The sequence below is a fragment of the Coptis chinensis genome, chromosome 3, assembly GCF_015680905.1.
Source record: "Coptis chinensis isolate HL-2020 chromosome 3, ASM1568090v1, whole genome shotgun sequence".
Taxonomy (NCBI): domain Eukaryota; kingdom Viridiplantae; phylum Streptophyta; class Magnoliopsida; order Ranunculales; family Ranunculaceae; genus Coptis; species Coptis chinensis.
The window spans coordinates 84,777,545-84,849,633 of record NC_141458.1 but is presented as its reverse complement, the minus strand read 5'-3'; the positions used below and the strand labels follow the sequence as shown (position 1 = coordinate 84,849,633).

The 72,089-nt window shown below is 39.1% G+C and overlaps 3 protein-coding genes, 1 long non-coding RNA gene and 2 pseudogenes across 5 annotated transcripts; 2 read left to right on the top strand and 4 right to left on the bottom strand.

The window, feature by feature from the left end:
* The first annotated feature begins 7,320 nt into the window (after nt 1-7,320).
* LOC147511227 (exopolygalacturonase-like) lies at nt 7,321-9,988 on the top strand. The gene is made up of 6 exons (XM_086598402.1): nt 7,321-7,574; nt 7,934-8,066; nt 8,617-8,672; nt 9,128-9,325; nt 9,434-9,659; nt 9,773-9,988. Exons 1-6 carry the CDS (start codon nt 7,321-7,323, stop codon nt 9,986-9,988), a joined length of 1,083 nt encoding a protein of 360 aa, XP_086454528.1.
* A 4,549-nt stretch (nt 9,989-14,537) lies between these two features.
* Nucleotides 14,538-26,494, top strand: LOC147511226 (uncharacterized; annotated as a pseudogene). Its single transcript, XR_015219281.1, has 5 exons — nt 14,538-14,926; nt 14,992-15,029; nt 16,028-16,298; nt 24,386-24,672; nt 25,934-26,494. The product of XR_015219281.1 is annotated as an uncharacterized LOC147511226 (transcript).
* A 3,483-nt stretch (nt 26,495-29,977) lies between these two features.
* Nucleotides 29,978-30,444, bottom strand: LOC147511225 (18.1 kDa class I heat shock protein-like; annotated as a pseudogene).
* A 10,964-nt stretch (nt 30,445-41,408) lies between these two features.
* On the bottom strand, nt 41,409-43,018 carry LOC147511224 (uncharacterized). Its single transcript, XM_086598401.1, has 2 exons — nt 42,914-43,018; nt 41,409-41,801 (listed from the first exon to the last, which is right to left on the bottom strand). The coding sequence occupies exons 1-2, from the start codon at nt 43,016-43,018 to the stop codon at nt 41,409-41,411; spliced, it is 498 nt and encodes a 165-aa protein (XP_086454527.1).
* A 3,689-nt stretch (nt 43,019-46,707) lies between these two features.
* On the bottom strand, nt 46,708-48,665 carry LOC147511223 (uncharacterized). Its single transcript, XR_015216958.1, has 3 exons — nt 48,297-48,665; nt 47,124-47,195; nt 46,708-46,909 (listed from the first exon to the last, which is right to left on the bottom strand). It is a non-coding gene; the product is annotated as an uncharacterized LOC147511223 (long non-coding RNA).
* Nucleotides 48,666-62,907: 14,242 nt separating this feature from the next.
* On the bottom strand, nt 62,908-63,779 carry LOC147511222 (uncharacterized). Its single transcript, XM_086598400.1, has one exon. The coding sequence runs from the start codon at nt 63,754-63,756 to the stop codon at nt 62,908-62,910; it is 849 nt and encodes a 282-aa protein (XP_086454526.1). The 5' UTR covers nt 63,757-63,779.
* Between the last annotated feature and the right edge of the window lie 8,310 nt (nt 63,780-72,089).

Genomic DNA, 72,089 nt, shown 5'->3' with positions numbered 1-72,089 from the left:
GGAGCGAATTCTACCACCGGGAAGACGGGGAAGAAGCGGATGGTAAAACGCCGATCGAAGCTTCCACTCGGCTCCCATAGCGACTAAGCGCTCGGGGGATTGTGCTAGATGGTGATAAAGCGTAGGTTGAGGACGAGGACATGGGGACACTACCGGGGACGATGGATATGGCCGCTTGTTTGGTGAGTTCCCGATAGCTTAAAAGGCTCGTTGTACCGACTTCGGTGGAGTCCGGTGGTCTAACCGTGTTCATGCGCTTCTTGCGGGGTATGATAAGTCGAAGATGCCGCGGCGTTCTCGAGACTAGTGGGAACCCGCGACGGGAGTGGGGTTGATCGAAGCGTGGGGGTAGACAAGAAGAAACTAGAAGTGATGTCCACCAAGTACCGAAACGTAATCGGCCGAGAACGCCAGATCGGTGGACGGATGTGACCGAGCTTGAAAGGGAATTGGCGGTTGTGGATCGCTTATGCGCGAAGAAATGTCGGGTGGTGGCGCTGAAGCGAAGAAGGTATCTATCGAAGCTGTATCGCCTATGCCGCCTGGACGAAAAAGTATGACATGACCGAGGTCATTTCGACATCTTTACCGACTTAGCGCAAGTCCCCGAAGACAAGCATGTCATTACCGAAAAATTGATAAGGTGATCGTCATTTGACTCTGTCAGTCGTAAGTTGTGAGTATTGTCTACATTTCTCTCTCTTATACGAGAGCAAACAATAGAGCTGTGTTTTCAGGCTTGCCTGAGCAGTTCGCCTTTTTGTTCGGAGAACTGGTTTCCACGAAAGTGGCAGTTCTATACTTTGTTTATTTTGCATCAGACGCCGATCTGGATTTTCTGGGTAATCCCAGCAGATCGGTGGGCATATCTATTGCAATGCTTGATCGAAGATTGTTATTGCTTGTGTTTTTCATGCATGTTATGTGTTCTGTGTATGATGCATGTAGCTTGCGATAGCCGAAAGTGTTTGTTCGCGGGAGAGCGTTCTCGTTTTAGTCGATCCTAGAAATATAGGTCTTTGACGTTACAAGAATTGGAGAGGCTATGTAGCCTGTGAGCTCCTGAGAGTAGCCTCATTTCGGCCGAGGCGTTCTCGCTTTAGTCGATCCTAGAAATATAGGTCTTCGACGCTACAAGAATTGGAGAGGCTATGTAGCCCTGTGAGCTCCCCGAGAGTCGCTTTCCGAGAGGCGTTCTCGCTTTAGTCGATCCTAGAAATATAGGTTCTCGACGTTACAAGAATTGGAGGCTAAGTAGCCCGTGAGCTCCCTCGAGTCGTCCCGCTCGGTGAGGCGTTCTCGCTTTAGTCGATCCTAGAAATATAGGTTCTCGACGCGTTACAAGAATTGGAGAGGCTAAGTAGCCCGTGAGCTCCGAGAGTCGTCTTCGCCGAGTGAGGCGTTCGCTTTAGTCGATCCTAGAAATATAGGTTCTCGACGCGTTACAAGAATTGGAGAGGCTAAGTAGCCCGTGAGTCATCTTTAATACAACTAACCGAGTAGATAGTATCGGTTAGCAAAAACTTGTCTTACATTAATGAAAACAAAAGATTTACAACATGAATGGCTTTCTTGATAAAATTTTTCATAGATAAGTGTTCCAAGGTCGGGCAACATCTTCCCTCTTGGGTTCTTATCCAAGATGCTCCATTGCCAACGACGCTCCCACGATGTAGGGGCCTTCCCATGTGGGGGCTAACTTGGAATCGCCCCGCGTCTTTTGAGCACTAGGTCTCCGTTTGAAAAACCTAGGATGAACTCGCTTTTGTAGGGGAGTTCTTCGAGTTTGTCGGTAAGATGCGACTCGACGGCAGCTAAGTCTCGCTTTTCTTCCAGCAGGTCGACGTCTCGGGATAACACGGAGTCGTTATACCCTGACTCAACAAGTTCTCGATCGAAGTTGTAGTGACGGTTATTTCGGTGGGGAATTACGGCTTCGTGCCATAACATAAGGAGAATGGCGATTATCGGCCGGTGATCGGAGCGGTACGTGGTGCGGTGAGCCCATAGAATGTTTTCCAACTGGTTTGGCCATTGGCTCTTATTCTTTTCAATCTTTTTCTTCAAATTTTCCAAGATTGCTTTGTTACTGGCTTCTGCTTGGCCGTTACTCTGAGCGTACTGCGGAGTAGAGAACGCATGAATGATCTTCCACTTGGCTAGGAACTCTTTAACTGTTCGGCCTTTGAATTGAGGCCCGTTGTCCATTACTAATGTATGTGGTAAACCAAATCTGGTGATAATGTGAGTCCAGATGAAGTTTCGGACATGGGACTCTTTGACGTGGGCGAGAGGAATGGCCTCGACCCACTTGGTGAAGTAGTCGGTGGCAGCTAGGACAAAGCGGAAGCCAGTTCTTCACTGTGGAATGAATGGTCCCATGATGTCCATGCCCCACATGTGAAATGGCCCGCGGGCTCGCTATCTGCCGATTAGTTCAAGAAAGGTTGGATGATGATATTAGGCGAACGTTTGGCATTTGAGACATTTGAGGGCGTATGCTTTAGCATCGATCCGCATCCGGGGCGAAATATCCTCGAGAGATGGCCTTGTGGGCTAATGAGCGGCGCGCGGCGTGATTTCCACATTAAGCCGTGGATTTCGCAAAAATCAATCGACCACTCGCTGCGGGTAATGCATCGTAAGTGTGGGCCACCAACCGGATTTCTGAATAGCTTGTTTTGGACTAAACAATAACGCCGAGCTTGATAAGAGACCTGCACGGCCTTGGTACGCCCTCGTGGGGCGTCGCGTCGCGGCCGGATATAATCGATGATGGGTCGCATCCATGTTTGGCTCAACCGACCGGGCGGAGAGAGGAAATAGGTCGCCATCATCAAGGTATGGTCGACTTGGTATGCAGTCGGTCGGCGACTTCTATGAGAACTTGTCGGGACGCATTTCGGGTCCGGTAGCCAAATAAGCTAAAAGCCGCTCAAGCGTGGCGGTTCTCCTCACGCAAAGAAATGATGTATGTGTACCGCCGCTAAAAGAAGGCAATAACGATGAACGACTGAAGATACTTGGAAAGGTTACCTTCGCGGAGTAGTGTACTCTTTTGCAACCCGGCGACCGACCCCGATTCGTCACTAAAGACTTGGAGTTCTTCCACACCGAAATACTTGGCCATCATCCGTAGCCCCCCAATTAAGCCGTACTCCGGCTTCATTGTTGGATGTTGCAAAATCAATGCGGACGACTTTTCAATCATATTTCCGTCGGGGAAACTAAAGACGACTCGATGCCGCTTCCACCGAGATTACTCGAACCATCCACAAAGAGACCAATCGCGATTTGACTCCGTTTTTATGTCCGGGAGCTCGGTTTCTTGTTCCCGATTAGGGTCCCTCGACCGGAAATCTGCTAGGAAATCGGCGACGACGACCTTTCCGAGAAGTCGCGGGGGCCGAACTCTATGTGGTGTTCTCCGAAGTTCTTCGCCCGATCGCCATTCGAGTAGTCTTGTTTTCTTTGTGAAGGACTTTCTTCAATGGAAGGTCGGTAAGAACTTTAATTTGGTGTGCTTTGAAAGTACGGCTGAACTTCCGTCGAATCTGACAAAAGCAAGTACGGCCTCGTTCGAGGAAGGAATAATTCTTTTCGGTAGAGTGTCTTACTCGTGAAGTAGATCGGCTTCTCCGAATTGTTCTCCTCTTTAAAGAGAACCGAGCTGATGGCGAAGTCGAAATGGCGATAAAGCCCGGTGTCTCTCCATATACTGGTTTGGCTAAGACGGGAGGCGTGGTGAGATACTCTTTGAGAGTAGCGAATGCATGATGACATTGATCGCTCCATGAGAACGGCTCGCCTTTTTTGAGGAGCTGCAGGAACGGTCGACATTTATCTGAGGCCCTTGATATGAATCGGTTGAGCGCCGCGACCATTCCCGACAACTTCTGTATCTGTTTCTTTGTGCGTGGATCGGGCATATCTAAGAACGCTCGGATCTGGTCGGGATTTGCCTCGATCCCGCGCTGCGACACCTGATACCCTAAAAACTTGCCGGAGGACGCCCCAAAGAGGCATTTTTCGGGGTTCAACTTCATGCCCGTACGGCGTAGTCTGGAGAACGCTTGTTCTAAGTGGGTGAGGTGATCACCAGCTTTTTTGCTTTTGACCACCATGTCGTCAATGTAGACCTCCATGGTGTCGCCTAACATGTCTTGGAACATATCCGTGACCAGGCGTTGATATGTCGCTCCAGCGTTCTTTAGACCGAACGGGAGGACGTTGTAACAATAGATGCCTTGCTCCGTAATGAACGAAGTCTTCTCTTGATCTTCCTCGGCGAGTGGGATTTGGTTGTACCCACTGTACGCATCCATAAAGGAGAGGAGTTCATGACCACAGGTTTGGTCGACCAGTTGGTCAATGCGAGGCAAGGGAAAGCTATCTTTAGGCGTGGCCTGATTGACATTTGTGAAATCGACGCATAAGCGAACTGTGCCATTCTTTTTAGGGACGGCGACAATATTGGCAATCCACTCGGGGTAGTCTACCTTTCTGATGAAACCGACTTGCTTGAGTTTTTCGACCTCGTCATTGATGGCTTTTTGAAAGCGCAGGGATAGTCGACGAGGTCGTTGTCGAACTGGTTTAGCATTGGGGTTCACGTTTAATTTGTGGCAAGCGAGGTTAGGATCGATTCCAGGCACATCGATATACGACCAAGCAAAAACATCTTTATTCATTGATAAGAAATTTACAAGTTGAGATCTGAGTGTGGGGTCGAGGTTAGCCCCTACATATACAAACTTCGGGTCGTCTTCTGTGCCAAGATTCACTTTTTCTTTTTCTGCCACTGGGGGTTTTACAACTGGTGGCGGAGCACTACTTGGCGACTCACTTCCAGAGAAGGGTGGAACTGCTGGTGGGACGATCTGACTGGTCGCTGATGGTGGAGCGACCTGTTCGGCAAGGCGGCCAGGGGTAGCCACGAACTGGGGAGTGGGACCTGGCTGCAAACACATTGAGGGTGCGGCTGCTATGGGCACCTGTGGCGACGCGGCATGGGCTGAAACGATCTCTGAAACTTTTAATGTGAAGGCCACCGTCACCGGTCAAAGCTAGAGGTCTTCGCCCGGTGCATTGGACTTCGGGAGCGAAAGTGCGGGTATTGGCATTGGAGAGAACTTCGCTTGGAAGAGCCCCCTACCGCTCGTGGCAACGGGCGATCTGGGGGTTGAACTTCTGCGACTAAGTCGCGTGCCATTGTGTGTAATGGAGGGCTCTGTATGGTGGGGAGCAATTCACGAAGCGATGCTTCTCTGTTGATTGGACCTGGTTACAATGGTACGCTTCAAGTTGATTGCTTCTAAGCTCCATCATGCCTCGAGGTCCGGGGAAACGGAGAACTTGATGTAAAGTGGATGGTACGGCCTGCATCTGATGAATCCAGCGTCGTCCGAGGATGGCATTGTATGGCGACTTGCTGTCGAGAACGCAGAACCGAGTATTGCAGGTAATCTTATCCTCTCGAGAGCCCACCGATACTGGTAAGATAATGTCACCCACGGGGTCGGCTCTGGAGCCATTGAACCCATAAAGGGGAGCGATCGGGTCGACTAGAACGGACTTGGGGAGGTTCATCTCTTGCATGGTGTGGTAAAATAAGATGTCACGAGAACCGCCAGGTCGATCGGGGACGCCGCTTGACCGTCGGGTCGGCTGATTTTGACATGAACGACCAATCGTCATTATGAGGAAGGCGGACTTTGCTTAAGTCGGCCTCTGTGAAAAGTGATATCGCCTGTGTTTGACTGAACCACGCGGCGGAGCGTGAGCTGTGAAGTAAAATGATAGACTTCACGAAGAGCCGACCGACGTCTTTTCTCGGGGAAGAAGTCACGGAATCGTCCGGAAAGGTAATCACATGAATAGTCGCGAGCATTGTCCGCGATCGGACGAGTCTTGCCTTCTCTCGTGGCGAAGAACGCTCACGGGAACGATCCTCGGCGCGGAGGACGAGCCCCAGTATCCCTTGGCGGTGACGGTGAGGTGGAGATCGACTACGTACACGACGAGCCAGCAACTTGTGACGCAGGTCGCCATCAGGAATGCTAATGTAGTGTTTGATATAACCAGCTTCCACTAGGTCTTGGAGATAATGCTTGAGCCCCCAGCATGCATCAGTTTCATGGCACTTTGCTTTATGAAATGCACAAAAAGGCTTGCCAGGTCGATCTGCGGGCTGCCTGATGGTTGGCCGGAAAAATGAGGCGCGCTTAATCTTATCCAGTATGTGACTGGGAGAACGTGTCAGGACGGTGAACTCTCTGTTGTTATCTGATCGTGCAGAATTGGCCGGGGCATCGCGACTGGCGCTTCTTGCCCCCGGGGGAACGATCGAGACTTCGGCGACCTCGTGGCTCTCTGCTAAACCATGGAGTTTTAAAGTTTCTTGCAACTTGATGTACTTATCCACGCGAGCGTAGAGCTCGGACAGTGTCTCTGGGCGTTCCTTCATCAACGACCTAGCTAGGTCGCTATTTCGCACTCGGCAAGCATTGGAAAAGGCCAGTGTGGCGAAAGATTCTTTCAAGCCACTTTCCATGCACAGCAGTTCGCCTTGAACCGTCCTAGGAACTCACGAATAGTTTCGCCCTCCTTGAATGATAATTGAAACAGAGAATCAAGATCTGCCTTCTTCCGCCTGTTGTGGACGTACTGGCTGGCGAACAAATCAGTGAGCTGTTCGAAAGTGTTTATAGAATCAGACTCCAGTGAAAAGAACCAATCTAGAGCGCCATCCTTGAGGCTGGCTGGAAATAATCTGCAATGGAGATAATCGAACTCGGGTGAGCTATAGAGTGCCAAGCTCTGGATATAGCGAGCCACATGCTGACCAGGGCATGTGCTGCCATCGTACATGGGGAAGCGTGGCTGGATAAAGTCGTGTGGAGAGGATTTACTGAGGACCTCTGCGGTGAACGGGGATGCGCGATACGTCTTAAGCATCTTGTGCACAATCTGGGTCGAGTCCTTCTTCGCGGAGGTCTGGCCAATCCTTTGGGATAACTCGTTAAGCTGCTGATTAACGTCATTGATGCTGTGTTCGGCTCCGTTTCCGACTTGTTGTTGCTGATAACTATCCACCTGAGCGCGTAAAGTAGCATTTTCCTCCCTGAGCAAGGAAATGCTCTCATTCGTTATTCCTAACTGGTGGGCGAGGTTCTGAACTTGATCTTCTATGCTAACCATGCTTCGTGGGCTGGAGAGTTAGAGATGGATGAACTGATCTAAAGTGGCTCTCCGATGTCGAAAACCACGAGACGGCGGCAATGTAAAGGGCGTTTTTAGCTTTCTCGATTCTTCTTGTAGATGAGATCGAGATGGGTTTGGACTTTGGATGGGACCGAGGTCGCCGTGAAGCTGAACCCTCACGATCTTCTCTCGTTTTCCTTTTGTTGGGGAGAAGAATCAGTCCGGCGTGAAGTTCCGTTAGATGGTATTTATAGGATTCAGGGGGTGGAGATCCTTCAGACACGTGTACCCTTTGTGTACAAATGTAGGGTAGAGATCGTGAATGAGTGCTGGAGTGGTTTTGATGTGAGTCATACTCTGATTGGGAGTTGGTGCGGTAGTCCCTATTTCCCGGTGGTGGGAAATGCAAATAAGATTTTGGCAATGATTACATCTGGTGGGGTGCGTTCTGTCTCTGGCCAAGTGTTCGTACTGAATTATCTTCGTTCGTACCACCTACTTGTAAGGAGTCGCTCGAAGATCGGTCTTGGAGGTCGGTGCGTTGAGGTCGCCAGTAGCCGTCTCGCAAAACACACCTACTTGTAAGGAGTTGCTCACAGATCGGTCTTGGAGGTCGATGCGTTGAGGTCGCTTGTGCTTCGTCTGCAATGTTCCTTAGTGGGGATATTGCTCCCCTACACTTATCAAGTTTGCTTATTTTCTCGTTAAAATTTGCTTTGGCAAATGCAAGGTCTAAACCATCTTCTACCCCAGAAGCTGATTCACCAACGGCAACTCCAACTCCTACAGGAGGAGGTTTGCTAGGAGTTTTCGATGTTACAAAATATGGAGATGTTGCAGATGCGAAGACTAATAGTATATCGGTGAGTAAGAATAATTCAAATAAATAGAAATTCATCAAGGTCATTTTAAGTTTCACTATATACGCTATCTTCTTGTGATAATAGTGCGTCTCTTACAAGGTTGATCGTCAAAGTGTATTTACATACATAGTATTACCAAACTAATTAACAATGTGTCCTAAATTCCATCGTATATTCCTATCTGAAAACTTTCCATATTAATCTATCTCGATAGTAAGCGTGGTTAACGGCAAGACATATTAATGCAATACTTCAATCACTAAAACACAAGCTATTTTCATTTCCTTAATTTGTAGGCGTTTCAACCTGCCTGGACTGCAGCATGCAAACACGCTGGGGATTCCACCTTTATTGTTCCCAGAGGGGAATTCTTAGTAGGCCCAATATCGTTTTTTTGGGCCTTGCGACAAGTCTCCAAATGTTGAAATCAAAGGAACGTTGAAGGCCCCTTCAGATCCGAGTGTCTTGAAGGAGCCAACCTAGCTTGAATTTAGAGACTTGTCTTCTATTAATATCACTAGAGCTGGTTCTGGAATGTTGGATGGTCAAGGAGAAGCTTCATATACTGGCCATGGCTGTCATAATTCAGGAGGATAGTGCCCTATTGTAAGTACCATTATTATTAGGTATGTATATCTAAACATTAGACCTAAACATCAAGAATATTATTGGAACACTCATTCCATAATATCTCACCACACTCACTAGCCACGATTTTCACCATCAATAGGCAAATGTGGAAAAATGACAAACTAGTGTTATTATTAAGTAAAATATAGCATAAAAAAAAAAAAATATAAAAAAATTGAAAGATCGTATAACAAAGAACTAGTACTCCCGAATGGTGTGGCACTACATACCCCCTTTTAGTTATATTGTTATGCTAATATCATTTATATATATAGTCGTAATTTTGAACGTAATCTAAGAAACTTTACTTATCAACCACATACATATATGTCATTTGCAGTCTCTGAAAATCACCAAAGTTTCTGGAGGTACAATCAACAATATTGCATTAGTAAACAGTAAGGGGTTCATATGAGCTTATTATTGAGCAGCGACATCTTGGTCCGAGATATGAAAATCACTGCCCCAAATAAAAGCCCAAATACTGATGGCATTCACATAAGCCAGTCTACAAAAATCAATATAACTTCTTCAACAATTGGTGTTGGTGATGATTGCATCTCCATTGGACCAAGCAGCAACAATATTTATATATCCAAAGTAACTTGTGGACCAGGACATGGTATCAGGTAATGTTTGTATACATTTTATTCAGAAATAATCACATATATAACTGTAGTTGCTAAAATATTGTGAAGCTTTTAAATAAAAAATACTTATATTTGGTACAATTACAGTGTAGGAAGTTTGGGCAAATACCCAAATGAGCAGGACGTCAACGGGGTACACGTACAAAATTGTACATTAATAGGCCCTGATAATGGAGTTAGAGTCAAGAGTTGGCCGGGATCACCCTCTAGCAAGGCCACTAATCTTAAGTTTGAAGACAACATCATGACCAACGTCAAAAACCCTATCATCATTGATCAAGAGTATTGCCCAAGTAAGGGTTGTGAAACAAAGGTAAATTATTTCTTTAATTTGATAATAAATATATAAATGTATTTGGATGTTTAATTTATGAAAAAAAGATAGAGTTATAATTGCCCCATATACTAACTTTTTCTCATTTACAGCCCTCACAAGTCGAGATAAGTGATGTTCTTTTCAAGAATATCAAAGGTACCGCAACTACAAAGTCTGAAGTAACTTTGGTGTGCAGTTCAAGTATGCCGTGTGAGAACGTAGTACTTGCCAATATCGATCTTAAGTATATTTTGTCGGATGGTCTTGCAACTTCAACTTGTACCAACGTAAAAGGAATCTCTATTACTGGCATAGAAAATCCATAACCTTGTTCATAATTAAACCTAGCACAGGACCTCGATCAATTTATGAAATTGCAAACAATATCAAGAGTGTTAAGTTGTCCCTTTTTTCCCCTGGGCAACTTCTCTAAGAACACAATAGTTGTTTACTACCATAGTTGTCTTACGATAAAGAACACCTTTGGTCCAAATCAAGAAGAAAAAAGTTGTTCCATTGAGAGTTTGTTGTACATAGAAGTGGTGGTCATGATAGTAATATATAATGCATGTATTCAAATAGAAATTTATTTTAAATAAATTCAAGCTTTATATTTTATTTCAATTTCTATCAATTTTTTCTTCAACTTTCGTGTCATTATTGTATTGATAAAACCAAGAAATTGAACTAAATTTTCACAGACAAAAGAAATACAAACACATCAGAATGGTTAAAAAATATGCATGGATAACACCTATACTTGCGAGTTTACTCGTCTAATACAACAAAAATATTATAACCAAATGAGAAATGCCATTTCTCAAAATTATCAATCTAGACTCTGAAAATATGCATATCCTTAGTTAAATATGCCCCCCTCCCACCCAGAATTTTTTTTAATAATAATAATAATGCAGCGCGCATGAGGATGGATGAAATGATGAATACCCCAAAAGGAACTTAATAATATATACATCCTCAAAAAGGCCAATCATTAGGAACAATTTGTATGTTGTGCGAGACTACAACCATGACACTTGATGTGCATCATCATGAGTGAAAGGACTAATAGTCTAAGACCAACCTGGCCTAAGGTTTCCATATTGACAACCACACCTTCGGTAAAAATTCACTTGAACTACCATCATCCAAATCTTTGCATTATTGTGTTTGAGTCTATGAAGGTTGGTGGAACAGTAAGCTCCTCATCATCTACATATTTAATGTTCAATTGTTCATGACCTCGGGTGTCTTCATGAGTGGCCAGTGCATATAGTGGCTCTAGAGAATCCAGATCAAGTGCCCTTGGATATCATGAAAACAAAATTTAACAAAATTTCCTAAATTTAGTTCCTTGATCGTAAATAGGATTGCTAAACTGTTGATACTCATCTTGAGATCCATATAGTCTGTCGTCTCATGAATGTAGTGCATCGCAAACACAAAGTTTAAGCACATACTCAGTTGTTGAATTATATACGTACTATATACCATGTGTATTTTGCAAAGTCGTAAAACCAAACCTCGTACTGTATGAAAAAAATGTCCTTGTATTAACTGGTTTTATAGTGTAATATAGGTTCTAGGTCACTGCATCTCTTGTTGTAGCTGAAACCATCAAATACATGCACAGAATAGAGAAGAGATAAATGTAACTAGATTCAATTAGCCTTTATAGGCAATGCTGTAGAAATTGGGATATCGGGAGCATAGTCATCATACTTAGGCTGAGTCCAATGGCTCTGTGATAAGCACCCAAAACTATGTTATAAACCCCGTAGAGACACTACATATTAGTTGATTATGTGTTTAATAAATGTAAATTAATTATATTTTTCGTGCTTTCACAGATTTCGGCAGTTAATGACAAAATTGTAGCAAAACCCACTTTTTAGCATGAAAATGTTGTACGGATAGTGCTTGAACTTGAAGTCTTATCTCTCTGCCTATTTGAAGCTAAAAAATTCCAGAATAAAGCACGTATACTTAACACTGACCATTTCCCGGTCAAATGAAGACAACGATGCAAAAAATCGTGGAGCTTCTGACGATCATATTTTTTGATTCTGGACTGTCAAAACGATCAGTGCGGCGAGCTCTACACAAAGACATGAACACCCTAAAAGGAACTTTTTTTTAATAAAATAAGTTAGGGTTAGGCAGACCCCTATCTGTATTAATCAATGCTTCCTTACATAAAATTTTCCATTTGCATCCTCGTTTACAATGGTTTGTACAGAAAAATCTAGAGGACTAGCAATTCCCTATTACAAATCATACATTTTTAGTGTCTATGATAAAACACCGACTTATTTTGAATATATCCTTAATGCGCCTAAAAAAATACTACATATTCTTGGTTAATAACTTATTATAGGGTGTAACATCGGCTTCCAATGGTTCCCCACATTCTCTAAGGATTATGTGAGATATACCAAATTAGAACACTCAAAATGTTATTCGCGATAACCCATTCATATACCTGGAATTTGCATTTATTGTTGGTTATTAACTTCTTAAGAAGTAGGTCAATATACTTCCCTTATAAGTGCCCGAATACCCATCATGCCACTCTCACAATTTTAACATATACACTTTTCTTCCTTTTCATTTTTCTTTTTGGATCTTATTCTAATTTTCAAACACATACATGCTACAATATGATAATACATATTGAAAGTCTAGAACTATAAAAAGAACACTCTTATTATGAAGGGGTGTTTTTATTTGCACATTTGATTTATGCTTCTTTGTATGACATTATTTATTTAGATAATCTAATGATATATCTAATAATCATCCAACCACAACCTCTCATATACATACACTAGAACACTTCGATTGAGAAAATGTCAAAGTTAACACGAGATCAAATGCCAAGGTGCAAACTCTCCCAAGTTCTTTCTCATTAATGTAGAGAACTGTGCTTCTATCGGTTTAAGAACACTATGAAAGGATTGGACGATCACCGATAGTCATATTTGGAAGACAGGTAGATATAATGCATGGTTATGCATGTGATGTTGTTTTTCTATTCAATGTATATAGAGCAATAGAGTACGTTTATATGTGAATCTATAGAGCTTTTTCTATCACAATAAGAGCTGATTATAATAATTTAGATTTTGTATTTGGATATCATCAGAAAACACAAATGAACTCAAAAGCAAAATTATGTTTGGTACTTGGGACAGTTTCCTTTAGTGCCCAAATGGTAAGCAAAACCTTAAGTATATGTACTTAACTAATTTCATTTATAAACAATACATTGACTTTCTTTGAACTGAATATATACAACCTTCTTACATTTCATTTAAGCTCTTGAAACATAAATTGGAACTGATCGACTCTTATAACAAATACAAGATACAGTGAGTGAAATCACTTCATTCAGGAGAGATGATTAAATTAACTGATTGAGGCGACTGTCTTTGGTTTCCTAAGTTTTGTTCTTTTTTTTCTCGAGTACAAGAAGATGGGATAATACTAAAAATAAATTTTCAAAATTTGTGCTCATTCTGAGTGCAGAAAGATGTGATAGTGCTAAAAGATATGGGTCAGGATGCTTATAAAATGTCCATATCATGAAGTAGGATCCTGCCAAGTATGTTTCACCTCTCTAATTTCATAAATGGGTGTGGATGCTTATAGAATGTCCATATCATCATGGAGTAGGATCTTGCTAAGTTGTATAATAATATGATGTCCTATATGAGCTACTCTTGGTATTGTATAAGAAAGCTATTATTGGATTTGCATTGTGATGAGCATTTCAAAGCGATGGAACTACAATTGAATTTGCAATAGCTTAACAACCTTTATTCGATACACAACAAACTTTTATTGCAAAGAGAGCTACCTAAATATTTTTTGGTTGTAGGAATTTGAATAACTTTGGAGTAAAATATATCGAATCGAAGCTTAAATTTTTTTACGAGTGTTATACTGATAATTGATAGATAATAATTCTTTGGTCTAAAATAGTGAAGAGTGTTTGTGTGAATTATTGTTATACTTATTTTTGTGGCACTTTATTAATACCATCAAACTTAATCCTTTCAACATTAGTGCAATATTGGAAGAACTTTGTTGTACTATTTCTTCATTCGAATTTTGTTTTGCAATGTGTTTTCAGAAACATTGAGAATAGATAAATCTACTATAAGAAATAAGAAAAAATGTGGAATAAGATGAAATATTTGAGCATTTTATTATAAGTTTAAAGTGTCATCGAGGAAGCTTCAAGTTTGGAAATGGAATGTTATTTGAAAGACACACTCTTCTTCCATCCATTTGATTATTAGATTGTTCAAATATGAAAATTAATGGTCATTATTCATTTTATCCACCCAATCTTACATTAACACTTCGACATGTTTACATTGACGAAAGACATAGAACGACATGCTCTTCTCCGTTATTCATGTTGGAATTGAATAAGAATATTTTGCATGTATACAAACAATCACCTAGAAAAAGAGAAAATACTTGGGGGAGTATTCTAAGTAGGTGAACGCATTTTCTTGAAAGAGAATTTTTTTTTGTATTCATCAATTCATCGTAAAACACGTTCATGTGATAAATATTTTCAAGTGGGAGCAGTGTATTCTTTGAGGATATGGAAACAATTAATCTGTTTTAGTGATTTGTACACATTAGTATGTAAGCCGAGCGGTGATGATTTGCCGCTAAATCACCATAAATCTAAAAAAACTATTATACAAACTAGACTAAGTTTAAGATAATTTTATTTGAAAATTACGGATTAATATCCTAAACCACAAATTGAAGAGACCCAATTTAATCCATTAGTTTCCAATTACGTATGCACTCTTAAAAAAAATCTAACCAGTGTGTACATATAAATAGCACGCACTTCACCTGTTTCTCACTTCCTTCTCTTTTGGGGTTTCGAGGAGGAAGCAAAAAGAGAGAAAAAAAAAAAAATCTCTCTCTCTCTATCAACAAGTATGGTAAGTTGTGGTGGTTTATTAGTAGTTCCAATCTTATCATCATCAACAACATTTCCCGACTTTTCATCATTATTTCCATCAACTAAAACCCCGAAATTTGGAAAATTCCGAGCCGCTTTATCTAATTTTCAACCAGCAGATGATGATGGGGCACAACAGTTTGTTGAAAACAATTCAATTGCTGATTTTATGAGATATAGAAGAAGCGGGGATAAAGATAGTGAGTTACAGACTGCTGTTGTTAGTTATAGGAAGAAATTTCCTTGGTCTATTCTTCAACCCTTTCTTCAGGTAAACATTTTTTTGGAATTTTAATGTATGCCTTTTGAGTTATTAATATTTTTATATTTCTGCAGGTTGATTTGGTTTCGACAATTCATATTGCTGATAAAGAGTACGTGTATATATTGCTTTTTCTTTACATTTTATATCACATTGTGTGTTGCCAGTCGTTTGTGGAATATGAACTGTAAAGTAGGGCATAATGTATTCACTACAGCTTTAGCAGGAAGATAGCTAAAAATGGATTTGTGGAAAGTTTAATTGTCGGAGATTGATCTGAGGGCTTTGATTGTCTTAGTTTTTGGTCCCATTACTAAAATCTCATTCAAAGAGGAAACAAGATACAATCAAGACCTCATTGCCATTTCAAATGTTCGATTTGATTTGGAATATCTTTCGAGCGGATTTATGCTTGGACAGGAGTTTGAACTTCTGAATAGAAATGAGTCAAGGTCAAGGCAAATCTTTGTTCTGCACCAATTTGAACCAGAGAAACCGTCTTCCTTTGTTTGATATTTCATAAGGATGGAGAGTTGGAGAAGGATCTTGCAAATGGAATAGACTGCTGGATGGCTAATATAGTATTCTTCTTTTGAAGTGCTATGACATTAATGTATCTGTGCTAAACGTTGGGAAGCTTAGGAGCACATTGTACAGTTCAGAAAGCAAATATGTGTGTTCCGAGGTTCATATCTTGGATGAAAAGAGGCAAAACGTACTGAAGTCAGTTGAGAAATAAAAGTAAGAATAGTGATAGAGCAAAAATTAAAATTTAAGATGAAAGACTGATAAAGTCTGGTCACGTCAAATTGGAAGTAGCACACAACTTGAGCTTTCTTGAGGACTGATCGATTGAGACTGCAACCAAGGACAAATGCCTTAGTGATACAGTGGAGGAACACTATATATTTATAATGTACTTATAGTGCCACTAAATGAGACCTTTGACAAATGTAGTTGATATGAATCACTTGTATCTCCAACTCTTCCGGAAAAAAAAACTCTTAGACAGCTCATTTACTGCATAATAGTTTAGGTTTAATGATTTTGTGTTATCGTACTTGCTTGTTGGGTTCCAATGGTGTGTGGATGTTGTTGAATCTTGTGCAGGTACTTTGCGGTCCTTCAGAAGGAACTTGAATCCTATGACTGTGTACTTTATGAGATGGTGGCTAGTAAAGAGAGTTTAGAAAATAGAAGAATTACATCTACTGACCAAGAGGTTGAAAGTTTCAGCTCAAGGGGATTTAATATACTTGGATGTATTCAGAGGCAGATGGCACGACTTCTTACGCTTGATTTTCAGTTAGACTGTCTCGATTACCAGAGTGAAAATTGGTATCATGCGGACCTTGACTTTGAGACCTTCAAGTTACTTCAGGTATCACTCCATTTAATTGTTGTTTTTCTTAGTATCTAGATATTCTGGAAAAATGAATTTGGTGAGTGAATTGTGAAATGCGGTGATTTATAAAGATCCCGAAAATGCTTGCATAAGTTTCAGCTAATGGTCTGGGAAAAATGCAAAGGATTTCTGTGTGAAGCCCTTTGGCCTTTGCATACTACCTTAAACTTTTAGTGGTGCACTTTATAAAAATCTCCTTCAAGTTTGTGTCTAGTAGCTACCATGGTGAAGCATCAAATGGTTTGTCGTTTGCAGTCAGTAACCATCACTCCTTGAAGGTTGTTTCTTCTCCGTTGAAAGTTGAAGTGGCTGGATCCGACCTTCTGTTCCGTTCCGAATGATGTGAGAAAGCGTTGAAATTTTCCTTCCATCTGTACAATGTCTAACTAACTCCAGACAGGGCATGTTCCTATTGTGTTGTAATGACCATTGTAATGTAAACAGTGCTCATTGTCAAGATGGATATTGTAAAACAGGCAAGAAGATCTTTTAAAAAGGGGGAAGAAAACTAGAAACAACACTTTTAAAAAGCTCAGGTATATGCTTTTACACGTAATGACGACCTCTTGGGAAGGTGTCCAGTGGCTTACTGGTCAAGACTTGGGAAGTTGGGCTCAAGGTCTTGGGCTTTGACTCCCACTTTCATCAAGGAAAGGTAATTTTAGGGAAATCAATTAGAAAAACAAACTTAACAATCTCTATTAGGCAGAGAATGCCCTGCCCTCCCTCCCCCAAACCAACAAACTCAAAGGAAGAATAGTAATGAATTAGAGAAATCTTGAAAGTGAACAGGAGAGGGGAGTGTCGTTTTATCTAGCGGTCCCTTACACTAAATTTATTTTTAGCGATTGGGTGGGGAAAGGTGTGGAATTAAATAAAAAATAGAATTCTGAATAGGAAGAAGCGAAAGCAAAGAATAATAGATAAATGAGCAAATAAATAATAATAATACTAATAATAATAATAATAGTAATAGTGCAACGAGTGTGTTAGTATGATAAGGTGATGAGAGTGCAACGAGTGTGTTTAGTATTATAAGTCTGAAGATCATTATGACCACCATCAACATTGATTCAAAGAGTTTTGGCTTTGAGACTGTGGTGAGGTCCAACTCATTCAAAATCTCAGAGATAGGGAGAAAATGGAAGACAAGTGCCGTTTTTAAGCTGGATGAAGCAGTGTGGATTGTCCAGGTTTTCAGGGCTTTAGGCGAGTCGGGTTATGACAGAGGATCATGGTTCAAGAACACGTTCAACGGAAGGACCATCACATGTTTTGGCAAGGAAAACAAGGCTGGAAAGTATGTGCTGATTTCGGCTTATTTCCAGGTAGGTAAAGCAAAGCATCTGGTCGTGCCGGAAGGGAGAGAGAGGTCTGGCTGGGCATCTTTTGCTGTGGGACTGGCCAAAACAACCGCAGGGCCTTCTTGCAGAGGAGCAGAACAGGATAGAGGGATGGATCGAAATCTGGCTTTAACCAAAGTTACAAAGGAAGTGACTTTCGCTGATATGGTTCGAGGTAGACAGAATGCTCCAACAAGTGCTTGTTCTGGGACTGAGTCAATCACTAAATACGTGGCGGTTTGTGGTCTGCATTCGAAATTGTGGAATCATAAAACCTTTGAGAGTTTGAGGAAAGACATTCCGGGTGCAAAGAGAGTTATTTGCATTGTCTCTGATCAAGAGGGTATTATTGTGGAGGTGGAGACAAGGGGAAAAGATATGCCCAGATGGGGTGATGGTGGAGAGTGGCGGTACCATCATGAAGGCTTTCATTGATCTGGATCCACGGGAGTACTTTTAAACTGGGCAGGGAGTACAAGTTTGATGGCGGTGGTGGCGGCTGTTTTAGAGGTTGAAGAAGAGGGAGGAACAACAAACCCTAGAAGAGGTGATCTGGAGGATCTTGGCGTGTCGAGCAGCAGGGGAAATAACAGGTGCACATGTGCTGAGTACATGGGGAACAACGTGGTTATCGGTTCTCCCTTAAGGGACAGTGGACCTGACTTGGTAAAAGACTTTCGGGCTTGGCCCACTGCATTAGATTTGGATCCATATGCTGGACAAAGTCCAGTGACAAATATCAGGCAACAATATCCTGCAGAATCTCTCTTTCATAAGGCCCATGCGCCCAAGGCAGGGGTTTGGGTGCTAAGACTTACAAAGCCCAAGAGGAGGGTCTCTCCTACAACAGTTTTGGCGTCGTTTCAGGGAGAGAGGAAGAGCAGCGGGACTGTGAGCAGGGGAGGTGAGCGAAAAACAAATCCTCCAGGTCTCCTGATCATCAAGATCTACCTGAGATAACAGAGAGACCACCAGCAAAATATCTAGGGTCTCAGATAGGAGAAGACGAGGTTGGTGATAGTGGCTGGTCACCTCCAGTAAACAATCTAGTTTCTCGTCACCCCTTTTCAAAGGATCAGTCTCAGCATGAAGAGAGGAGGGAATCTTTGTATGACTCTGAGGAAGATTTTGACGAAGATGTGGAGGAGGTTTTTGCCAATGCCGAGAGACATCAGTGTGTGGGGGATAGGAGTTTGAATCAGAGGAGATTAGGAGTTTTATGGGTTTGAGGAGAGATCTCTATCCGAATATGAGGGAAGGGTGTGCAGAATCAGTCAGATTTAGAACTTCCTGACTCCCCACAAAGTGCTCTATACAGGGATGAGGCTCAGGCAATAATCTCAATGCACACAAAGGCGAAACCGGCTAGTTTGCGAGATGTATGCAGTACTGCAGAGGCTTACAGGAATGGTTCGAATCAAAAGGATAATGGGTGTACAGAATGTAAGTCGGACGTGTTTGGAAAGCTTCTGGAGGAGAAGCTGAATGATTTAGCTGATCAAATATGGGTGAAAGTACAGGAAAATATAGAGGATTGTTTTATGCTTACAGTTGGACAGCCTGAAGGAGAAAAGAAGAGAGAATGCCTCGAGGCTAGTAAACCTTCACCAAAGGGATGCGGTCGGCGTTTATGAGTCTTAAAACAGGAGTTTCTGTCCCTCGCTACCTTTATCTGTTGTCTCTCATTCTTATGTCGGGAGTCCATTTTCTCATCGTATTAGTCTTGGTAGTCTTGTCTCTTCTGATTTTGGATGTGTTTTTAGGTCAGGTACCTTCTGCTGATGTGACCCGAAGGCTTTTATAAAGATCAGGGTCTCACTGATAGGAATGGGACCAACTTCTCAATGCATTGTAGCACCACCTAGCTCATGGCCCCTAACAGAGAGACCGGATATTGAAAGGGAACACGGTAATAGCATCATTATCCTTTCTCAGGAAAAGGATGAATTTGGGTTGGCCTGGCCGTTGGGTAGAGCAGATAATGTGGGTTTCTTTGATATCAGCGGTGATAGTAGGGGAGCAGAGGAGAATGAGGGCGAGTCTCAGGGAGGTGATCATTTGATGGAGGGTATAGGGGTTTTTGGGGAACCGCTACCGCTTAACATGATAGATCCGAATCAGCAGGCGATAGAAGAGTCGTCGTCATCATGGTTTGCTAAGCATACGGAAGACCTAATCAGGATTTTGGGGTTGTCGTGTGAAGGAAAACAGACAGAGGTTCTGGAGATGCTACAATCTATTTACAGTTCTATCCATATATCGTCAGGGCATGGGACAACATCTAAATGGTCGGGAGTTCGGAAGAGCAATAAGGACATAGAGGCTTCTCCTTCAGGGGTTAAACAAGGAAAAAGGATGACAAAGGAGTTACTTAGACTTGCGTCAGCCATTCATTATGGCGAGGACATCATAGAGGGAAGTAGTAGAAGGGGGAAAAAAAGTTTGTTTAAATGAATCACAAAATTTTGAATTGGAATGTGAGGGATTGGGAGATGATAGAAAAGGCCAAGCATAAAGGAGGTGATAAAGAAAAAGCGACCCGAACATGGTGCTCCTTTAAGAGACTAAACTACAAAGCTTTTACATTAGGAATGCCGAGGGAGGTCCAGGGCAAGAATAACATAGAGTGGGTTGAGTTACGGGCGGTGGGGAGTCCCACCGAAGAGGCGTATCTGTGTTCTCCGATAAGGACAAAGTGGAGGTTTTGAGACGGTTTGATGGGCAGTTTTTTTCGATACATTTGTGTGCAAGTTTGTTTGGGGAATTTGAATCTTGTTTAGTTCTGCGTCTATGGGCCTTGAATAGGAGTCTTGGCCTTTTTTTGGGTGAATTGGATGATGTTTTTGCTTTTCAGAGGATTACCATGGTGCGTGGGGGGAGATTTTAATGTGATTAGATTTTTGCATGAGAAAAAGCGGGTAGCATTACCCCGAGTATGACTTGTTTTGATGATTGGGTGAGGAGATGTGAGTTTGTCGACATCCCTCTTGTGGAGGCAAGTTCACGTGGTCAAATAAGGGGAGGACCCTATTTTGACTACTTTAGACGATTTCTGGTTTTGGTTAGTGGGAGTTAAAGTGGCCACGTTTGATTATTTCGTGGTCCCAAAACACGGCGTCGGATCATCATCCTATTTGTTTGGTAAAAAGCAGGCGGGGATAGAAAGACCATCACCTTTTCGTTTTGAGCTCATGTGGTTTTTTTGACCCTTCCTTCATGGATAGTTTTAAGGGGTGGTGGGCCGAGAGAATCGGGAAGGAGACCGACCGAGTATTATCTTCGCCAAGAAACTCAAGTTTGTCAAGGATAAGATCAAGATGTGGAACAAAACAGTCTTTGGGAGAGTGGAAAAAAGAAAAGAATCATTAATGAGAAACATCAGGGACTTGGACATGAAAGAGGAGGACCACAATCTTTCGGGGGAAGAGTGGAACAAACGGATAAACCTTAAGGCAGATTTTGAGAGCGTGACAAGAATGGAGGAAATGTCATGGAGATGCAAGTCAGGAGAGAGGTGGTTAAAGGAGAGGCACAATCTAATACTAAATTCTTCCATCAGTGTGCGAAAGCTAGGAACAGAGAGAATTTTTTAGATAAGTTGATTATAGAGGGGGAAGAGGTGAGGGGGGATGATAGTCTTAGAGAGAGGGTGGTCGAGTATTATTCAATATGTATGAGAGCCACATAATTATAGACCTCGGGTGGATAATTTGGATTTGGCGGGCATTTCAAGAACGGAGCGAGCTTGAGACTCTATGGAGGAAAAAGAGGTTTGGGAGGCTATGAAGAATTTGAAAAATGATAGATCTCCGTCGGGGCCGGTTTTCGATTGAGTTCTTGAACGGTTTGGGAAGTGATTAGAGTGGACTTCATGGAAATGGTGCGGGACTTCTATGAGACAAGTTTCTTAGCTCAGCGATCTTAACAACACGTTCATCAAGTTGATTCCTAAGAAGCATGGAGTGGAAGACATATCGATTTTACGTCCCCATTAGCCTCATTGGTAGTGCGTATAAAATCATTTCTAAGGTCTTATCCATCGTTGAAGAAAGTGTTGTCGAAGGTCATAGCTTCGGGGAACAAAAAGGGGCTTTTGTCTTTGGGCGTCGGTTCGGGCGGTGTTTTGATTGCTAACGAGGCCATAGACGATCGAAAGAAGATGGATAGGCCGGGGATGGTATGTAAGATTGATCTAGCTAAGGCTTATGACCATGTGCATTGGAACTTTCTTGATTACATCGTGAGGAGGATGGGGTTTGGGGCAAGATGGAGGGGATGGATTCGGAGATGTGTTTCTTCCGCATCTTTTTCCATTCTTATAAACGGAACGCCAGCGGGTTTTTTTAAGAGCTCCAAAGGTATAAGACAAGGGGATCCTTTATCCCCTCTTCTCTTTATCATGGTGGTTGAGGTGTTTGGCAGGATGGTAGACAGAGCAAATGGTCTAGGGGTGTTGGAAGGATTTAGGGTGGGCAGAAATCAGGTTTTGATATCGCACCTCGGTTAAATGGATGATACCGTGGTGTTTACGGCATAGCTTAGAAAGTTGAGGTATTTTCGGGGCATTCTGTGTTGTTTTGAGGCGGTGTCGGGTCTCAAAGTTAATATGGGGAAAAACACCATTTTTGGAGCAACGGGAAAGGAGGACTTGGCCTTTATGACTTCCTCCGTGGGGTGTAACACTGGTTATCTCCCATCCATATATTTGGGTTTACCTCTCGGGGCTTCTTACAGATCTGTATCTATCTGGGACGGGGTTATAGAGTGCTTTAGCAGGAGATTGTCAGGATGGAAGGGTCGTTTTTTGTCCACGGGTGATCGGGTCATCCTTATCAAGAGCATCTTTTCGAGTCTTCCGGTGTACTATATGTCTCTTTTCTATATGCTATCCACTGTTGTTAACAGACTGGAATCGAACATGAGAGATTTTCTGTGGGACAACAACGATGATAGACACAGATTTCACCTCGTGCGATGGGGTCCGAGTCTCGCAAGCCAAAGATGGGAGTATCGGGTATCCAAGTCTGGCTGCCGGTTTAATCAAGCGCTTCTTGGTAAGTGGCTCTGGAGGTTTGGGGAGGATAGAGAGTCTCTGGAGGAAAGTTATTGTGTTTCGGTTTGGGGAAAGAAATGGGGTTGGGGGGCCGGGGCACTGCATCATCTTGCTTATGGATCGCGGGAATATGGAAAGGGATTCAGAAGGCCTGGAAGTTTTTTCTCAAGAACATTGGCTACAACCTAGGTAGTGGGGATAGTATCCGCTTTTGGGAGGATGTTTGGTTGGAGGAGAGAACTCTGATGATGGCGTTACCTCGGTTATATGCTCTATCTGACTCAAAGAATAAACTAGTTCGCTGGTTCATGCGGGATGATAATGGTTCGATTGCTTGGAACATTGGGATATATGGGGCTCTTTGTGACAGAGACATTGCTAGTGTGGCTGCACTTATAGGGAAGTTGGAACTCATTCCTAATGTGAGACTGGATAGAGATAAAAGACTATGGCTCATCGACAAGAAGGGAATCTTTTCTTGTAGATCATTTTATTCCATCCTTCATTCACGCTTCAATGTCCAGGTATGAGAGTGCTGCATGATTTCCCGAGTCATATTATATGGTGTTCTAAAGTCCCTTTGAAAGTTGCTTTCTTTGTATGGTGTGCATCTCTAGGCAAGATTCTGACTGTGGATAATCTTAGGAAAAGGCGTATTAAAGAGATGCTTATTAATTTCTGCCCTCTGTGTTTGAGGGATGGTGAGTCGGTCAGTCATATCCTTCTTAAATGTCCTTTTTCTTGGAGTATTTGGTGTTTCTTTGTCTCCGAGAATCGGTGTTTAGTGGGTATGCCCTAAGTTCGGTGAAGGCTTTACTAGCATCATGGCACTTGGATGTCTATTCTCAAGTAAAGGGAGGCGTGTATAGAATATGCTACCTTTTGCTATCTTATGGGGCTATGCCTAGAGAGGAATAACCGCATTTTGAAGGGGTGTCTTGGCCTAGGGAGAAGGTGGTGTTGACCATCAAAGGCTTACTTTATTCGGCTGCACATTTATGATGAGTTCGGACGGTACCTTTTGAGAGTTATGTTTGTAGATGGGAGTCCATTATGCTATGAGGACTCCCATAGAGGTTTTTCGTTTTGTTGCTTTTTCTCTGGTTTCTTTCCCCTTTGGTTCTTTTCACCGTTCATGTTTGTACGCATAAGGATATCTCATCCTTTTCTATTTTATTTTTAATATATACACCTTTACCGAGCAAAAAAAAATAATAGTAATAGTAATAATAATAAAATGTAGGTGCCGACTAGCAAAGTCGGTAAAACCTTTGGGTGATGATACCAGAGGTCTGGGGCATGAACCCCGCTAGCATCAAAGAGTTACTGATCTCATTTAAAACATACTTACCGATAAATAAAAAAAAAAAAATAGTAATAGTAATGGTAATAGTGGTGGTGGTGGTGGCGGCAGCGGCGGTCGCAGTAGCAGTAGCAGTAGTAGTAATGAAATTGACGCTTCATGGAACAAGCAATATCAAGTGTTAATAATAATGGGATGGTCTCATCTCATGAGCCCCTTCCCTGTCAGGCCGTTGTACTAGACCGCACAATTATTTCAGTCTTCTATAAATCTGTGATGTGTCAGTAGTGAATTAGTGGTGCGGTATCTGCCAGTAAGAAGATTACTCTTATGTTGAAGATTTTGTTGCTACTTTTTCATTCAGGTTGAAAAAGGTGAGAGTTTCTTTTCATTTGCTAGAGATATGACACTTAAATCTACAAAAGCCATGGTTCAAGCAGTTTCTCTTCCACAAGACCTTGGTCCTTGGAGATCTAAACTCCTATGGGCATCTCGTGTGCTTCCTATGCCACTTGTTGGTCTCCTTGTAATTGGAAGCGTCTGTGCTGATCTGATGAGGCGAACCATCTGATTATCGAGGCTGGAAGCTTTGGCCAGACTTGATTTTGGTGCTGCAATGAAAATCTTCTTGGCTAAACGGCTAACCTCTGAGTAAGTGCACATGCATTTTTATTAGATTGTAATCGCATTTGGCTGTTCCAGTGAGTAGGTAAGGTTAACCCCTGAGATTCCCAAGTCCCAACTATGATCTATGGGATTTCTTTTCTTCCAGCCAAGCAATAGTGAATACAGATTACAAGGGAAATATAATTTCATATTCTCGACAAGTGAACATCGTTTAAATCTGAAATTGCCTTTTGAAAAGGCTTTGTTAGATTGCTCAGAAAATTTTCTCAAGAAATTATTCATTTCCTCATGGAAAATTTTCTTATGAAAATTTACCCAAGAAAATGTATTGTTGTTGGGTTCGGTTGCCCGTAATATTTGATTCATAATTTTGTTTAGTTTCATTTCTAGAAAATCAAGTTATTAATAAGTGAGAATATTTCTCATTTCCCGCAAGAAAAGTTTCCTTGGGGGGGGGAGGGTTTGGAAAATGTTTTCTAAAGATGGTGGGAAAATATACATTTCCTAGAGAAAATTTTACTGCATACTTTTAATGAATCAAACACAAGAAAATGGCAATTTCCCGGGGAAATCATAATTTTCTACTGGAAAATAGTGGATCAAACAAGCCCTTAGTTTTTGTTCAAGCACACTGCACTTCTCATTTCACAAATTTTTCTACAATATAATGGTAGCCATTATTCTACTTATTCTATTGACATTTTAGCAGTATGCATCTGGCTTCTACCAGTCTCCTTTATCACCCTCCTTTTATCTATAAAATCAACGGTAATATTCCCTGCTTCATGTCTTTTGGTTCTGGTTTGTGTTACTAAATTTTCCTAGACATTAAGTAGGTCTGCTGGTTCTCTTATTTCTTAGTCGACATAAATCATTTCAACTCCTTTCTGTTGAAAGTAAAGCTAAATCAAGCATTCAACATGAAAGTAATTAGTCAGAGCGTAACACGTCAGTATGGGCTTGAGCTCTGATCATTGATGTGTGCAGTGTCCCATATCTACGATCTGACACTAATAATTTCTGATTCTATAGATCTTAAATATCTTTAAGATACTCCTTCTCAAGTTTTACCAGAGGACCCCTTAAGAACTGTATATGAGTCATTTTCCCCATTATTTTAATACCAGTCTACTGCCGTGTGGGATATTCTCTACTAATTCTTGGCATTGTTTTTCTTTGACTAATATGTATGCACGATTATTTGCCATTATCATGTGTTTGCATTTTTTGGGAGTAAATCTTACACCAACTTTTTCTCGAAAGTGATAGAAAGTTACTTGTGAAGGTTCACACTGGTCACTGCAGAAGTAGAGGAGAAGTCTGTTATTATTGGTGAGAGAAACAGAGTTGCAACAGAGGCTTTATGGAGATCAATTAGTGAGGGAACAATAGGATTGCAGTACTGTATGGGGGTGGGCACATGCCAGACTTGGGTAGGCGGTTAAGGGAGGAATTCAACCTGGTACCATCACGAGTGCAGTGGGTAACAGCTTGGTCTATACGAAACCGTGAATTGGAGAGCAGGTCTCTTCCATTTCTAAAGACATTGGCAAGAATATCAGGGTGGCCACTGAACAGGTACCAGACTCTGGCGCTTGTTATATTCTCTTCAGTCCTTGCCTTGGATCTGTTGTTTTGGGAGCTGTTTTTTGGTACTGCATTGAACTGGATCTCTCAGGCTGCTTCAGATATTAGTCATTTTGTTGAAAATTCACAGGGATTGTAATTATCTACTTGTAAAGGTGCACCCTCATAATGAGGGATGCATCATGTCATGCTTGTGTACAAGTCTGATGTTCGTCCACACGTTTATATATATACAAAGCCCACCTGACAGGTCTAACTACCTTCATTCTGTATGTGATAAGTTTTATGCTTGCTATTTTGTTCAGAAAATTAGCTGCGGTCTTAGCTGCACCACCCACCTAAAGAATAACTTTGATATGACACGCAACCCGTAGAGGTAGTCGTTATTAGATGGCCGGTATTGGTTTTATATTTTAGTGAAGCTCCCTCAATTCTTTTCCTAAAATTTAACCCTGAGTAAATCCTTCCCCCCCAATTCGTTGCTATCCATATCATTTTCTTCCCTCCGGTATTCTCTCTAAACAGAAAAGACCCATGTTCAATGGCATTCATGATTTATCCAATTCTCTAATAAACGAGCACCACGCTTTCATATCTTGCATTTAGCCAACCCAAAAAAATATTCAGAGATTGCGTTTAATCTCCTTGCTTAAAAAACCGGTACATTAAAACCCCCTCAAATCCTAACCACTCACAAAACCTCCCTGTTTTTTTTTAAATAATAAGCTGACAAAAATACCCCCCTACTTAACAGACCCGTGAACCTGTGAATCTTTCTATTTTCTCTCTTCCTTCTCTTTAGCTTTTTAGATCTAAAATTTCTTCTCCTACAAATCTAAATTCACATAGTTAAGATGGCAAAACAAAAGAAAAAAATGGTTGAATCACCAACAAAAACTATGAAAGCAACAAAAGAGAAAATGAAGAACTCTACAATCTCGAAAAAAGATGAAAAAAAAAAAAAAAAAAAAAAAAAATTCAAACTTTCAAGTTCTAGAAGAGATGGAGATGAAATTGAAAAGATGACTGCTCCAAAAACTTCGGCGAACAAACCAACTCCGGTGAGAATCTTCAACCTTTAATCATATTTCTATAAATTTGTATGAAAAAAAAAAATTTTCATATGCTTGTAAATACGAATTTACGTTTGTTTAGTGATTTTACTATGTATTTTCTAGTTTTCATAGTTTTGCAATTTCATTATGCATTTTTATGTTTGTGTAGTAGTTATACTATGCATTTTTATATTTTCGTAATAGTGTTTACTCTGCATTCTTAATTTTTACTGTGTTTGTTTTTTCATGTTTGTGTAATGTGTGGTGATAGTTTTACTCTGCATTTTTAAATTTCATGTAGTAGTTTTACTATGCATTCTTAAATTTACATAGTAGCTTTGATTCGCATTTTCATGTTTGTGTTGTAGTTTTACTCTGTATTTTTAAATTTAAGTAGTAGTTTTACTATGCATTCTTAAATTGCATAGTAACTTTACTTTGCATTTTCATATTAGTGGACACTAGTAGGCTAGCAATGACTTAGGTCTTAGACTAGTAAGGCTACAAAAAGCGAAACTCCGATCCACTATGTTCAGGTCCAAATCCTCTCTCTCTCTCAATCGATCGATCGGCGAGAACCCTACAATTTCAAGCCTCGTCTACTCCAATTTCTAGTGAGATATCCACCAAAACGAGTTCTCTTTTGGGAGGGGTACTATGAAGTCCACAATTTCAAGTTTAGTTTTAGGTGTTTGTAGAAGTCTTGGAATGAAATACTATGAAGTCCTTTACTCTCTCTCTATTTCCCGACACCACCATAAACCCTGCAGCCTCTCTTTACTCTCTCTCTCTCTATTTCCGACACCACCATAAACTCTATTTACTCTCTTTTTATTTCCCAACAAAAGATTACTCAAATCTTTTGAAATGAAAAACTTGCAATTTACTTATTTTTCTTCTTTGTTTATGGTAGATTATTGATTGGTGCGTGTTCTTCCACCTCCCAAGGAAGTGGTGAAGCTAATTGGATGTTCTCCACCAAAGTGTCTATATTTCCTATCATTTGCATGGGTAAGCATCTTCCATGTAATTTAATTCTTGAAGTTGAATGGGTAGTCTGTGGTTAGTCTGCATTCTTATATTTGCAAACTAAATTAACAAAATCTCACGAAGATGTAGTTTGTGGTTACTCTGCATTCTTATATTTCGCGTAGTAGTTTTAGTCTTGAAGTTGGATGTGTGAGTCATGTGGTTACTCTGCATTCTTATATTTGCATAGTAGTTTTAGTCTTGAAGTTGAATGTGTGATCTGTGGTTGATGCATTCTTATATTTCTGGAGACTAAATTTACAAAATCTCTGATGATGTATATGTGGTGGTTACTCTGCATTCTTATACATTTACATAGTTTTGGTATTTTTTTGTTAAATTGAATCACGCACAAGAGGGTGGTGGAATCTATTAGATGTAGGCCGAGGGAGCTAAGGTTGCTAGATGTGGATTTGATAAAAGATATCAAAGTTGGAGCATGCCCACAACAAGGAGCATCGTAAGAACTTCACTTCGAACTTAAATGTCTTTTTAATCTTTTATCTCTTATTTGAAACTTCTTTTTGGCATTTTCAGTTCAGATTGTGGATTATTCATCATTATGTTAAGTGAATGCTATAATATGTGGAAAAACTATGCAAGATATAGCGGTAGAAGAGGCGAGACAATTGAGGGGTTGACTTGACATATGAGATTGTATCAAACCAACAAGAAAAATGGGATCCAAAAGAAGAATGCAAGAAATGAAGAGCTGATTTTCCATTATTTCTAGTTGATTACGTTGTGTCTATTTGTGGTAAAATATTGAAACCATTCTAACTTGGGAGTGTTAGATTATGATGTACTTTCATTAATGTGTTGGAGTTGTTTAGTATTCATGTTATGCATATTAGGTCTTTCTTTGGATTATACTTTTTGTATAATTACTTTGCCAAAACATTTTATTATGATGGATGAAATGTTTATAGCTTTTCGGAAATATTATGTGTCAGAGTCCCTTTCTCTATCGGGTTAAGCACCAATATAATTATCTATATTTGTGAATCCAAGATTACTTGAAAAATCACTTTTTGTCATAATAACATACTTCATTATGGTAGTTATTAAGAAGCTATTTATTGTCGTTACTTAAACACATAATCTCTAAACAACCGATCATCATTTCATCCTCTATCGCTAAATTGGATAGCAAAGCTAAGCTTAAACATCTACTAGTTGATGCTATGTAAATTTAACTAGTGTTTGATTTATATATATTGACTATGTAAAAATACATTTACATAGTTTAGAATGGGAGTAATCAGAAAAATTAAAAAATTACTATGTAAATTTAAGTTTTCATAGGTCAAGTTACTATGTAAATATAGATTTACATATATAATGACTATGTAAACATACATTTACATATATTAAATAGAAGTGTCACGACTAATTTAATTTCCAAAAGTTACTATGTAAATTTAAGTTTTCATAGCTTTAGTGACTATGCAAATATAGTTTTACATATATTTCGCGTGTAAAACTAAAGTTCAATTAAAACCTTAGGCATCACACATTAAGCACCCACCAAAACTCACACTAGACTCCATTCATAGTCCATACCATACATCAAAAGACATAACACACCGACACATTGATACAAACACAACTACAAGTCATAACCCGATCTTTAGAAATATCTTCACACATTAACATTCTCATTTGGAAATTTCAACCGATTTCACTTAGGACTTCTTGACTTCTTCCTTGGGAGCGATGCTGAGTTAAAACTCCATTTTCCATACTAGCTTTCACTTCATCAACCTTAGCATTTTCAGGCAACCTAAACCTCCTCAAAAACTTCCACTTTTCCTTTTCGGCGTGATGCCAAGTGTCATTTTTTCTTATTTCTCTTTATTTCTCTCTCCACTTATCTGTAACACCCTTCCTTCTTCTACTTCCACTTTCACTTCTTCTTTCTTGAATCCGGGGAATATCTACTTTGAATATATGTGTTTACGAGTTTCTTTCCGATCCAATCTGAGGTGTTATGGCTGGGTTGTCTTGTTTGAGCGAGGAAATATAGTGATGATGAGTTGAATGGGAAGTTTTTGGAAGGGTCCCAAACATCAAGTGAGAATGGATCGTTTCTTAGACCACCAAAGAAGCTTGGAATTAGAGACATTGTGGTTTTTTTTTGGCTTGCAAGGAACTTTGTTTTGGATATAAAGAGTGTTTGAATTGAGATTACTTGATGATGAATTAATGGGATTTGAGGTGGGGTTTTATAGAGAGTTGTGAAGTTGTGAGGAGCACTTCAATTAGAAATCGGTGTGTTCTTTGTGTCATTGTTGATTAAAAATGGCCGAGAATAAAAACCCAAAAAACAGAGTTGTGGAAAAGAAAAAAAAGGTAAAAAAGGAAATAGATTTTGTTTGGAATTTAAAAGTAGACCCAAATTTTATTACTTTAGCAAAAGCAGGGAGTTTATTTCATAAAAAGCTTAAAAATAGGGGGTTTAATGGGTTGGGGCGGCACGGGGAGGTTTTGAGTAATGGGTTAGGAAGGCAGGGTGTGAGCCACATTTCTATTATTACGATTCTAATCAAGTAGGATCAACGGACTGCTAATACCATATTCTAGGACATTCACCGACTAATTCGTAGGAAAAAAACAAGAGAGAAAAAAAAACACTCACCAACCTTATAAAAACTATTTCTCTAATATAAAAAGATCTCTTTTGTTTTTCAACCTAAAGCCCTAAGCCTAAAATCTTGTCCGAATAAAGGCTGCATCCGTAGTTCTTCTTGAAAAACATGGGGATCTTCTGTGAGAGATTATGAGGGAAAGCACGACTGCTGTTAATGGTGAACGTCGTATTCTTGAGGTTCTCCTTTCTGATCCCGATCTTTATCCTGGTCCTGAACCAACCTTCTCTGATGGTACTACTCTCTCTCTCTCTCTCTTTTTTGCTCAGTCAATGTTTGTGGTACCGGTCTATTATTGATTTGTCACATTTTTTTTGTATTTGGAGCTGCTTTTATTAAATATACAATATATATATATATGTTCATGTTCTGATCAAATATCCATTGATGGAACACTGTCAAATAATCTTTAGTCCTACCAAGGTTTCTAGAATGTTGACTGAGCTCCGTGATGTCAACTTTGTGTACATCTTGTAGAAGGGAAGAACTGTAGCATACAGGAAAGATGCACTACATACAAGATTGCAGTGCCCGGACTTAGCTTAAGGGAAAGATGTTAAGGTGTCTGTGGAGGACAACCTTCTGATCCTCAAGGAGAAGGGCCTAAAAAGAAGCTGAAGTTGACGATGAAGGGCTGGAAAAACTTACTTCCCAAGGATTTACATTCACCACTGAGCTTTAGTAAGGGGTGATCAGGTTAAGGCTGAGATGAAGAATGGTGTGCTTTAAAAGGTGACTGTTCCCAAAGTCGAGGTATGACGAGATTGTGAAATGGAACGTGTCCAAAAGTTAATGTGGTTTGAATTTTTTGGGGATTTGGTCATTTTTTGTCTTGTCTTCTGTTGAGAGTTTATTTAGTTGCCCTTTTATGGGTTCTGCATATTTTACAACATACTTTCTAGGGATGTTGAAACTCAAACTTGATGATTGTAGATGTTGAAACTCAAACTTGATGATGTTCAGAATCAGATGCAAATGCTGTTTGGCTTAAATGCCCTGTTGAGGGATCCAGAAATTCCCTTTAGCCATAATATTTTTTTTGGTATATTTTTCCAAATTTACTGAATAGTTGTACTAATATACAGTCTATTAGATTGGCCTTACAGGGCCGTTTTTTACATCTATGGAGATGGAGAGTGTATGCTCTCTCTAGTCCATCAAGTCATTCAATAGTTTATTTAACTTGGAAGCTTCGGACTGGGATAAAGGATCCTACTAGAGACAGAATATGTGTGCGGCACACTAGAGAACTAATATTTATGGAGGCTAAAGGAAATATCTCTTTTCACTTAGCGAGAACTCAGGATATCATTGACCAATGAACAGGCTTATGGCTAGAATAAACTTCTACTCTCATAAGATTGACGAAAAAAAATGGTCTCTATACCCAGAGATTGATTTAATTTATAGAGTCCTACGACAGAGGAATCCCAACACGGGGAAGGGACCACTGCAAATGGTTTGATGCAGAATAATTTTGGTTATCAAGATTCATCAACTTCAGCAGCTTTCTACAGCTCTGAGTAATTTATGAAGCTCAAAATCATGTATTAGAATTCAGTTCTGTTAGATTTTTATGAAAAAATATGAAGATGCAATAGAATACAAAATAGCTTTAGCGATGATTCCGTATGATAAATCCGGCAGCCTGCCATAACAAAGAATCTGTTTACGGAAGAATATATCAGAAAACTCAAATAAAGACATTATTAACTTCTGTTAACACTATATCAGCAACATAAAAAATAAACATTATTCACAAAGTTGAACACTCTAGCTAGAGTAGTAACTTAAACCAAGTGAGATTGAGTAGCTGTGAGAATTGATCACCTTTCCTTCCTTCTTCTCTTCCTATGTTATGACTTTTAGGTGGTGTCATCACGACCTAGCTAAATTGTTGTGACTAACGTGGAAGCTATCAACATCAACTACCAACAAAGTATTCAACAACTCTCCAAGCAACAACCCAAGATCAATACAATATCAACACAAGGCATATAAACTAAATAGAGAAGATAAAAGCATATTCACACAAGACCAAGTTTTCGTGGTTAGGCAATGTGCCTACGCCCACCGGCGAGCTCAATGATATATTGGATGTACTAGATATAAGATTACAAAGAGGAGCACTCTACACTTACTTAAAATATATCACTCACACTCACAAAGAATGTTCACTCTCTTTTCTTTTGGTTTAGTTCTCTCAAGAAAGATTTAGTGAACTCTCTCCAGAGAAAAAGTTAGTTAGGTCGAAACCCTAACTTATGTTTTATAATAGTCTAAGATTTCAGTGTGAAATCTTAGTCTCTTTTCGTGAAAAAAGACGAACGCATGTGTGTGGAGCCAGGCCAGACATGTCTGAGCGCGAACCCACGCCCAACTCAGTAAGTTTGCAAGCTGACAGATAGTCGCAAAAACTATCTTCTTTTCAGGGAGGGCGTGCGCCCCTTGGGCTTTTAAGGCCCAAAACAACATAAATCACACACAAAGATGACACAAACTCAACCAAACCAATGCCTCCATTACAAAATACAAACCCATCGAATTAGGCCTCCATGCCATGACTTTGAGTTGAGCTTCTACCAGAGCACAACCCTCTCAAAACTCAATAATCTACCCCGGCCATTGGTCAAAATCTACTTGGCATTTTTCTTCCCTACCAAGTGTAAAAGAATTAAGAGTTCTATCGCACTTGCACACAAGTACAGTGGTCAAGGAAATACTCAGCACCTCAAGATGAAGATGCATCAGACAGTTTATATGACTACTCTATCTCCAATCATTCTAAGTAATGAAAATTCATACAAAGTTCTAAATGACATGCAAGATAAGAAACATATACGGCACATACTTACCATGTCTTGAAGTTGTTCTCAGGCTAAAACATGGCTAAGGCTAAGCTTCACAGATACACATATATGTATATTACAGACTACAACTGTCGAGTAATCAAAAAAGGACAAATAAAATACTACAAACACTCATTAATAGAGAACTATTTGAATAAAGATACCTACCATATGATGGGATTTAATTCTTAAACAAGAATGCAAATTTTACATCAAATACATGTTTCTAAACTGAATAAAACAATAAATAACTCCAACAAAAGGGTTGTTCGTTTACGTGGGATACACCTAGATAGGAGGAAGGAGTTATTAAAATCAAATGCATATGAACCAAAAGAAATAATCCACGATATTTTATCACCGAATTTGAACCGGGTCAATAATCCTTTTCCATTTCTAGTAATGGTGGCAATACAACAATTTTCTAGACATCAAACTAGGACTGAATGAAGCAAAAACGCTTACAGAAAACCCCATCTCATGCTTTTATCAAATATCTTGTCGCAAAGATATTCATTCATTCGACATAAATGTTAAAAAGACAAAGTCTCAACAAGTTGACCGGACACCATCCAAATTTTAAACACATTTTTAAGAAAGTTACCACAATCCTAGCAATCAAAAGTCTTATTTCAAACATCAAATGTGCACCATTCTTTACGCATCAAATGTCCAACTTAGTGAAAAGTAAGCCCATTCCAAATTAGAAGAATCGCCCCATTTCCTCATCAGTTGAGTGCTTTCAAGTAAACTTAAAAAAAAAAGGTAACTTAAAATATGATTAGCCCGATCAAACCCACCACTAACAAACAAAGTACTTATCTCAACCCCAAAACTATAGCTGCAGCAACTCCCATGGCCGTGGTCGATTAAAATGATAAAAACAGGATACACCGCATCATTCCTTGATACACTGGATACAGTAGTGACCCCCCTTAACGCATAACGACTCTTGCTGAAGCTTAGCTTCTGTAAATTAAATCCTAATCATTAAGGAATTCTTCTTTTTACAGTTTTATTTCTCGCCTAATCGAATTGAACATTTATAATAATCATCAACTTTGGCATATGATGTCGGTTTTACCTGGGTTATAACCAATATCGGTAGTAATGTATGTCGAGAATACCAAAACAAATAACACACATTATATTACTACCGTGGCTCATTTTAGTTAATACAATTATTTACTTAACTATTCCTCGATTAATAAACCGAGTCCGGCTTGCTTTTTGGTTCTTCGATAGAAAGGAGTCTGGCTTGCTGAACTAATTGATCGGTGTCCACCTCCCAAAAGATATCACCAATATAGCGCAATCTATACCAGAAGACCCATTATAAATAGCAAATTTATTGAATAATTAGAAAAACATAGAAATCACATAATGAGAATAGATAAAAATCATAGTATATTGGTTCACAAAATCCTCCTCCCCCCGGCTTTGAATATACTTAATTCAGATCTAGAACTCATAAATTTCGATTTTGAACTTGACAAATGAGCTTAGAAGTGCTTCTAAATGAAAAGGATTAGAAAAAGTATGTTCATTGTAACTCTTTTATAGGGCTTGTCACTAAAGGAGCAAACTTTGTTCAAGAACTAGAAAACTTACCTTCTAAAACCATTTTTAAGGCGGTAGTTCACCATGTTAAGAATGAGAAAGACGATGAAGAAGACGACCAAACCGAGGAGATCAAATAACACCAAGACATATTTGCGTTGGAAGAGTCGACACCTAGGTTTTGAAGCAGATAAAATGAAGTGTATTTGAGATGTTATGAGTTTTTTTTTGGCGAAAGTTTCTCTCCTAATTATAAAAGTTTCCACGATTTTACTTATCGGACCGGTTCAAGTAACACATGAAACGTGAAATGTTTTGTGACACTTTTTAGGTTGGCCAAGCCCAAGTGCATTACATCCGCGTGCTCTTTGACGGTTATTTTTGGTTGCGGTTGGCTCATTAAAAGAAGTGATAACTCAGGACTATGTCAACGTTAGCAAACATATAAAAAAATGGTCAAGAGAGGTGTTGACGGCTTATTATATTGCTAAAGTTGATCGTTTTAAGAAAAATCCGTCAATAAATCATCATATTTTCTTACTCAACATAATATTGCAACGAAATAGCCATAAAATCATAATATTTTCTTGGCGCCAGTGTCATAATGTTGGAACAAAATTGTCATAAAAATATAGTCAAGATAGATAAAAAACAAGCATTATAATATATCTTTTTTTTAGTAGTGATACCTCTATATTAAGTTTCTACACTTGAACGTGCAACAACATTATGTTTTTTTACTTTTCCATGTAACGAGATTACCACCTACGAAGGTGAAGTAACTTGAAGAAGTTTGCATGTCATCTACTGCTCCAGCCCAATCAACATCAGTATATGCATTCACACTTCGATGATTTATATTTTTAGTGAACAAAAGTCCCTTTCCATAAGCAAACTTCAAATACCTCAAAAGTCGCATAGCTGCGTTCATATGTCGCTCACCAAGATTATGCATAAACTGGCTAACAATACTCAATGCATAGACAAGGTCCGGTTGTGTGTGTGTGTGTTAAGTACATCAATCTCCCTACGAGTCTCTGGTATTGCTTTTTATCAACCGGTACCTGATTAGACTCAACACTTAACTTCAATCCTTCTTCCATTATTGGTGTATTAGTTGGTTGACATGCCAACATACCAGTTTCTTGTAACAAATATAATACATACTTTCTTTGAGACAGAAAAATCCCTTTATCTGATCTAGACACTTCAATCCCAAGAAACTATTTCAAGGAACCGAGGTTTTTCATTTGAATTCTCGGACAAGTAACTCAGAAGGCCCTTTCCTCAAGATCATTCCCTGTAACCACACCATGTCATCCACATATACAATAAGTGCAGTGATCTTACCTCGTTGCTTCTTCAAAAATAGTGTAGTCTGAATTGCTCTGACAGTAACCAAAGGGTCTCATAGACTTAGTGAGCCTTCCAAACCATGCTCTCGGAGATTGTTTCAACCCATGCAATGATTTCTTTAATCTGCACACCTTTCGACTATGCATTTATGCTATCATGCATCCTGGTGAGAGATCCATGTAGACTTATTATGATAACCCCACAAGTTCAAAATATCGACTCTTGGTATGACCCTTCTTTGTTCCTGATGAGTGCATTAATTTGTAGGTGGACTTGTTGGCACCATTAGCTAGTAGTCTTAGGATTGCTTTCGGCTTGGTTCGGTCTTGTTGTTTTTTTGGGGAGGCGGTTTGAAGGCCACCATGGCTGAAGCTTTAGAATTTTCAGTTTCTCCATTCATCATTGCTTGTCGAACAGACTCACGACGGACCAATGCATAACATTCTTCTAATTCAGGCATAGGTTCCTTGCGCAAAATTTTGCCACGAATCTGTTCGAACTCACCATCCAATCCGGTAAGGAATATATGCACTCTTAGCTAGCCATTCAATCGACTTTCGATATGTTGCAACATCATCGGGATGCTTCATAACCACCTTATCACTGTGATCAGATCCAACGTAACTCAAGAAAAATTTCAGTTGATTCTCCATAATAAACAAAGAGGGTTTTTCCATTTTGTTTGACCATAAAGGCCTTTTGATTCAAGGTATACACCTGCAATTCATCACTTCCATCGTAGAATGCCTTTGAGAGAGCATCTTATATCTCTAGCAAGCGATTGGGTAAAGATATGTATCATTTCATGATTTCAAGACTTATTGACATCAAAAGCCATCGCTTGACTTTTTGGTTTTCTCGCATACCATTTGTCATTACCCTTCATCCGATTCTCAAGGGCGCTTGGTGTTGCTACTAATATACGAGAGTTTTCATATTCTGCGATGTGCATCTCAATGATTTGAGACCATACATCATAGTTTGATTCATGAGGGTGATTCCCATTGAATCTTGACCACCCGGATTGAACAATAATGGACTTGGTGCTTGATGATTCGGTGTCACTCTTTGCCATTATGAACTATATAGGAATTCTACAAGTTAGGATGTGCGGTGGTGGTGGTGGGATATTTGCAATCAAACCCTTGCATCACTTATTCGAGAGTGTAGCTAGGATGTTCAAGAAGAGACGGTACAGTGTTCTTTAGAACCTCGCTCCGATACCAAGTTCAAAATTAGAGTAATAATTGATTGTCTTATTTAATAAATCTATACAAATACATACATAATGATGAATCCTTAGGTAGATCCTACGACTAAACAATTTATATAATTACAAGTCTAATGAATCATTCCCACACCTAGTGTAATGCGACCAAACAATTTATATAATTACAAGTCTAATGAATCTGTCCACACCTAGTGTACGAGCTACACTATCTCTAGAATAGGAAGGAATAACACAAGATCAATTACAAGGATATGTGAGTATCAGCCCTATATATGCAATATCTCAACAGATTTCCCCTGAGCTACACTGTTCCCCTTATCCTAAAAAGAGGGCGGAGAATCTTCGGTTTCTTTGAAGGAGCTTCATGCCATCATGTGCTACGTGAGAACATAAATTATTCAATAGTATAGTAGTTGATTGAGTACGTGTATGTGAATCATTTCTCCAATGTATTAATTCTTGCATGCACTAGTAAAAGTCTTGAGTTTAACGTGTTTCTCTTGCTGCTTATATAGGCTCCGGTACAGGAGGCCTGTATTAATTTGGTGGAACTCGGTTGCTATGCAGTTTGGATCCCAATCCACTTATTTGACCTACTGATGTGTCAAAAGTCTTAATCATTGATTTACATAGAGATACATGTCTGTGTGTATTGCAATGCAAACCAACGTTATCCAAATAGTGCATCGTAATAGTAGGTATAAAAAGTAGGTCCGTGTAGCACTCTTGTCACACCCCGAATTCGATAAATCGGATAATAATAATGATATTCGACTCCTCGATATCCCGATGTGACAACAACCTCACAACCCAATCTATATCATAACCATAATGAATAATAACACATGCGGAAAACTAAACAATAAAATACTCCAAACAATCCACTCATCATTAAGAAAACTTGTGATCAAAAATTAAATTACAAACTTCTTCACTTAAGAATTCGGAAAAAAATAAATTAAACATATGTCCCCAACAAATTCCACTACATCTCTGAGGAAAAATGAAACGACATCTTATTAAAAATAAATGCTAACATCAATCACGAGCAAAGACGCCACCTTCTCGAACATCAGCTAACCATGTCCAGGTGATCGACTATGTTCATATAAGAACACACCCGGATTAGCAAACATGCAAATCGGGTCGACATTATAAATAATGCTGGTATGAGTAGCCTTAGTAAAACCATTTAGATATACATAATATTTCATTCTTTACATGGCAGGTAGTTCCTCCACCGAGGCACCTTAGCTTAAGGTAGTTAGTTCCTTCATAAAGGCACCTTAGCTTCTAACTAAGAGTAAATAACTTATGGCAGCCTAGTACTTACCTTTATGCATACTCTATCGTAGAGTGGGTCCTCTCTGCAAGAATAATTAGTTTAACCCACTCTCCTGCAAACAATTTGTAATAATCATAACAAAAATGAAACTTAACTTGAAAGTCTTAAATCAATAACCACGCCTGAGGAAAATATCATGGCAGTAACATTTATCAAGTGTCCCTAGTAACCCGTCGTCTCTATGTTTTACCTAGTTTTCCTGGCTACCACAATCGCTACCCAACGCCCGGTATGTACATCCACATGCCTCCCCTTACATAATGTACCACTCGAATTAACTACCACGGCGGGATCTTTTGCACGACACCAAAACCCTCACACGGAAGCCATTATGTAAGTAATGCCACTATTCGGCATAAAATATCGCGCGTCTCGTTCTATTTTGCGAACGGAATAATCAAGCCATTATTCGGCTGCGCCAGAAGGGCCATTCAGATTTACTGAAATGCCCGAAGGGCCAATCAAATTTCACACGCCCACACAGGGCAAGTCATATGAGTTGTGGTAGCTAGGTTCTAGGATTTTCGTTATGTAATTTATTCAAACGTATATATCCATGCATCTTAAAATTTCTCTATCTTCATGTGTCAAAATTTACACAAGATCGACGTCAAATCTATATTAGATACTGACAAACAAGTTATACAAGAGTCACCCACATCCTATCATCGGATTGGTCCATAAAATCAATCTATAACATTTTTAGAAAAAGTCAACAGTCAACGGGTCAATGGTTAACCAAACGGACGGCCCTAACCGGTGGTCATTCCTCCCTTGTCCTCACCCAAACCCATATTTAAAAAGAGTTCAAACCCCCGGGTCCTAAGCGACTAGCTAAACCGACCGGTTTAACCCGCCCATAAACCCATCCGCCCAACTGAAATCTCAAAACTAACTAGATCCCATGCGACCCAATTCAAATTTTAGGACCAGCCCACATAAACCTTGTAAACCGGCCCAACTAATTAGTCCTAAGTCAAAACAGTAAATCGCGACCTGGAGCACCCGATCGCTCTCACGGTCATCCCTTCTTCAGAAGAATACGGCCGCTAGCTTCCAACCACCCCAAAAAATCCTTCACACCACCCAATCACCAATAACTTCGGTGAAAATTATGTGGGTGAAAAACCCACAACTTTACTTCACCAATCGACCACCAATTTTTCAGTTTTACTTAATCCCCTCAAATCCTGGATCCGACTGCCATTAATATTTTTGAAGCTTTCAAACCCCCACAAACTCCCACTACCACCATACATCAAACCACCAACCCACAATACAACAAAATAGTTCAAACACGAAAATAAATACACAAAAATCAAATTCCTCGATTATCCGCAAGAATGGCAAGAATGTATGCTTTTTTTCTGAGGAGGAGGAGGTTAGGGACTCAGCGCCTCCCTTTACCACCACCTAATGGTGTTAACTAGATTATCAATCTACTAAGTTTTAAACATTCACAAGTAATGATAGTCTTTGAAGAGAAAACAAACAGAAAATGGGCGATGAAATCGAGAACATAGTTTTGGGAAGTACATTAAGCTGTAATGCGTTATCTGGGAAAAACAGAAAAATAAACTACTCACCTCCCGTGTTATCGGCAAATGAGAAAATATCGAAGAAAAATGAGAGAACCAATCCCAAAATAGCTCGCGAAATCCGGCGTTCTTCTCCCGTTTTGGCTTGTGTGTGTTGTTTGTGGTTTTCAGAAAAACTAGTTTCTCCCGGAGACACCCTATATTCTCCTTTAACTTCCAAATTACTAAATATTCTTATATCCTAACTATGGAAATATTATTTCTATTAAAAGGATTATATATATTATGTTCCTTAGGTTAATATCTTATTTCCTTTTATTTAAAGCTTTCCAAAAATTAAAGATAATGTACCCACATTCAAAATTCAAATACTAGTTTCCTATATTAACATTATTCAAATTACTATTTGGTATTCCACATGCTAGCCGTTGACCAGAAAAATACAAATCAAATACATAAAATATTAAATATTGTTACGCAAATAATGTAAATATAAAATAGGGGTCTTACAGCTATACACACCTTAAAGGGATCTCGTCCCGAGATTCAGCAGTAGAGGACACTAAGCGAATAACTCTGGATGCGCGACTCTAACCTTGTCCTCTAACTCCCACGTAACATCCTTCTCATCTTCACTCCATTGCACCTTCACCAAGTTCACTTGTCGCCGCCGAAGTTGTTTCACGTCACGGTCCACGATGGTGATAGGTTTCACCGAGTGCGTCAAATCGTCATTAATCTCGATCTCGCCTGGCTCAACAATCTGTGTCGGGTCTTTCACACACTTTCGAAGCATGGAAATATGGAAAACATCATGCACCGAGGATAAAGTAGCAGGCAACGCAAGCTGATATGCCACACTGCCCACACAAGCAACAATCTCAAACGGTCTAATAAATCTAAGGCTCAACTTGCCCTTTTTCCCAAACCTCATCACACCACGCATAGGGGACACCTTCAAAAATGCAAAATCCCCAACTTCAAACTCAACTCCCTTCCTCTTCCGATCAACGTAGCTCTTACATCACGACTCTCGAAGTACGCCTTAATCTGTTCTCGTATCACCCTAACATTCTCTCGCAGTCTCCCTAACAATGTCCGGACCAAGTAAGACACCATCACCCACCTCGCCCAACACGCGGTGATCTACAAGGCCTCCCATAAAGGGCCTCGAATGGTGCCATGCCAATACTAGAGTGAAAACTATTATTATCACATAAACTCAACCAAAGGAATATGTTCCTCCCAACCGCCTCGAAATCAAGGACACATGCCCGAACATGTCCTCCAATATCCGGATTCACCCGCTCTGTTTTGTCCGTCCGTGCGAGGGTGATATCGTACTCAAGTTTAGCTTCGTGCCCATAGCACTGAAAGCTCTCCCAAAACTCTGATGCAAAAGTGGATCTCTATCGAGACAATGGAAACAGTGCGCCATGGAGTCTCACAACCTCTCGAATGTACTTCAACGCCAAACTATCGGTGTTTAGCGTCCCCAATCGAATAAAGTGAGCAGATTTAGATCAATCGATCTACAATAACCCAAATAGACTCATTTCCCTGCGGGACTTAGGTAATCCATCCACGAAGTCCATTGAGATTTGTTCCCATTTCCACGTGGGAATCTCCAAAGGTTGCAACAACCACGAAGGCCTTTGATGCTCTGCCTTCACCTGGCCGACATGTGAAACAACGACGATACTCTCCCACATCTCTCTTCATACCTTCCCACCAAAAAGTCCTCTTCAAGTCATGATACATCTTCGTACCCCCGGGATGGATAGTGAACCGAGACCTATGAGCCTCATCCAATATCTCTCTCTTCAACTCAACATTATCCGAACACAAAGTCTATTCCGATCCTCAAAGCACCATCGAATCTCTCGACCAATCGTAGGGCAATCATCGAAAGATCCACCACTAAGTCACCCAAACTGTACCAAAGAAAGATCACCCATCGTAAGTTCAACACCTTACTCACCAAGGAAGGCCGGATCAAAACCGCCAACAAAGCTCTCGCCAACCCGACTCAACATGCAAATCTACCGAGCTAAAATCTCAAGTGACTTCCACTCTTGCACCATAAGTGAAGTCATCACCTTTGTGTTGCCTACTCAAAGCATCGGCTACCACATTTCCCTTACCAGGGATGATCTGGAATCTCAAAGTCATAACGCTAATGTACTCCATCCACCTCTGTTTGTCTCATGTTCAACTCCTTACGTGAGTACAAATACTTCAAGCTTTTTGTGATCCGTGTACAACTCAAACCTCTCCCCATATAGGTAGTGTCACCATACCTTCAAAGCAAATACCAACCGCCAGACTCCAAATCATCGCGTGGGATATCGCCTCTCATGGAGCTTCAATTGTCTAGATCGTAAAGAAACCACCTTTCGGTCCTGCATCAAAACACATCCCAAATCCGTTACCACTAGCATCGGTAAAACCACCAACTTCCCCCTCTAATGGGAATAACTAAGATCGGCTGTAGTCAATCTTTGTTTCAACTCTTGGAATGCTCGTTCACAATCATCATTCCACAAGAACTTAATATTCTTCCGAAATAACCGTGTCATCGGTGCAAAGAATAAGAGAAAACTTCTCTATGAACCTCCTATAATACCGGCCAATCCTAAGAAACTCCTCACTTCGATGGCATTAGTAGGTTGCTTCCACTCTTTAACCGCTACAACCTTCTGGGGGTCTCTTGCTATCCCCCTTACTTTTCGATATCACATGCCCCGGAAATCTGACTTGACCACCCAAAATGGCACTTGCTGAACTTTGCATATAAGCTGCTCCCTAAGAATTTGTAACACTAACCGCTAGATGCTCCTTGTGCTCCTCAACACTCTTGAGAGTACGAGAATGTCGTCAATGAAAATAATAACGAACTTGTCCAAATCGGATGGAACACCCGATTCATCAAGTCCATAAAGAATGCGGGGTGCATTAGTCATCAAATGGCATAACAGAAACTTCAGACAACCCATAGCGAAAGTCACGAAAAGCTGTGAGAGAAATACTCTGCTCTTCCACACTCATCCGATAGTACCCAGGTCCTCATGTCAAACTCACGGGAATATCAACGCCCCTTTTAGTTGATCTAGGAGGTCATCTATCCCGGCAATGGGTACTTGTTCTTGATCGTCGCCTTGTTCAGCTCCCTATAGTCAATGCACATCCTCAAAGTACCATCCTTCTTGGACACGAAGATAGCTGGTGCAGCCCACGGCGAGTTACTCGGACGTATAAACCTAGTTTATACACACCTTAAAAGGTTTATACTTATATCAACACATAATAATAAATAATAAGCACACAACACACCACAACAAAAGTCAAACACAAACAACAAGGCTTACCCTTTCTGCAACAATTCCTCAAGTTGAACTTTCATCTCATCTAGCTGCTTTGGCGCCAGTCTGTACGCTAACTTGGAAATTGGAGCTGTCCCTGGTAGCAAGTCTATCCGGAACTCTACCTCTCGCTTAGGCGGCAGTCCAGGGATCTCCTGAAAAACGTCGGTATAATCGCGTACCACTTCCACCGCACTAATGTCCTTTTCCGGTATTTCCACCGAATACAGGAAGCTAGTCATCACCGAATCTCCCCGAGTACCACACTCATAAGTGGCAAAAGGAAATCCAGGGCTACTAAAAGAAATGGACCTCGCAGCACAATCTAAGGTAGCATAGTTCTTACTTAACCAATCCATTCCTAATATGAAGTGAAAACCTTCAAAACCCAAAACTATAAGGTCTACTATGAACTCACGACCCATAAAAGAGATCTCAAAGCCCTTACAAGATCATACAAAGTCACCGAACTTCCTAATGGTGTTTCAACACGTAAAGGTTTAGGGAGAGGGGTGGTTTTAACATTTTCTTTTTCAACAAGGCGACGAAATGAAAGAATGAGATGCACCGGTGTCAAATAGAACTCTAAGATCAAGTTATGAGATGTAGCAAAAGTACCGCTACATTTCCCCCCGCAACAACTGTGAAAAGCAAGCCGGGTGATGCATGTCCCTGTCGTCCACATTTATAGCAGTTGCCTGAAATTGGGGGGATAATTCTCGGACCTGGAAGAGCTGCCATCTGAGGCCTAAATTGTCCATTCTGCTGTGGTTGACCTTGGTAACCTTGTCTCTGATTGCCATTTCCCAGTCGATTCTGATATTGATTCCCGCCTGGACGATTCTGATACCGATTTCCCTGCCTCTGGAAACCATTTCCCTGCTGGGGTCTCGGCTGGATCTGCTGGGGTCCCCTGTTTCCCTGACCATACGGCCTAGGTTTGTACCGGTCCCCACCATGACCACGATGTGGTCCAGAATGTCTGGAATCACTAGCTCCTCCCTTACCCTTGTCCCGGATTTCACGAAACTCCTTGTTCTGCTCCTCATACATCAAAGCAAGATCCAAAACTCTGTCAAAAGTGTCCTTGCCGAAAGGAAGTAATGACCTCGACAAGTAAGGGTTCAGTCCCTTGATAAACTTTCTATTCTTCTTCTCAGGAGTATCCGCCACCGGATAAGCGACAAACCTTGACAACTCATTGAACTGGGTAACATACTATTCAATCGTCGACGACCCGTCTTGAGAGCTGGCTGAAACTCTTCGCCTTCTTCCCCTCAAAGCCCGGGAATAAACCTAGCCTCCACTACTGAAAAAAGACTTGTAATGATGGCTAAAACTGTCATGAAACAAGTTTCATGACGCGTTTGTTTGTTAAAAACAATAACCGTCATTATAGAGCCGGCCATAAAAGTTTACAAAACCGTCATTAAACCAATGACGGTTTTGCCAAAACCGTTATGTACTTAATATATTTTATGTCAAAAATAGAGCTAAAACCGTCATAATAGGAGAAAAAAAAATCTTGACCGCTACATGGAAACCGTCATTAAGTTTGGTACAACCGTCATAATTTTTGTAAAACTGTCCAAGAAACATGTTTAGTTTGTGTTGGTTTTGGCTAAGCCGTCATAAAAAGATACATTTTCTGGAAAAAAAAAATATTTTATAATGTTTATTTTATACCCTGAAAATTGCATAAATAATTTACCATTTATACAATCCAACTCCACTACGAGCAACTTAACATTATTAATGTAACAAACTAGCCAATTCATGATCCATTCACAAAACATAATCCATTACATTCAATCATCTCCAAAATTTACATACATTTAATAAAAAAATATCCACATAATATGTATTAACAAGATCAGTTTGCGTGGTTCGATTTTCATTCATCTGTCAAGCTTATTAACCTGCAAAAAATCAAAGTCGAAAAAAGAAAAACAATAATAAGAATAGTATCATGGAATATTAACATGAAAAAAATGAAGGGATAAGATGTTCTTGATCTTTTCTTTGTGCTTTAGTCTATACAAACTTTGAATGTACAACTTAGATTATTTATGGTAGCATATATATAACCCAAAGTTCTTAAGAGTTGTCACTGGCAAAACCATATTTTAACAAGTAATTGCTAGGTTATAGTTCAAACTATCATGCATCAAGCATTTCAAAACAAAGTTACAATTCATCGATCATCAAAGTTAAGTTCAATATAATTAGATACCAGTATTAGAGTAGTAGTGCACCTCTTTTATAATTTCTTTCGCTTTCTTGTTAGATCCAATTTGAGCCTGCCAACTGCCATTATCACCTCGGAATTCCCACCTTGGAATTCCTTTGACTAACTTTCAAAACACGGAAGAGAGAAACTATTTTATAGTCCCACAAGATAATCTATTATAATGAATTAGATTAAGTTTAATCTGCAATAAGGTTAAGCGAAATTAGACCGCGAACACATACCTTGAGCAATTAGAAGCCTTCTTGAGTACGAGAACATCAAATGGATACAATTAAGCACGTACCCCTAAATCTAGAGCATCCATTTTAATTCGATGAGCAACCAAATCCGTGGATGTAAGTGAGGTTGAAGAGATATTTTCAAACAAATTAAGGGAAGAAGCAAGGTAAGACGTATGGCTTGGCAAAAAACCCTTGTTGGACCCAACACCTAAGCAAATGAGGAACAAAACTGGTATAGATAATGAGGAAAAAACCAATGAGCTAAATTATGAATCAGGGGAAGGGAACCACTACTTATATTTATGCAATATTGGAAAATACCACTACCTACACATCCAATAAGCTACAAGCTCATAGAATAATTAAAGAGATGTTAAAAAATGCGTAATAAAATATTCCCAAATACAAAGGAAAACGGAAAGTATTGGTTCATTTAATAGTACCTTCTTCGTCAGGACTATTTCCAAGTTTTGGTTCTCCTAGTGCATACTGAACCATAGGATAAACAAATGCATCTTCAAAAGACAGATAAAAAACTCAACATTTTATTGAGTTCATATAACAATTGTTGGACTTAATTTCAGCATAAATAAAAGCAGGCCAGTTCTACACAACATTGGCAAAGCAAAAAATTGGCATATATACTTTAAAACTATCACAAACCAACCTAAAAAACAAAGTAACTGAAAAAATATTTTGATGGCTATGCACAGCCAGCACACTGAACTTTACCAGAGGCACTGAGCAATAAATGAGCCAACATTAGATAATGTATAGGGATTGGATTCTAACCCATTAAAATCTACAACAAACCCAATTCAGAAAACGGAAACAAGCTATTAACATTCAACATGTCAACTAACATGCACAAAGAGAACCAATACCAAGTCAAATAACCGTTACTAAACAACCTAACAAACCATTAGATATTAGCATGGATGCCTAGTGCAGATGGAGAACATTCTTAAGCTATGATGCAAATGGGTTAGAGAAAGCCATAGTGGCTACTGATATTCTACAGCACCAACTGGGTTAGAGAAACTCCAATAGCATTTTAATAGCAATATATGAGACAATAGCCTTTATGTAATGCTTATTGTTGGTGGCGCTTTTTTGCCACATATATTACCCACGACAATGTGAATTAAATTGTGAAACAGACTCAGGCCAAGATCAAACTAAAACCCCTATAAAAAATCACACGAAAGACTAAGGCACAAGATCCCACCTTTCCCATCTATCTTCCATATTATATCGAAGTTGCAGGTTTTACAAACTTCCACTTTTTCAAATTCGCAAACACCAGATGTTCACTGATTCTATTTATACCCTTTTCTTCTCAAGCTTTGCAGCCAAACATAATAACAATATCATCAAATTTAAGGCCAGTAATGCTAATATAAATGGGGAAATTAGAAAATCTAAATTGTTTAATGAAGAAGACATAAAAAATATATAGAACTGTTGAAGTCAAAAGCAAGAATTTAAGAAAACATAAATCAATATAACAACCTCAAGGTAGATAATAAGAGTATTAAAAAATCCGGAACCTTTGTCTTATATAGGCTGCCCAACAAACTCAATTCAACCCCAATTAGCTTGTGAATACAAAATACCTTGTTATTTCTGCTCGAGAGATTAGAACAAATTTTGTTGTTTTTCTCAACTTCGTTAATGGAAACGAACTGTACAAAAGCATCCACTTTTCAAACTTTTCGATCAATTTCAGAATTCGACATTTCTCCACCAAACGCACTCGTCCCGCCCATTCTCGAATTAAAAAGCTTCAGATTCACGGATTGAAGAAAAATGGTTATGGTTTAGTCGTTCATAGAAAATTAATTAAGGAATCCTTCCTTGACAAACTTTGCTAGGTCTTCAGAGAAATCAATGGGAGTTTGAGAGAGGAATATGGTCGAGTGTAAGAAGATGAAGATGGACTGAAAAGGAGATGATTGAAACAATAAAGCTTTTCAGGAAGAAGGAAGCCCGGAAGGAATTAAGCCGATAAGGCCGAGAGGTGTTTTGAAATTTCACCTCAAGATTTATTCGATATTTTGAATAAGATAAAAACGATCTACTCTTTTACCCTTTATCCCAGTGCTAGGTCTGATTAATGTTGACGGTTCACTTTTTGTACTCACGATAGTTTTTCTTTCGTTCTTGACGGTTGAATATGGTCCGAAAACTTGCACCAAAAAAAATTGGAACGGTTTAATATACTGCTAATTTGACCATAAAATCATAATATTTTCTTGACACATGTGTCACACACGACATAATGTTACAACAGCCGTCATAAAATCATAATATTTTCTTGACGCCTGTGTCATACACGACATAAGGTTGCAACAGCCGTCATAAAATTATTATATTTTCTTGACGTTTGTCTCATACACGACATAATGTTGCAACAGCCGTCATAAAATTATTATATTTTCTTGACGCTTGTCTCATACACGACATAATGTTGCAACAGCCGTCATAAATTTATTATATTTTCTTGACGCTTGTGTCATACACGACATAATGTTGCAACAACCGTCATAAATTTATTATATTTTCTTGATGCTTGTGTCATACATGACATAATGTTGCAACAGCCGTCATAAATTTATTATATTTTCTTAACGCTTGTGTCATACACGACATAATGTTACAATAGCCGTCATAAAAATATTACTAAAACACCTATCTTGACGGTTTGTAACAAAGCCGTCAAGATAGATAAAAAAACAAGCGTCATAATATGTCATTTTTTTAGTAGTGCTCGAACTTCTCCTGGAACTCAGTCCAAGACATCGTATCAGCATCAACATGTGGAAGAATAGACATCCACCAAAACTGTGCTGCATCGTCCAACTGATGGGCAGCCAACTCCTGCTTCTGAACCTCTGTCAGATCCATGTGCTTGAAAATCATCTCGCAAGCTTTAAGCCAAGCCTCGGCTACAAGAGGGCCAAGGGTTCCAGTGAACCTCTTACCACCCAGGTTGGCAAAGTCCTTATTACGCTTAGCAAACGGATCATTATGATTCCCTGCATTATTCTGCACGGCCTGCAGGAGCCGAGTTAACTGTCCCCCTATCATCTCGATAGGAGCGTTCCCTACAGGTTCAGTACCATTGCTTGCTCGTGTCTCAACCATGATCTAAAGTTCAAACAAAACTCCTATTAATATCCACAGAAACCCCAAAACACTCAACAATATTACCCATAATCCATATCCGAGGATCACTTAGACATTCCCAATCTAAGCTAACCAAATGCTCCGATACCAAACTGTCACACCCCGAATTTCGATAAATCAGATAATAATAATGATATCCGACTCCTCGATATCCGAGATGTGACAACAACCTCACAACCCAATCTATATCATAACCCTAATGAATAATAACACATGCGGAAAACTAAACAATAAAATACTCCAAACAATCCACTCATCATTAAGAAAACTTGTGATCAAAAATTAAGTTACAAACTTCTTCACTTAAGAATTCGGAAAAAATAAATTAAACATATGTCCCCAACAAATTCCACTACATCTCTGAAGAAAAATGAAACGACATCTTATTAAAAATAAATGCTAACATCAATCACGAGCAGCACGCCACCTTCTCGAACATCAACTAACCCTGTCCAGGCTGATCAACTATGTTCATATAAGAACACACCCGATTAGCAAACATGCAAATCGGTTGACATTATAAATAATGCTTGGTATGAGTAAACCTTAGTAAAACCATTTAGATATACATAATATTTCATTCTTTACATGGCGGTGGTTCCTCCACCGAGGTTTTAGCTTAAGGTAGTTAGTTCCTTCATAAAGGCACCTTAGCTTCTAACTAAGAGTAAATAACTTATGGCAGCTTAGTACTTACCTTTATGCATACTCTATCGCAGAGTGGGTCCTCTCTGCAAGAATAATTAGTTTAACCCACCCTCCTGCAAACAATTTGTAATAATCATAACAAAAATGAAACTTAACTTGAAAGTCTTAAATCAATAACCACGCCTGAGGAAAATATCATGGCAGTAACATTTATCAAGTGTCCCTAGTAACCCGTCGTCTCTATGTTTTTCCTAGTTTTCCTGGCTACCACAATCGCTATCCAACGCCGAACATGTACATCCACATGCCTCCCCTTACATAATGTATCACTCCATGCATAACTACCACGGCGGGATGGATGTCGCGACACCGTAACCCCTCACACGAAAGCCATTATGTAAGTAATGCCACTATTCGGCATAAAATATCGCGCGTCTCGTTCTATTTTGCGAACGAAATAATCAAGCCATTATTCGTTATGTAATTTATTCAAACGTATATATCCATGCATCTTAAAATTTCTCTATCTTCATGTGTCAAAATTTACACAAGATCGACGTCAAATCTATATTAGATACTGACAAACAAGTTATACAAGAGTCACCCACATCCTATCATCGGATTGGTCCATAAAATCAATCTATAACATTTTTAGAAAAAGTCAACAGTCAACGGGTCAACAAATAACCCGAGCGATCGGCGGTCCTAACCGGTGGTCATTCCTCCCGGTCTTCACCCAAACCCATATTTAAAAAGAGTTCAAACCCTGGTCCTAAGCGACTAGCTAAACTGACCCGGTTTAACCCGGCCCATAAACTAATCTGGCCCAACTAGAAATCTCAAAACTAACTAGATCCCATGCAACCCAATTCAAATTTTAGGACCAGGCCACATAAACCTTGTAAACCGGCCCAACCAGAACTGATAGAGTCCGGCCCAACTAATTAGTCCTAAGTCAAAATAGTAAATCGCGACCTGGAGCACCCGATCGCTCTCACGGTCATCCCCTTCACGGCAACAGCCGCTAGCTTCCAGCCACCCCCAAAAATCCTTCACACACCACCCACCAATAACTCAGCGAAAATTATGTGGGTGAAAAACCCCACAACTTTACTTCACCAATCGACCACCAATCTTCAGTTTTTGCAATCCCCCTCAAATCCCAGATCTTACCACCATTAATATTTTTGAAGCTTTCAAACCCCCACAAACTCCCCACTACCACCATACATCAAACCACCAACCCACAATACAACAAAACAGTTCAAACACGAAAATAAATACACAAAAATCAAATTCCTCAGTATCACAGTAATGGCAGTAATGGCGTTTTTACAGAGGAGGAGGTTTGGGGCTCGTGCCTCCCTTTACCACAACCTAATGGTGTTAACAGTACTATTAGTCTACTAAGTTTTAAACATTCACAAGTAATGATAGTCTTTGAAGAGAAAACAAACAGAAAATGGACGATGAACAGAACATAGTTTTGGGAAGTACAGTTAACTGTGTCTGTATACGGGGAAAAATAGAAAAATAAACTACTCACCTCCCGTGTTATCGGCAACAGAAAATATCGAAGAAAAAATGAGAGAACCAATCCCAGCTAGCTCGTGAAATCCGCGTTCTTCTCTGTTTTCGGCTTGTGTGTGTTGTTTGTGGTTTTTCAGAAAAAACTAGTTTCTCCGGAGACACCCTATATTCTCCTTAACTTCCAAATTACTAAATATTCTTATATCCTAACTATGGAAATATTATTTCTATTAAAAATATTATATATATTATGTTCCTTAGGTTAATATCTTATTTCCTTTTTATTTAAAGTTTTCCAAAAATTAAAGATAATCTACCCACATTCAAAATTCAAATACTAGTTTCCTATATTAACATTATTCGAAATTACTATTTGGTATTCCACATGCTAGCACGTTGACCAGAAAAAATACAGTCAAATACAGAAAATATTAAATATTGTTACGCAAATAATGTAAATATAAAATAGGGGTCTTACAACTACTCTAAAATATGTGCTACTGGTTGCATGGGCTTCACCACTCGTTAGGGTCGAGGCATCAAAACTATTTTGGAAGCAGAAATAAGGTCTTTTTTTATGATGAACATGTTAATCTTGCTTGTTGTACTAAAGAGATCACAAAGCTAGTCAAAGAAGCTTACTTCTTGCCACCAAGGAACAATTGCAACAATGCCACTGAACTCGCTATCTTGAGCAAGTGGTGTCTCTAAACACGACTATACCTAGTTCCAAGAATTTGCAAGTGCTAGTGGACTCCCCCAGCAAGTGATATGGTGAAAATTTACCGTGATGGGTGTTCAATGGGGAACCCAGGAGCTACAGGATATGGGGTTAGGACACACAAGGGTGATTTTCTTCTAACTACATGGAGGAAGATCAAGGTAAACACAAATTATATGACAGAGTGCATTGCAATAGTTTTGTGCTCTTCCCAACATCCAACCAACCCCAGCCCACTTCGCCCGTGGGTCCTACCGGTCCGATTACTGAAGCTCCCCAAGACAATCCTACTGCGGAAGTTCCCCAAGGTGCAATCCCTCAAGACGAGGCAATGTCTAGAGGCCTCACCCGAACGGAACTACGTGGCGAGAGAGTTCGACTAGAGAATCACATAGTATTATGTCGTCGATTCGAAGAAGCCGCCCAAGCCCTCCGCGATCGGCGCTGCAGCTTGTGTTTGCATGACATCACTCTAGGTTTCTCAGATTGGAATCGACAATTGTCGGTGCGGGCCAACATGCGGAATTGGGTTGCGAAGATTGTGTCTAATGCACTATCTATTGTCCTATTGCTAGTGCTTATGAGCTCTTCAAGCGCGGAAATCTCGTAAATGATCACTTCGGTGTGAGTATCCCTTTAAGGTAACAAGGTTCCCAAAAGGTCGAGATGCCTGAACTCCGTCCCCATGTAGCATAGCGAGCGAGACCAAAAGCAAGCCCGACAAAGCGTAGGCTAAAAGATGGATCCGGGGTGCATAAATTTTTCTCATTTGAATTTCTCCAGGTAGTTTTCTGTTTCACTTTAACTATGAATTCGGAATTACTGGCATATATATCTTCAATGATAGCTGATATCTTCACCATAGTAGGAGTGGCCTATATTCCGCTTATAGTTTTGATAATATTTCGCACAGGGCGCTTGAGAGGTTTAAATCATGAAAATATGGCCGAAAAGCTAGGAAACATCTGTTTTGATACGATCAAGGAACAAATTAACAACAAAATCGAGGAATTGCTACTACTTTATTATGATAATAATCTTGTTCTTCCCCCTGATCGGGGTATTCAAGAAATAGCAACCTACCTCCCTCAGGATTCTAAATCCTTGGAACAACTACTTTCTATTTTAAGAAATATTACGGAATTAGGTCTGCAAAGTCAAGAGTTTCAACAAATTTTACTATTTATCTGGCATTGAATTTTGGACATAGGTTAAGGTTATGGAGTTTTAAATTTTTTTTCTTTGAGGAGGACTATAATGAGGAGGACGATAGACCCACTCACGATCTACTAAAAGGAAAGTAGCTTTATATTGGTTCAAATCCAATTCGTGAGATGGCTAGTGATCTTTAGCTGGTCATGGCCATAATGTGCTATTTTTTTTCCTCGGACTCATTGGAACCTTCTTTTTCCTCTCTGGAGGTTTGGTTTTGCCCATAGGGTTTGACTGCGATGAGGTTTTAATGAGGCCTGCAATGTTTTGGACCCGGACCGTGGCGGCTTGTGGCTCCAATTCATCGATGGGTGTAGCATTATCCGGATGCAAACATGAAAATGAGTTATTAATTGGCATGTCCGAAGAATAAGTAACCTTTTCCTTATCCTTGGAAGCTTGTTTTTCACGATAGACCATAGGCTTCTTAGCGTTGCTACGCTTTGAGTTTCCATCTCCATCATCACCTTTCGGTTTATCTTGCTGCTTATTTGGATTCTTACGACAAGTAGCCAAGGAATGGCCAAAATAACTCCGGATGCCAATACTTTCGATACTAAGTTCATAGATACGTACCCAGATTTAAGCTATGGAAGTGCGCAGACGATATGGATGAAAATCTGGGAACCAACGTTGCAGGCGGATGACGCCAGGGTTCATAGACCATGCGCCACGAGCGAAAACACGATCGCGATCTGCTTGTGAACGGAACTGAACATTGTAGTAGCCCTTCCCTATATTTAAACTTCTCATATAGATCGAGTGTTTCCTAAATAGGAAATGCTTCATTTTGATAGATTTTACATTTAAAAATTTTATGATCTAATTCAAGCACAAAATGTTATGCTTTAATTAAGCCCTCCAATATACAAAAAGTTTTAACTACGCATTTGGTAGCAACTCCTGACACCACACATGAACTTTTTTTTTGATAAAGTGACATTACACATGAACACCCCAACTAATACATCACAATTAATCTATGTAGGTACAAACTGTAGCAAACACTTATAGTAGTAAGAACTTATAAGTTACAAGTTACAAGTTACAAGTTATAAGTACAAAATATTCAAGTTTGTGTATCTCCCCCAGTCCCCTTAATATTAAATTAAACTTTATAACTTAATTCGAAAAATTTTGGCCATCTCAACAATTAAGAGACTCCTTGTGTATTTTCCCTACTCAATGTATCTTCTTCTTTATTTCCTTCTTATAGATAGATTTTAAATAAATTATGGTATTTTTCCAAGTTATAGTTGGTCGATCTCATCCCTAGCGGTATTCTGGCCACCTGTCAATATTTCAAAATAAGTATTTATTTGGACCAAGTGTGTTATATGTTCCAAAGTCTATCCCATATGTCCCATTCCCTAAGCCTCTTTAAAGTTCAAGCACAAGCCCTATTTCCAATCAAGGTTTTTGTGATGTTATGTCAAATGGATTCGATGTTAAGATGGAACCTAGACGTACATGTACAGAACATAGTTTCTAGACTTTTTTCATGATTTTTTGACAAACACACAATTTCTCTAATTGAGTCCCGTTTTGTGTTTTCCTATTATATAATTTCTTTAATTTACTCATATGTTAGGCAGTGCAACTTCGTGTGCTTAATTTTTGGTTCCGATCAAAAGATTACTTAACTGGCAATGAGGTTACTTGGCCACAACAATAATGATCTTCTTTTCTTTAATTCCAACATGAAAGATTAAAATCTATTCACAGGCGAGGCGGTGATGTCTTGGTGCCAAGTCCTGCTTAATTCAATGCAATGGTCATTCTTTTACAACTTTGAATTTAATGAGTGTGTTTCATTTCAAGTCCCATTATGCCCATTTATTTTGGTGGTGTCAATGTCTACAATTTTATGACGACATCCTCCCACTCAGATTTTGTGCTTTTACCTGTAGCTAAATTGTTAATATCATTGGGGGTAAGATAATGCGTATGTGACATGTCTATATACACACGGTTTATGCTGCAAATAGATAGTTTTAGAATAATAATACGAAGTCCATTTATGTTGTTAAGAATGGAAATCAAGACATATTTAACATTGTTCTTTTCATGATCACCGTGTTTAGCTAGTTTCCGGTCAATTTGTATTATTCTTTTCTATTATGTTTTCATGGCTTCATTGCATATTATCTATTCTCTCAAAACTTCCAATTATTTTTAAGATTTTTTAGGAGAGAGTTACGTCTTGTTAAATGGATTATGTTGATATTTAATTCCAACATTGAAGAAAAATCTATACGTACATAATTTGTAGGGGTAATAAGATCATATTTCCTATTTTTGGAAATAATTTATATAATCTTTATACGTGGAATGGAAATAATTGCTAGTTAAACATAAATAAGTGTGTGGAATTTGTGGGATAATTTCTTTCCTATTTTTGAGGAAATAATAGCTAGTTAAAAATAATTATGTTTTAGAAAATAATTGTACATACTAATTTGAATTGCACTTAAGTTGGGAGAGTTGTACTAAAACAGGAGTTATATTAATCGTAAGTAGATCCATGTCCAAGCACTCTTTTGGAAAGTGGGAATTGAATCAAACTCTCTAAAGAGTCCACGTGGCATGGTAGAAAGCATTGTAGAAAGCCACGTAAGAGAGAGAAAATGATATCTCTCATATTAGAGTGCCACCTAATGAGAGAGAAAAATCTCTCTTAGAGTTAAACATAATTATGTTTGCGAAATTTGTGGTATAATTTCTTTCTTTTTTTTTTAGGAAATAATAGCTAGTTAAAAATAATTATGTTTTAGAAAATAATTGTATATACTAATTTGAATTGCACTTAAGTTGGGAGAGTTGTACTAAAACAAGAGTTATATTAATTGTAAGTAGATCCATGTGCAAGCACTCTTTTGGAAAGTGGAAATTGAATCAAACTCTCTAAAGAGTCCACATGGCATGGTAGAAAGCATTGTAGAAAGCCACATAGGAGAGAGAAAATGTTATCTCTCATATTAGAGTGCCACTTAAGAGAGAGAAAAATCTCTCTTAGAGGTCTCTGCTTTAGTATATAGACAAGGTTTGTGACCCGACCATATGGCCAGACTCTTTTAGATATCACAAAAAAAAAAAAAAAAAAAAAAAAAAATCCTTCGAAAGTACTATAATGTGAACCTTTTACCATGGACTATAGCAATAAGAAATAATTCCGCAAAATTAGGAAAGGACTATGGAATATTTAGAAGCAATAACGCATTATAATGAGCTAAATGTTAAGTACCCAAATCTTAAGAGCTTTGCAACTTAAAAACTACATCAGTGGTCTTAGTTTTCAAAGTGCTAATAATTTCAGAAGCATCTTTGTCCAAGGCCATGCCATATATATGCAACAGTATCTTCACCTACATTTGAGTGGCTCCCCTACATATCCATTGCTAGTGGCCACCATAAATCAATCCAGTGTTCATATATGTTCCATTTGATTGTTAGGGATCAAAAGATCGAAGGAATGTTGAATGGAGACAATCAAAAGATAATTGCTAGGTAAGCTATGCAATTTCTCAACTCTCTCCAAGTTCAAACTAAAACTCGCTGAGACTTATATGCTCGCAACTAAAATTATGTATGCAATATACATATATTAGATATTTTAAAGTAAAAATTTCCTTCGTATTGAAATTCTGATGTTAGAGAAGAAGCACATATGATGTTTTCAAGAATATATATTAACCAAGCAAGATGCCAAGATTATACACTGACAGATCTCATTTTCAGAACTAAGTTGCTACTTCAAATCCACTATAACCGGCCTAGTACATGGTTCAAGTGTCATTCTCATTGAGGAATGAAGTTGATACTTGAAGTAATAATATGCAAATAAAAATTGTCAAGTCCCTTCCAACCCTTCAATGTAAAGATCAGTAGTTTTTGCCATTATTTGGCCAATATGTTTCCTTATCCTAGCCTTGCTAACCTAGTAAAATAAACAAACAATCTAAGTAGACTCTAAATATTTTCATGAGAAGAAGTACTTAATAAGGTAATGACATAGGGAAATATATTTCACTGATGCAATCTTTTCTATAACCTTTATCCTTGGTTCAAAGGCAACCAGATCGAACAACCATCAAGTGATTAAATGAAGTAATTTTATAATGCAAAAGCAACTATAGTCCCGGCCCTCTATCTACAATGCTTATTTGTTTCAATGTTCTATGGCCTCAATAACTTTTTTGAGTACTTAAAAATGGTTTGTTAGCTAGAGCTAGTGTTTATTTGTCATGACCAAACTACAATAAAATTAGCAATATGATTAGTTTTAAGAGATTTTGTACCAATATATATTTACATATAACGTACACTAAGTCTTGCAAAGGTTTTTTACCTCAAACTTTCAGACGATTCGCTCAACAATATCATATATATATTGATTTTTCAATTCACTTTCATTTGTACTAAAAGCAGCATGAAAGTACATATATATCAAAGTGAATCACGTACATGCAAAGAACTCGTAGCAATTTGAAAATAATATCAATGAACTCATAGCAATTAATAGATATCTTTTCAACAAAACTTCCTTGCCTATGCCAACCATAACTACGTACATCAGACTATATGAAAACTACATGTTTTAGTTCCGTTAGAAAGAATTATTGATGAGAGTAAAACTCTCTTATCATATGAAAAACTCAATTTGAATTGAGTTTATTCGCCTAGCTTTTCGCCAACTTAGTGTGAAGATTTGTTTTTGTTTACAGATCTATTTATACACATGTTCCAACTCTTTTTGTTTGCAATTAGGATCCAACACTATTTTTTAACGTAATATTTCAGGCAACCGTACCATCTACAGCTCTATTACTTCGACCCTAATCTCTTTTTAATTTGTGAATTGAATCTTTTACACAACTAAAAAAAACTCATTCACAACACGATGAAAGTAGAGAAATTGATAGCACTACATCTATTTCCTAGGCTGAGATTATTCCTACCATGCATCAACAAAATTCAAGAAAATATCACTAAATATAATTAGGTATTCACATGACTTTATATAAAGGTACACAGCACACCTGTAGTTGGGATCGGTGAATGGATTATATGGTTCAGGGTTGCATTCTATATTCCTAGACTGCATAGCTATTACCTAGCCTGATGATTGATGATTGGCACCTTAATACAACCGGTTTATCTTTATGTGTTAGTTAATTAGTTCTTCAATTTTTCTTTCCTTCTCCCAAGTCTTATGGAAAGATTTTTGTAAATATGTCGCCATGTGGCAGAACCAAGTACTGGGAAAGTGTCACGTATTAGGAAAGAAACTGTCCACCTCATATGTACTCTGCTTTAATATAGAGAGAGGTGATAGTAGATTGCTGACACATGGCAAGCACTGTGCATATAATTGGTGGGGGTCGGGCCAACCTAGTACTTAGTACGGTTGTGGTAATCACACAATGATGCAAGCCCTCTTGGAAAAAAATGCTTCATCTTTTGCTTTCGTTCATCTTTTATATCTCTATCTCATGTTTTAATGATACGAATTACTGCTCACTCATAAAAAAAAAAAAAAATTAAAAAAAAAAATATAATAATAATAATAATAATTAATTAATTAATTAATTAATTAATTAATTAGGCGATTGAAACAGAAATTACAAGGTGGGTGAACCTTTGGCTGTCAATTCCCTAAGGCTGTAAGCTATATATATATATATGAAGAACAAAGAAGATGGAATTATTTAAATAAAACTGCGTCAATATAGAATTACCAATATTGAGATAACTCGGAATGTCAGATTGAATGAAAGTTTTGATTACCAATATTGTTTATCCATCGTCATGTATGCTTTCTACAATAGGTACTAACCAATAATTAAAACAGGTAATTTTATACCTCACCAATTTGAACGAAAACTTTGTATTTAAAAATTGTGTAGGAGCACGAAGGAAAATTTAACTCTAGCAACATAAACCCAGAGAAAAAATCCGCCATACTAATAGTTTTATACGATTATACTCGTACAGTACCTATCGATGGTGACACACGCTAAAAGAAAAGAAGAACAGATAGAGAAAACGAAAGAAAAAACATAATAAGAGAGCACTCTATAGCATGACCAGGCGATTGGATAAGATCCTGTGTTATACTGAAGATGATTCCTTCGAAAGTAAACAACTTGTAATTCATTGGAGCTACAGGATTCGAAAGTAAACAACTTGTAAATCATTGGAGCTACAGGACAAGTTTATATAATCGGGGGACTTCTAAACTCGTTCAAACAATCAATTGCTTTGTTAGTCCCATTTGTCACCAACTTGACAACATCCACGAAAGACTTGGCGCCAGAAAACTTCCATGCATTGTAGAAATCGCCATATGCTGAAGTATAGTTTTTACGACAGTAGTGGACTAACCTTTTCTTAGTAACAGAACCACTAACAGAATCAGAAGTATTGCGAAGAAAACCATCGATGTTATCAATTGTACCTCTTACTAGATCAATAGATAATCCAAGCGTTATTGTACATAGTCCTTCAATACTAGCTGCTGGGATACGTGGGTCTTCAAAAAGGGTTTTGTCGCAGAACCTGAAGTCTCCCGGTACTCGGCTGCATACCCTAGTGATTAGTTCTTGGTCTGCAGCAGAGGAGCCATGGATTACGAGACAAAAAACTAGGACGTGAAGAAGAAAAACTATCAAACTTCTAAGAGAGGCCATCTTAATTAACTCTTCGAAACAATAATTCTATACCAAACATTATAAGAAAATTGTGAGCAACGTACCTGTTGCTCGTTTTATAATGTGAAAATCTCTAGAAAAGGTAATTGCTAAATTCATCCCACATAGTTTTCTTCTTCAGCTTTCATTGTTTCACAAAGAATATCTCTAATCTAGCCTAAAACAGGAGAATGCCAATTTTATCAGAGGTCAAATTAGTAGGTCTGTGTATCTAAAAGTTAGTGTTAGTAATATACAACTTAATTGTACTTACTCTTTACCAATTACCAAACTATACAAACCTTTTGTCTTGTAAGTGTCTTGTACTTCTTAATTAAATCCGAGCCTAGTGTAGATACACTATGTCCTTAAGACAGATTTTCCCCCTCACGGTGCTTGAAGGTTGATGGGAAACTGTCTCCCAAGATAGAACGGATTTCCTTCTATAGAAAGCTAGTACTTCAATTCTATAGAATCGTGAACAACAACATAATATTTGACTAAGAACGGAGGGAGAAGAGAAAGATCGAAACTTCGTGCGATCACGGTGTCTCTTTCTCTCCAAATTCATCCACTATTTATAGGTGAGTGGTTCCTCTTCGAAACAACACAGTGACTCTTGGGAAAAAGTAAGCAACTCTTTGAAAAGTCACATGTTTCGAAAAGACACACCATTTCGGCATAAAGCACTGTTTCAAACCAGTGCCTATTTCAAAAGGTCACACCTTTTCGGCATGATGCACTGTTTCGAACCAGTGCACATTTCGAAAGGTCGCACCTTTTCGGCATAATGCAGTGTTTCGAACAAGTGCATCATTTTGAAAAGGTTTTTCTCACATTACATACTGTTTCAAGAAAAAACTCATTTCATCTCAAGTGGGGTAACTTGGGAGATAAACTACTCATTCATATTTTAATAGATTTGTGCAAATTCTCTGATTTATAAACCAAAAAACGATATGCACTACTATTGTTTGCATATCCAATGAATACACAATCAATAGTCTTGGGTCCTATCTTCACCTTCTTAGGTTTAGGGACTTCCACTTTAACAAGACACCCCCACACTTTTAAGAATTCGTAGGAAGTCTGATGACCTTTCCACAATTCGTATGGTGTTTTAAGCGTCTTCTTGTTAGGAATCTTGTTGAGAATGTAATTGGCGGAAAGCAAAGCTTCCCCCCACAAATTCTGGGGTAAACCAAAACTTAACAACATAGCATTTATCATCTCTTTTAGAGTTCGGTTTTGGTTCCATGATACCGTTTGATTGAGGTGAATAAGGAGTCAGAGTTTGATGAATGATTCCATGTTGAGCGAGAACCTTCAAAAGGTGATTCATATTCACCTCCTCTATCACTCCTTATAGCCTTAATCTTTTTGCTTAGTTGATTTTCAACTTCATTTTTATAGTGTTTGAACACTTCAATTTCCTCATCTTTACTTCTCAACAAGTAAACATAACTATATCTAGTGCTATCGTCAATAAAAGTAATGAAATACTTTTTACCACCTCTAGTTTGCACGTACTTAAGATCACATATATATGTGTGTATTAAGTCTAGAGGTTCAGTACTTCTTTCAATTGAATGAAAGGATGATCTGGTCAACTTGGATTTTACACAAGTTTCACATTTATGGTGTGGGTCTATTTTTAATTTTGGTATATAGTCAAAATTAATTAATCTACGCAAAGTATCATAATTAACATGTCCTAATCTACCATGCCACACATGTGAAGACTCAATCAAGTAAACAGAATATTCAACTTTATTGGCACTCTTTGGCGCAATAGTAAAACAAGACATCCTAAAGAGCCCATCCTGAAGATAGCCCTTTCCCACGAATACATCATTCTTAGTTAGTACAAATTTATCAGAAACAAAGACTAACTTAAAGCCATTCTTGCTCAGCAGCGACCCAGAAACCAAGTTCTTGCGAATGTCAGGCACATAGAGCACCTCATTCAGAGTTAGTTCCTTCCCATAAGTTAACCGCATCACCACCTTTCCTTTGCCTTCAACCTTGGACGTAGAAGAGTTTCCCATAAAGAGTTGTTCTTCCTTTTCCACAAAGATGATAAGTGGTGAACATCGACTTGTTGGAGCATATGTGGCGAGTAGCACCAGTATCCACCCACCATTCCCTTTCATTTCCAATCATGAGACATTCAGAAACCACAACAGATAGGTTCATGTCATTAACATTGTCAGAAAGCGTGTCCATTGTCATATTGGCTTAAGTCTTTTGCTTCTTATACTTCTTTGACTTGCGACATCCACTTGCCTTATGTCCAGCCTTCCCACAATTGTAGCACTTGCCCTTGAACTTAGTAGGTATACTACTCTCTTCACCTTGAGCTTTGTCTTGGTGCTTCTTTTTTCCCTTAGCACTTGATCCTTCCACAACATTAGCCTTTGCCACCATGGGATCCTTGCCCTTCTTCTCAGATAGGCGGTTATCTTCCTCTATCCTTAGACGGACAATCAGTTCTTCAAGATTCATATCTTTGCGTTTATGCTTAAGATAGTTCTTAAAATCCTTCCAAGATGGTGGTAATTTCTCAATCATAGCAGCCACTTGGAAAGATTCTCCTAGGGTCATTCCTTCAGCAATGACATCATGGAGGATTACTTGAAATTCTTGGACTTGGCTTATGACAGTCTTACTATCCATCATTTTGAAATCAAGAAATCTGCCAACTATGAATTTCTTCATGCCAGCATCTTCACTCTTGTATTTCGTGTCCAACAAATCCCAAAGTTCCTTAGCAATCTTGAACACACTATACACATTGTATAATGAGTCAGCCAACCCACTAAGGACATAATTTCTACACAAGAAATCAGCATGAAACCAAGCATCCTTGGCCAAAACCTTCTCCTTGTCGGTTTCATCAGGGCTTACATCAGGAGCCTTATCCCATAGAAACCTTGCCAAGTTCAGGGTAGTCAGATAGAAGAGCATCTTCTGTTGCCAGCGCTTGAAATCAGTTCCATTGAACTTTTCAGGCTTCTCCCCATGAGGAACAAAATGGGAAACAACAATAGGAACAGTAACAGCAGGAGTAACTGGTGGTGTTGCCATATTCTGAAATATAACTACACCTTGTTATTTCCTTAAACCAAAAAAGAAAAGAAAACATAAACAAATTCTGTTCGGTAAAGAAGAAGAAGAAAAAGAAATCTATCTTAAGTTGTTAGGAATATACAACTTAATTGTACTTACTCTTTACCAATTACCAAACTATACAAACCTTTTGTCTTGTAAGTGTCTTATACTTCTTAATTAAATCCAAGCCTAGTGTAGATACACTATGTCCTTAAGACAGATTTTCCCCCTCACGGTGCTTGAAGGTTGATGGGAAACTATCTCCCAAGATAGAACGGATTTCCTTCTATAGAAAGCTAGTACTTTAATTCTATAGAATCAGCGAACACAACATAGTATTTGACTAAGAACAGAGGGAGAAGAGAAAGATCGAACTGCAAATGCGATCCGGTGTCTCTTTCTCTCAAATTCATCCACTATTTATAGGTGAGTGGTTCCTCTTGAAACAACACAAAGGACTCTTGGGAAAAAGTAAGCAACTCTTTGAAAAGTCACATGTTTCAAAAACACACCATTTCGGCATAAAGCACCTCAATTTTCAACCGGTGCCTATTTCGAAAAGTCACACCTTTTTTCGCATGATGCAATGTTTGAACCGATTGCACATTTTGAAAGGTCGCACCTTTTCGGCATAATGCACTGTTTCGAACAAGTGCATCATTTTGAAAAGGTTTTTCTCACATTACGTATTGTTTCAAGAAAAAACCCATTTCATTTCAAGTGGGGTAACTTGGGAGACAAACTACTCATTCATATTTTAATGGATTTGTGCAAATTCATTTTTTTCTAACAGTTAGAACTTCTTACAATTAAATGATCAGTCTATCTTAGGAAATAATAAAAGTAGAATTACAAACATCCGTGTGTAAGTAGTTTGTTTCTATATTTGGACATCGAAGAAAAGAGACAGGAAACCAAATTCAAGCTTCTAAGTTCGTATCATACCTGAATTTCGAGCCCGAGGTCCAAGTTTAAAATTTGAAGTCCAAACAAAAATCACTAATATTGAGGTAAAGAAAATTAAAAATCGATAATGGTTACTTCACTTAATTTTAGTATGGTTTTTGTAGACCACGCAAATTTTAACCTCATTTCTTCACTATCCAACCGACGACGATGGCACTGATTACGTTGTTGAAGATAATGAGAATGAGAGTGGAGAAGAGTAGGGGGAGAAAGATTCACAGAGGGAAAACTTTGAAATATATGGGACAAAGTATTTCTTTTGGTGTTACTTCTGAAGGTGAGCAAGGTGAAGTGAGTATAAAGGAAGGGAGTTAATTTGGAGAAAAAATAGATCGATTCTACTATTACTTCTGATGTGGTTGGCGATAATGAAGTTGAATGTGCTGGAGCTACAAAAAATGCTGAGTTAGAAATTTGGGAAAACAAGGTCACGGATATAAAACAGACATTTTTTTCATTTGATGGATGGAGTATGTCTGTTTTTGTTGCAAATGGGATTCTAATTTGACGAATCATACTCAGGTAACTCCCACAACAGAAGGGTAATCGAAAGCACGCTGCTCATAGAGATCGTCGTTCTAGACGAGGGGGTTCCTCAAGGTGGTAGCGAGTTCTCGGTCAGGCTGCCACCTCTTAGCTTTGCTCTTGCTTTAAGAGGCGTTGGTAGCCCTTTGGCGCATCCTCCCTGTAGGCAGGGGCGGACCCAGGAGTTTTGTCGAGGGTATTCAAGCTAAGTCGGAAATTCAACAATGAAAATTTTCTTTAGTGTTATGTAAAATAAATAAATAAATAAAAATTAACGAGTATAAACATATGATTTCAAAAAGCAAAATGATACCCGCGAGAAATTGAATTGAGAATTCGAGATGGTTTGATAAATGAATCCGAGAAAATGTCCAAATAATAAAGAAGGTGATTGAGAAATCGAGAACATTTGAAAAGTTTATTAGAAAAAAAAACGAAATGAATTACTCATTGGAGTAAAAGTAAAAGTGTGGACTTGGCCTACCTTATAGTCTTACAGAGTCCTTAATCCAAAATGTTAAAAATCATTAACTAATGAGCCAAGTTTTTTTTTGGCTAAATACTAATGGGTTAAGTTAAATATTAAACATTTAAGCCTACTATTTTTTTTTTTTTTTTTTTTGGAGAAACTTGAGGGTATTCACTTGAATACCCTGCCTATACACTGGGTCCGCCCATGCCTGTAAGTCGAGTTACTATGATGAAGTGTCTCATGGTGGTACTAGTGCTGCCGCAAGGAGAGCTTACGAAGATGAAGGCTGTGACCGGGGTTAGTTTGGATGGCATCCTCCAAGATATAGTGATTTTGAATTGGTTAGTGTCGGTATATGGAGACTTTTATTTTTTTTTGCTTTTATTTTTTTTTGTGAGACATCTTTTGTTTAAGAATCAGTTGTCTCACACTTAAGAAACTAATTAGCATCATTTGGTCTATGGAAGATTGTATAAAATGAAACCATATTATATTCCAATTTGGGAACTGGGACTATGAAATTGGTTTACCAATTACCATACTCGGTATTATGAGTTAGCAAGACAAGATGGGCTACTACGTTATACTTATGATAATCATACCTATGATGGGCGCCGAGATTTTTACTCCTATTCTGGTTATGATCATTAACAGGATTAGTACAATTGTTGTTGTTCCCCATGGAAATAAGATGAAGACAACGTGAACAGATTGATGAGAGAATTAAGTTACCTACCTACCGCGTATCGATGAGCAGAGAAAGCAATGGTAGGGTCTATGACATGGAGCCAGGGACAAAACCAGGATTCAAAGTCTGGGGGTGCAAGAGTATGTGTGAACAATCAATGAACTAATAAGTTGTGCAGTGAAGACAAAACATTGGAAAAATAGTGTGAAACAAATGCTTAGAGTTTGGACATTTTTCTAGCTAATTACTAATGCAGCCATGGGAGTTTTTCCAAATCTTTGGGGCAAGACAACGACAACACAAAGTAGTGCTAATCCTAAAGTTGCGGACGAAGATCTATACAAAATTTCCCCAAAGCTACTATGTTCCTCTTATATTAAATAAAAAGGGGACCTTCCATTTCTTCATTTAAGGTGCTTAGTGCCATTATGTGCTGATGAGTTTGGTGAGAACTAAAATATTCAATACTAGTTGATGGAGTATGTGGATCGTTGCTCCAAGGTGCTATTGCAAGCACAAGTAAGAGAATGAAGAAGATTGTAAGATGGTTATTGAGCATGGTCCCCTGTTCATCGCAGGCAGGATATTTGTTGTTTGGCCTTGGTCCGAATCTATAGAACAACATCGAAACAAGATGAAATCTCTCCCCATATGGGTGAAATTTGACTTACCAAAGCAGTTGTGGACTGGTAATGGGATTGATTTTGTCTCAAGTATTATTGGGGAACCCATTTGTATGGACGATGCCACGGCAAACAGGACACGACTTAGCTATGCACAAATTTGTGCAGTTGTTAATACAGATTTCAAGTTCCCTTCTTCTATTAGAGTCAACTTGGATGATGGAAAAGAGGCAGATATAAGCGTGGAGTACGTATGACTGGAATCCATCACTTTGCAAGATTTGTAACATTTTTGGGCATACTGATAAAAAACACCACAAAAACAAGGAAGCACAAACCACCCAAAATCTAAAACATGTGAGGGCAAAACCAACAAAGAAACAAGCACAAAGATGGACACCCAAGAAAAATGCACAAGGAGGTCAAACAAGCTCTTTAAGAGATGATGGAGGTGCTCCCATCCTTGGGGATTGTGAGGTGACTTCAATTGTTGAGGACTTGAGGTACAAATTGAGCAGCATGAAAATGAGCAACAAATGAGGATTGAAAACCCTTTAGAACAAGAGCTCTATGGCCAAATTGTTCAGCATGAAATCACTAATGTGGCTTCTCCTACTTCTCAAGTTGCTGAGGTTGATATTGGTTCTCTTATGGTCGTTATTCCAACTCAAGTTGATGTGGTTGCTAACACAAATGTTGATGCTACTAGAGCTTTAGCTACTAAGGTTGTAGTTGGTACACATAGAGATGCGGCACCAGCTAAAGATACTCATCAAGATGTTGCTTTTGCACACATGAATGTTGAAATTAGTAAGGTTGATTTGAATGTTGGGGTTCAAGTGGATACTGTTCCAGTACTGATGGATGTTGTTATAGTTTCCCAGAACCTCTTGATTGGTTAGCAGGTTTTGTGTTGCCATGGTGAAACAACATACGAGATATAAAATACAACCTAGCTCTCCACATGGTACAAGGTCGAGAGTTCAAAGAGAAACTCAAGCTGATGGGAAATGGACCACGATTATGTCAAAAAGAAGTAGCAAGGAACCCTCTCCAAGTGTGGTCAGGGGGCGCTTAGCTGGAAAATTAGTCCTACCTTAGCTATGATTAAGTAGGCTTCCAAGACAAAATATAAAGGTAAAAATCTTGATGGATACATCAAGGAGATTTCAGATGATACTCTTAGATTAACACACGCTTGTGGTGAATGTGGGACTTTTTTCTAAAACTTCGAGCCCCACAAAAACATCTAAGGAATGATCATCCAGTCTTAAGGGATAAACTTTTGTTTGGTAGCAGACATTAGACCAAGTGGGTTATGTTCATGAGTTTCTCAAAATTGTAAAAAAAAAAAAAACCCTAATTCTTCCTTCAGATTTATCCCGACCTCATATGGGGTCAGGTTGCTTGGAGGGGCAGTCAGCACTGATTCTTCTTTTATCATGAGCCTTGCTCGCAATCGTGTTGAAAAGGTTATGACTTCGATGGACCGTTTAGCTGCATTGGAGGATCCACAGTGTGAGTTAGCACTTTTACGAGCTTGTGTTAGGCTCTCCAAGTTGGTCTTTGCGATTCGTACTTGTCCACCATCATTTTTTAGGGATGCAACTAAGACTTTTGATCAGCACCTTCGCATGGTTTTGCAGGGTATTATAGTTTCTGATGTCCCTGGCTTCGGGGATTTGCAATGGCGTTTAGCAACGCTTCCATTATGCCTTAGTGGGTTAGGTATCTATTGTGCATTTGATGTCTCTACTTTTGCTTTTGTGTCCTCCCATTTTCAGACTTTAGAGCTTCCGAACCACATTCTTAGGAGTTGTGGTCCAGTGCTTATGGGTGAGATCCTTGATGATGTTAGCTACCAGTGCATTGCGTCTCTGTCTTCCCGATTTTGACCTTGATTCTATGGCTGTGAATGCTACCGTCCCATCAAAACCACACAAAGTTTTGGCAGAAGCTTTCTACGGTAAGATTGTTGTTAGTCTTGAGAGGGAGTTTGAGTTATCTGCTCATCAGAAAGCAGTCATTGGATGTTTGCAGTCGGAACATACAAAAGATTTTCTACTTGCTATTCCGATGGAGGGACTTGGATAGCGTATGTCACAGGTGGAGTATCGTGCCATTCTCCGATACCGTCTTATGATTCCTCTGTACTCTGATGGTGGTCTTTGCCCTGTATTCAAAAAAGTAGATTAGATATTTATGGAGACCATGCAGCACATTGTAGACATTTTCCGGGTTTTAAATACCAACATGATCATGTTAGAGACATTTTGTGTGATGCATTTTGGAGGGCTGGAGTACAAGTGAAGAAAGAAGCTCCTGTTAACTTTCTCATTAATCTGAATGAGGGCAGATCGACACTTCAGATGTCTTGATTTACAATTGGTCTGAGAGAGAACATGCATGTGTGGATGCAACTGGAGTCTCTTCATTGGTAGGGTTGGGGAATGGTGGCTTTGAGGTGGGAGAAGCAGCAACAGGGAAGATGGAGAAGCATGAGGAAGCTTGCAGGGCTAACCAACATTGTTTCATTCTGTTTAGTTTCGACACTTTCAGTTTCTTGGAATAACAGTTTGTTGAGCTCCTCAAGAGACTTCAGAAAGTTATGGACAGTAACGTTATAACAGCTGATTCTAACGAGTTTGTTTTTAGAATGATAGGATTTGCTATTCAAAAAGGACTTGCGGCGCAGCTTGTTGCATGTTTGTCCTAATTATTTATAAAATTCGTTATCATTATGAATAAAATTTCCACTTAAAAAAAAGAAAAAAGTTTGAGTTATTTGCTCAAAACCACAAAAAGTTTTGGCAGAAGCTTTCTACGGTAAGATGGTTGTTAGTCTTGAGAGGGAGTTTGAGTTATCTGCTCGTCAGAAAATAGTTATTGGATGCTTGCAGTCGGAACATGCAAAAGATTTTCTACTACTTGCTATTCCGATGGAGGGACTTGGACAACGTATGTCACAGGTGGAGTATCGTGCCATTCTCCGATACCGTCTTATGATTGCTCTGTACTCTGATGGTGGTCTTTGCCCTGTATGCAAAAAGAGTAGATTAAATGCTTATGGGGACCATGCAACACATTATATTGTATATATTTTCCGGGTTTTAAATACCGACATGATTATGTTAGAGACATTTTGGAGGGCTGGAGTACAAGTGAAGAAAGAAGCTCATGTTAACTTTCTCATTGATCCGAATGAGGGCAGATCGACACTCCGGCCTCTGCGGATGTCTTGATTTACAGTTGGTTTGATGGAAAACATGCATGTGTTGATGCAACTGGAGTCGCTCCATTGGTAGAGTTGGGGAATGGTGGCTTTGAAGTGGGAGAAACAGCTAAGAGAGCAGCGACATAGAAGATGGAGAAGCATGAAGAAGCTTGCAAGGCTAACCAACATTGTTTCATTTCATTTAGTTTTGACACTTTCGATTTCTTAGAACAACAGTCTATTGAGCTCCTCAAGCGACTTCAAAAAGTTATGGACAGTAACGTTATGACAGCTGGTTCTAACGAGTTTGTTTTTAGAAGGATAGGATTTGCTATTCAGAAAGGACTTGCGGCGCAACTTGTTACACACTTCTCCTAATTATTTGTAAAGTTCGTTATCATTATGAATAAAATTTCCACTTAAAAAAACATAAAAAATAAGTATGAAGTTTAACTAGTGTTGCTGCTTATACAGTCTCTAAGTTGGTATGTACAGGAGACCAGTATTATTTAGGTAATCAAAACAGAAAATGCCACAAGTTCGATGAACCTTCGGCTGCCAGTTCTCTAAGGCTTTACGCTATATGCCTATATATATATGAAGAACTAATAAGATGGAACTGTATATATATGAAACTGCGGCATTAAGTCAGAATGTCAGCTTGAATTGAAGTTTGGATTACCAATATTCTTTACCCATACCCCCTCCTTTCCCAGTTCAACAACCCTTAACCATTTCATATTTGCAACCTTTAGAAAATGACCATAACAAAAAAAGAAAACCAGCTTGCGATCTTTTCACCCATATGGCTCAAAATGGAAACAACAATAATTGGTTTACACGCCAGAGACTAAGAGTAGCATAAACAAAATCAAAGAAGGCAAAACAATTTGCAAATGACATGAGTCTATCAAGTGTTTCCAGTCGTGATTCCAATTGTAGTCGTAGTCTTAGTCTCCCCATGGTTCCATATGTCCACCCAAGGCCTGATCAAGAGGAGGGGAACACTAACAATGGTTTTGAAGCAATACACCCTAGTTTCAGTGCTGGGGAAGATGGACACAACTTCTATAATGAATTGCTACCCTAGGAGCATGACTTTGCTGACAGTGTCACACAACCAATCCCTTTGGCTGTGGACAACTCTATGGTAGCACGTAGGTTGGATTTTAACCCAGAAGGCAATAATTTAGATGGAAGGGTCACAGAAAGGGAAGTGGATAGGTCCAGCCCAAGCTCAAGGGAAGGTTCAATAGCACAACATGGTACTGATGAAGGTACTATTGCAAGGAGAGGTTCCCAAGGCTCAAATGTCCACAATCAAGGGTTCGTGGTGGCTGTCCCATCACAGCCACCTTAATGGAAATGATAGTGGCCTGGAACTGTCGGGGAATAGGATCCTCCACGATAGTTCAACAACTAAATCTTCTCATCTGGCAACACGAAGCGGATGTGATATGTTTATGTGAAATAAAAGTTAAGGAGAAGCGTATTAGGTCGGTAGCTAAGAGTCTTAAGTTCAGTGGAGTCTTTTATGTTCCAGCAGTGGGGTTGAAAGGTGGCCTTGCTATCCTATGGAGGGATGGTTGCGATCTCGATATTCTTGGAGCCACCCCGAACCAAGTTACAGGTAAATTTAATAATTATCATGTTATTGTTTCTTGGATGTTCAGTTTTGTTTATGGTCACCCTGATGCTAGTCAAAGACATTTAGTGTGGAATGAATTGCATGAGTTAGCTACCTATGTTACTGATCCATGGCTCATGTTTGGTGATTTCAATGCTATCACTAGTTTGGATGAAAAAATAGGAGGTACATGT

What these genes read in the sequence shown, in the direction of transcription:
- LOC147511224 (XM_086598401.1), bottom strand. Translation starts at nt 43,018, where the DNA reads ATGACTTTGAGATTCCAGATCATCCCTGGTAAGGGAAATGTGGTAGCC. An exon ending in CTTATGGTGCAAGAGTGGAA is followed by an intron (nt 41,802 to 42,913) that starts GTCACTTGAGAT and finishes GCATTTTTGAAG; the next exon opens with GTGTCCCCTATGCGTGGTGT.
- LOC147511227 (XM_086598402.1), top strand. Translation starts at nt 7,321, where the DNA reads ATGAGATCGAGATGGGTTTGGACTTTGGATGGGACCGAGGTCGCCGTG. An exon ending in CAGGAGGATAGTGCCCTATT is followed by an intron (nt 8,673 to 9,127) that starts GTAAGTACCATT and finishes ATTATTGAGCAG; the next exon opens with CGACATCTTGGTCCGAGATA. An exon ending in GTAAGGGTTGTGAAACAAAG is followed by an intron (nt 9,660 to 9,772) that starts GTAAATTATTTC and finishes TCTCATTTACAG; the next exon opens with CCCTCACAAGTCGAGATAAG.
- LOC147511222 (XM_086598400.1), bottom strand. Translation starts at nt 63,756, where the DNA reads ATGGCAACACCACCAGTTACTCCTGCTGTTACTGTTCCTATTGTTGTT.